The 52,826-nt window shown below is 40.9% G+C and overlaps 1 protein-coding gene across 3 annotated transcripts; it reads left to right on the top strand.

Moving 5' to 3' along the window:
• Nucleotides 1-8,223: 8,223 nt before the first annotated feature.
• On the top strand, nt 8,224-49,807 carry COPS4 (COP9 signalosome subunit 4). 3 transcript variants are annotated; one of them, XM_033214227.1, is made up of 11 exons: nt 8,942-9,077; nt 9,341-9,553; nt 20,533-20,612; nt 23,371-23,522; nt 24,077-24,180; nt 29,716-29,869; nt 30,040-30,190; nt 35,956-36,126; nt 39,619-39,734; nt 42,188-42,272; nt 49,286-49,807. In XM_033214227.1, the coding sequence occupies exons 2-11, from the start codon at nt 9,507-9,509 to the stop codon at nt 49,417-49,419; spliced, it is 1,194 nt and encodes a 397-aa protein (XP_033070118.1). In that variant the 5' UTR covers nt 8,942-9,077; nt 9,341-9,506; the 3' UTR covers nt 49,420-49,807. The 3 variants fall into 3 exon arrangements, with proteins under 3 accessions (XP_033070117.1, XP_033070119.1, XP_033070118.1); XM_033214226.1 differs by lacking the exon at nt 9,341-9,553 and having other exon boundaries at nt 8,224-9,077; XM_033214228.1 differs by lacking the exons at nt 9,341-9,553; nt 42,188-42,272 and having other exon boundaries at nt 8,224-9,077.
• The last annotated feature ends 3,019 nt before the right edge of the window (nt 49,808-52,826 follow it).

The following is a 52,826-nucleotide window of genomic DNA, read 5'->3' as shown; positions in this document are numbered from 1 at the left end:
GAGGGTCCTCTCACCTCAGCCTTCCAAGTAGCTGGGACTACATCCACATGCCACTACACTGACTAAATTTTTTGTGTGTATGTGTGTACTTTTTGTAGAGATGGGGTTTTGCCATGTTTCCCAGGTTGGTCTCAAACTCCTGAGCTCAAGTAATTCACCTGCCTTGGCCTCCCAAAGTGCTGGAATTACTGGTGTGAGCCACCGTGCCTGGCCTACATTTTTTGTTGAAACTTTAACACAGTATCATAATTATCTTCAATTCCCTGTTGGATAGTCCCAACATCTTTGTTTTTTATTTTTAGAGACAGGGTCTCACTCTGTTGCCCAAGCTGGACTGCAGTGGCATGATCACAGCTCACTGCAGCCTCAACCTCCTATGCTCAAGCCATCCTCCCACCTCAGCCTCCCGAGTAGCTGGGACTACAGGTGCATGCCACCATGCCTGGCTAATTTTTGTATTTTTTTGTAGAGATAGAGTCTTGCCACATTGCCCAGGCTGGTCTCAACCTCCTGAAATCAAGCAATCTGCCTGCCTCAAACTCCCAAAGTGCTGGGATTACAGGCATGAGAAAAAAATCTTGAGGCATCTAAGCAAAAAGAGTAAGTGACTTATAAGAGAAAGAAAATTGAGTGCAGTAGCTCATGACTGTAATCCCAGAACTTTGGGGGGCTGAGGTGGGAGAACTGCTTGAGGCCAAGCGTTCAAGGCCAGCCTGGGCAACAAAACAAGACCCTACCCTTACAAGAAATTTAAAGAATTAGCTGGATGTAGTGGCCAGCATGCCTGCAGTCCCAGCTACTTGGAAGGCTGAGGTGGGAGGACTGCTTGAGCCCAGAAGTTCAAGGCTGCAGTGACTATGATCATGCCACTGCACTCATATAATACTATTATTTGAATGTTTATCCCCTCCAAAACTCATATTGAAACTTAGGCCGGGCGCGGTGGCTCATGCCTGTAATCCCAGCACTTTGGGAGGCCGAGACGGGCGGATCACGAGGTCAGCAGATCAAGACCATCCCGGCTAACACAGTGAAACCCCGTATCTACTAAAAATATAAAAAAATTAGCCAAGGCGTGGTGGCGGGCGCCTGTAGTCCCAGCTACTCAGGAGGCTGAGGCAGGAGAATGGCATGAACCCGGGAGGCGGAGCTTGCAGTGAGCTGAGATCAAGCCACTGCACTCCAGCCTGGGTGACAGAGCGAGACTCCGTCTCAAAAAAAAAAAGAAAGAAAGAAACTTAATTCCCAATGTGGCATTATTGAGAGGTGGACCTTTAAGAGGTAACTGAGATCATGAGGTGTCTGTCCTCATTAATGGATTAATACATTAATGGGGTAATGCCTGGGTGACAGAGTTAAGACCCTGTCTCTTAAAAAATACAGAGATAGAAAATTAGACTCTCATCAGATATTTCTTAGTAATGCTTTATGCCAAAAAAAAAAAATGAAGTACCACACTTAAAGTTCTTAAGAAAAGTGAATCAAAGTTTATTATATCCAACAAGACTGATACAAACATAAAAGGCACAAGATGTTACCAATATTCAAGAATATGCAAGAATATGGATTCTGAGTCCTGTCTGAGCAACCTATTAAAGAACTGCCTTCTTTAACAGAAAACCAAAGACTAGCGATATATCAATAAAAGAGCTGATGGTGAACATTCAATATGTAGTGCTTACTGATCTAAGAATACATGAAGATTAGCTGGGCGCGGTGGCTCACAACTGTAATCCCAGCATTTTGGGAGGTCAAGGCGGGCAGATCATGAGGTCAAGATCGAGACCATTCTGGCCAACATGGTGAAACCTCATCTCTACTAAAAATACAAAAAATTAGCTGGGTGTGGTGGCGGGAGCCTGTAGTGTAGTCCCAGCTACTAGGGAGGCTGAGGCAGGAGAATTGCTCCAACCTGAGAGGTGGAGGTTGCAGTGAGCGGAGATCACACCACTGCACTCCAGCCTGGAGACACAGTGAGACTCTGTCTCAAAAAAAAAAAAAAAAAAAAAAAAAGAAAAGAATACATGATGATTAAAAGGAAGAAAATAAGGCCAGGTTCCATGGCTCACACCTGTAATCCCAGCATTTGGGGAAGAAGGGCAGGTGGATTGCTTGAACTCAGGAGTTTGAGACCAGCCTGGGCAACATGGTGAAACCCTGTTTCTACCAAAAGTTGAAACATTAGCCAGGCATGGTGATGGGTGAGGCGTGCCTGCAGTCACAGCTACTCGGGAGGCTGAGGTGGAAGGATCACTTGAGCCCAGGTGATCAAGGCTACAGTGACCTGAGATCATGGCACTGAACTCCAGTTGGGACAACAGAGTGAGACCCTATCTCAAAAAATAAAAAAAGGGAGACAATATAGCTTGTAATGGCTATATGTGCTTACAATATGGCTATTATAATAGGAAATGTGGGAAAATATTTAACTGTTATCAGTAATCATATTGGGGATGGTAGTATAAGTATTGTTATTCTGAGGCTGTTGTGTGTATAATGTGGATGAATAAAATGAGTAATTATGGAATATTCCTTATGTGCTGTGAACCAGGATTCTGGGTGTGGAAATAAGGTGATACAGATGTAATACAGAAGAGGTTAAGTAAAACAACCTAAGTTGGAATTATCAGTATGCCCTCATGAATCATTTCACCTTTAAAATATGTACATATTTCCTAGTTCTGTCCTACAAAAAGGTCTCCAAATGACTGATATAGTAGCAACGAGTCTCCTTAGCACTTGGACTGTTATTTATAACTATCATCCCCACTAAAAGGAAAAAGGCTTCTTGGAGAAATGATAGATCTAGGCAGGAAACACCAGATGACTCTAAAACCAACGGTCACACAGCACTAGCAACACATGGAGTAAGTATAGAGGAAGGATTCACATGCAGAAAACAGTACAGTACCGTATGGACAATCACTTGTGCTCTTTTCCCTTCGATAGTGAGGTGTATTTGGGCTGGGCACAGTGGACGTAAAGTAGAATATGTGTCAGGAAAGAGGCTTCTGGATAACTTTTTTATCTTTGTAGGGAAGTTGTGAGAAGGTAGAGACCATCTAGTAGACTGCAACAACAGGAGATTCCTGGCCAAGGAAATGGCCTTGCTCGTGAGGGTAATTCATACAATGCTATTGTTTGAATGTTCATCCCCTTCAAAACTCATGTTGAAAGTGATTCCCTAATGTGACATTATTGAGAGGTGGACCTTTAAGAGGTGACTGGATCATAAGGGGTCTGCCCTCATGAATGAATTAATGGGTTTATGGATTAAGGGATTCCCATGAGAGTTGAAATGGTGGCTTTATAAGAAGAGAGAGAAAGACCAGAGCAAGTATGCTTGGCCCCCTCACCATGCGATGTCCTGTGCATCAGCAAGGAGGCCCTGATCAGATGTGGCCCCTTTACCTTGGACTTCTCAGCCTCCATAACTGTAAGACATAAATTCATTTTCTTTATAAGTTACCAAGTTTCAGGTATTCTCTTATAAGCAAAGAAAACAAACTAAGACAAATACCAATGGTGTTGACATCTGCTAGATCTTCTCAAACTTTAACATGCAAGGATTACTAGGATTTTGTTAACATGACAGTTTCTATTCAGTTTGGGCTAGAATTGAGGATTTTGCATGGTAAAAAAGAAGAGCTAGGATTTGTGCAGTTCCCTTGAATTCATTAAGATGTGCCTTGCTAACCTCTTGCTAAATAATTGAAAAGGAGAGCATAAGCCTCCAGGGCCATCCGGGTTTGCTTTTCTTCACTGCTGTAAGTAAAGCCTAAAAATACATAATATTCTGTTAGAGTTAGGGCAAGGGGAATGAACAGTCTGGAAAGAGAAGTCCTTTTTAGGTCAAAATATTTAGTAAAATTGCTGCCTCCAACAATTAGGAAGGCAGGAAATCTCCTTCCCCAGCTTGTAGCTAGTCAAGTATCTGAAAAGAGCCAGCTTGTGTATGTGGCTGCTTTTTGTTGCCTTGGGTAAGGTGTTGCAAGTCAAGTGTGAAGTCAAGTTAAAAAGGGAATAAAGTGGAAACTCTGAACCCTCACTAAGTTGAAAAAGCCAACTGCTTATGTATCTTGAAATAGCAGAAGACAAGACTTGGCTTAGAGATTTTTCATAGCCCTTTAAGACTTCTTGGCACACACAACCAACCAACCAACCAAACAAACAAACAAAAACAACAGAAAATAAAAATAAGCTAAAGCCAAATCAAACTGATAGAGTTCTCTTCTCATTTAAGCCTACTGTTTCAGATTTTTTCACAGCTGCCACCATTACAAAGCGGGCATTAAGGCCGGGCGCGGTGGCTCAAGCCTGTAATCCCAGCACTTTGGGGGGCCGAGATGGGCGGATCACGAGGTCAGGAGATTGAGACCATCCTGGCTAATACGGTGAAACCCCGTCTCTACTAAAAAATACCAAAAAAACTAGCCGGGCGACGAGGCAGGCGCCTGTAGTCCCAGCTACTCGGGAGGCTGAGGCAGGAGAATGGCATAAACCCGGGAGGCAGAGCTTGCAGTGAGCTGAGATCCGGCCACTGCACTCCAGCCTGGGCGGCAGAGCAAGACTCCGTCTCAAAAAAAAAAAAACAAAAAAACAAAAAAACAAAGAGGGCATTAAAAATGGGTTGAGCAAAGAAGCTAGGATTTAAGGCAAGTTTGCTAACTACTTCGAGAAATAACTTTGGGTGTGGTTACTGGCATCTGAAACTGTCTGGAAGCATGTAGAACTTATTGAATATTCAATGGAATTATTTAAGTTAAAAAAAGCAAGCACCCCAAAAGCCTGGCCTACAAAAGCCTTCAAGTGTTCAAGCACTAAGGCATTCTCAAAAAGGAAATACACTCAACATCCAGTTAACTTGTATTCAGAAGGTAAAGCTTGCACCCACACAACACAACAAACAATAGAAATCCTCTCAGCAGAACCAAGGATTGACCAAGGAACTTATTCCAGTATCAGAGCAGTGAGTATCCATACTTCCTTCCCATGATTCTGCCATTGTTATGGACCAGTAACTGCTGTGTTTCCCATTCTTCCTTTGTCTGAGTTTTAACTGTGATTGGCCTGTTTCTGCTCCACTGTTGGTCTGTATTGGATGTATGGGCATAGGACACATTTATCTCTGGACTATAAAACACCACATCCCAATGTGATAGGTTTCTGCATCACCAGATATCCTGAATTTTTAGCTGATGTAGAAATTGAATGGGAAATTGAGCTTTCTTCCTTAGGGAGGGAGGAAGTAGGCTCTACTGTGAGAAGAAGCTATATTATTCAGGTTCTCCAGAGAGACAGAACCAATAGGAGAGAGAGAGAGAGATATATATATAGTATGATATGAGAGGGGAATTATTAGGGGAATTGGATCATGTGATATGTGATTGTGGGGGCTGAGAAGTCCCACATCAAGCAGTCTGCAAGTCAGAGACCCTGGGATGCTGGCAGCATGGCTTAATCCAAGTCCAAAGGTTTGAGAACCCAGGGTGCTGCTGGTATGAGTCCTGGAGTCCAAGGCCAGGAGAAGAAGTGTGTTTATCAGCTTTAGAACGGAGACCAATTTACCTTTTCTCTGTTTTTGTTTTCTCTGGCCCAGCTAACTGGATGGTGCCTGCCTACACTGAGGGCAGATCTTCCTCACTTAGTCCACTCAGACTCACATGCCAGACTCCTCTGGAAACACCCTCACAGAGACACACTAATATAATGCTGTAACAGTTAGTTTTCTTGGTATTCCTTAATCCAATCAAGTTGATACCTAAAATTACCGTCAGAGGACATGTGGATATTTAGGTGGTCAGAGGGACATACTGTAGTGGAGACTGCTGATTGTCCCTCTAAACTCATTCTTTCCTATTTCTGGGCACAAGGCTGCCCAACTGGAAACTAAATTTCTAGTCTTATTGGTGGTCATATGATTAAGTTCTTGTCAATGGAACATCATCCGAATTGATGTGGGCAATCTCCACCTTACTTTCTGATATGGTTTGGCTCTGTACCTCCCTCTCAAATCTCATGTTGAATTGTAATCCCCATTGTTGGGGAAGAGACCTGGTAGGAGGTGATTGATTGGATCATGGAGGCAGATTTCCCTCTTGTGTTCTGATGATAGTGAGTTCTCATGAGATGTGGTTGTTTGAAAGTCTGTAGCACCTCCCCCTTTGTGTTCTCTCTCTCTCCTGTCATCAAGTGGTGACATACTTGCTTCCCCTTTACCCTTCCACCATTATAAGTTTCCTCAGGCTTCCCCAGCCATGCCTCTTGTAAGGCTGTGGAACTATGAGTCATTTAAACCTCTTTTCTTTATAAATTACCCAGTCTCAGGGAGTTCTTTATAGAAGTGTGAGAACAGACTAATATACATTCTTTTGTTATTTATTTTTTTTGAGATGGAGTTTCACTCTGCAACCCAGCTGGAGTGCAGTGGCGTGATCTCGGCTCACTGCAGCCTCTGCCTCCTGTGTTCAAGTGATTCTCCTGCCTCAGCCTCCCAAGTAGCTGGGACTACAGGCACCCGCCACCACACCTGGTTATTTTTTTGTGTTTTTAATAGAGACAGAGTTTCACCATGTTGACCAGGCTGGTCTCGAACTCCTGACTTCAGGTGATCTGCCTTCCTTGGCGTCCTAAAGTGGTGGGATTACAGGCATGAGCCACCATGCCTGGCTGAGAACAGACTAACACACCTTCTTAAAAGAGATTCCTTCTTTAGGTATTCTTCTCTTTCTCTTTCCCGTTAGAGGGAATATGCCATTTATCACACATCAAGGTGGCAAAAATCCAAAAGTTTGACAGACTTTGTAGGCAAGGCTGTAGGAAACTGTACCCCTATATATTTCTGGTAGGAAGGCAAAATGATACCATTCCTATCAAGTACAATTTGGCAGGATCTACCAAAATTGTATGTCTATCCTTTGCCTCATTTCTGGTAATGTTTTCTACCTGTACGTATATAACGTATGTAAAGGTTATTCATCGCAGCATTGATTAAAAATAACTTGTGTCCTATAAGGATTAAATAAACTAAGACATACCCTTGCTATGTAATATCTTCTAGCTCTAAAAAGAGTGATTTTTAAAGACTGGACAGCTGGTAAGATGTCCAGCTGTCTTAGTCTGTTTTCTGTTGCTTATACCAGAATACCTGAAACTGGGTAATTTATAAAGAAAAGGAATTTATATCTTACAGTTATGAAGGCCAAGAAGTCTAAGGTCAAGGGACCACATCTAGTGAGACCCTTCTTGCTGGTCAGGACTTGCTAGAGTTCAGAAGCAGCACAGGGTATCACATGGCAAGGGAGTGACCTTCCTAACATGCTAGCTCAGGTCTCTTCATCTTCTAATAAAGCCACATGTTCTCTCCCATGATAACCCATTAATCCATGAATGGATCAATTCCTCAGGGTTTTGTCCTCATGATCCAATCACCTATTTAAGATCCACCTCTAAATGTTGCCACATTAAAGATTAAGTTTCAACATGAGTTGTTGTTTTATTTTTCATTTTATTTTAATTTTTATTTTTTGAGACAGAGTCTTGCCTTTTTTTTTTTTGAGACAGAGTTTCGCCCTTGTTGCCCAGGCTGGAGTGCAATGGTGCAATCTTGGCTCAACGCGACCTTCGCCTCCCAGGTTCAAGCGATTCTCCTGCCTCAGTCTCCTGAGTAACTGGAATTACAAGCATGTGCCACCACGCCTGGCTAATTTTTGTATTTTTAGTTGAGACGGGGTTTCTCCATGTTGTTCAGGCTGGTCTCGAACTCCCGACCTCAGATGATCCGTCCGCCTCGGCCTCCCAAAGTGCTGGGATTACAGATGTGAGCCACTGCACCCAGCCCTCAACTTGCGTTTTGGAGAAGACAATTATTTCAAACCATAGTACCAGGAAAAGTGCAAAAAAAAAAAAAAAAAATCAAGGCAGAACAATTATGTGGTGTTACTTTTTGTGAAAGGAGAGGTAAATTTTTATATTTATTAATATTTGCTTGTATTTGCAGAAATTCCATAAGAATACATGAGTATTGAATATTATATAAATGCAGGCGACCATATAATCTTCCATTGAAATGTAACCGTTTCTGGAATGAAAGGGGGGATGTTATTTTATTTATTTATTTATTTATTTATTTATTTAGAGATGGAGTCTTGCTCTATCGCCCAGGCAGGAGCGCAGTGGCGCAATCTCAGCTCACTGCAAGTTCCGCCTCCCGGGTTTTACACCATCCTACAGCCTCATCCTCTCGAGTAGCTGGGGCTACAGGCGTGCACCACCTACGCCCAGATAATTTTTTTGTATTTTTAGTAGAGACGGGGTTTCACCGTGTTTAGCCAGGATGGCCTCGATCTCCTGACCTCGTGATCCGCCCGCCTCGGCCTTCCAAAGTGCTGGGATTACAGGCGTGAGCCACCGCACCCGGCGGCAAGGGGGGATGTTACTAATCACCACTCCAGGACGACAGAGGGAAAATGGCCTTGTACTGGACAAACTGGAATATCTGATCAACCATTATAAAGTGCATGGAGTGGGAGGAGGAATGGGGACTTTTTAATTGTATTTCTAAAAAGTATCGTCTGTGGTGAATCAGAAACAAAACTCGTTCTTTACCACAGGCAGTTTAAGCGCTGCCTGAAAGACCTGAGGACGGTAAACCACAGACATGAGACACGGAACTTTGCGAAAACGTAGTCGTTTTATGTACCGGGTACTTATTGGAGTTACACTAGAGACTCACTCCTGGAGTTCATCAGCCAATCCAAAGTCCGAGCGTGAGAGCCAGCGCCTGTAGGAGAGGGCTGGGCAGGCCTCAGACCTGAAGAGTGGAGCCCCGCATCACTCAACCCTGAGGGCGGAGCTAGCCCAGGCTCCCACACCCGACGCTCTGGCCCACACAGACGCTACTCTGTAGCATCTCAGGTTCCCTCTGGCTGCACTCTGGAGGACCACACTCGTTTTCTTTTTGGCTGCCAGAGGCCCCGCATCCACCGCTGAGCTGGGAGAAAGATGGCGGCAGCCGTGCGACAGGATTTGGCCCAGCTCATGAATTCGAGCGGCTCTCATAAAGATTTGGCTGGCAAGTGAGTATTTCCCAGCAACGCGGGAGTACAGAGGTGGGGAAAAAAAGCCACAGCCTTAATCTCCTTAGGTTGGCCACGACTCTTGGGCGTGAAGCTAGGAACCGGCCTGACGACCAAGGGGGCGGGCCTGAGGTCGGCTAGGGAGGCAAATGTTGGGAGAAGCAGAAAGCTGGAGGGGACCTTGTGCAGGGGCCTTCGAGGCCATAGACTTGGGATGACTGTCAACTTGTTCAGTGATTGATAGAATCCCTCTGGTCCCTTAGGATTTTGGAAGAGCGGCCTGAGAGACGACTGCTACCCTGGCCTTAGTAGCCTTCCCTGGTACCTCTTCCTATCGCTGGCCGGCGTCACACCGAATCTGGCCTCTCGTTGGACCTTCCTCCTCCTTTTTTTGATTCAGAGAAATGTATATTCTGGGGCCTTGATGCTATGTTTTTCGGGGAGATGGCTTCTTGGGGCTGGCTGAGACTGAGGAGGTATGGCCGCTGTCATGTCGTCCAGACCACTCAGACTGTCTTCTGTCGGTCCTTGTGTTTCGGGTATTTTCTCCGCCACCAACTCTGAAGGCACATAGGCGGAATGTGCTCATATCGCGGATCAGGATGTCTAGAGTAGTGATGTTTGCAGGAATCTGAATTTTGTCGAAATTCATATAGAATGCTTAGGTTCACTCCAAGTTAAAATGTGTGACGTGCCTGTTGTGCAAGCAGTTGTTCAACAGTATTAAGCATAGGTAGGTAGATATATATTGTTCATTTTCTCTTTGTAGATGTCACAGCACTGATCTTTTGTAATGAACTTAAAGTATGCCTCTCTAGGCCGGGTGCAGAGAGGCTGAGGTGGGAGGATCACTTGAGGCCAGGAGTTCTAGACTAGCCTGGGCAACATAGTGAGACCCCCGTCTCCATAAATAAATAAATAAGTAAATAAAGTATGCCTCAAGTTGATCTTCATGTTTATATCCTGACAGCTGAAATCACTTTGATGTATATTAATGGGATACACCTGCTCTAACCTGGTCATCGAAATTCTGACTGTTTTAAGTAGGCTAGGCTGCCTTTTCTCTGGTGGTAAATGTAATCTACTTTTATCAGTGGGAAATTCAGCCGTATATTTTGGGCGTAACTACTTTGTGCTGCATTTTCCCATTCAGGAGAATGAAGATAATAATAGGACATATTCTTGTCTGAGATTATCTGAGGACAAGATGAGTATCTGTGTGCATATATACTTACCACACTTATTATCACCTAGAACAGTACCTGATGTATAGAAAGTGCCGCAAGATTGTTGTTACTATCACTAAGCTGTCAGTAATATATATTCACTTATTGCATGGGTTGGAAATAAATATGTCTTCATGGCTCAATCCTTTTTGCTTGTAATTTTGTAGATATGGATGAAAGTAAAAGCAGCTTATATTTTTTCCCCCATGCTTCCTTTACTTTTTATTTTGTAAAAGAAAAATAAGTGCATTAGTTATCAGAAGAAATAGAGCTTTTCATATATTTGCGGAGTTCTGAAACTTAAGTATTTACTTTTTCAGGTCTGAATTGGAGATAAACAATAGTATTTATAGGATACTTCAGTTATCTGTTGCTTTGTAACCAAAAACTTACCAGTGTAAGACAACTGTGATTTCTCAGGATTCTATGGGTTGACTGGACAGCTTTTCTGGTCTTGTCTGGGCTCACTCTTGCAGATATAGTCAGCTGGCAACTCACCTAGGGCTGGACTCACATGCATATATTGCTCTCAGCAGGATCTGTCTCTCTCTGCACATAGTCTCTCATTCATTAGTTTAGCTTGGGCTTTCTTAGGTTGCTATAAGAGAGGAAGTCACAAGACCTCTTAAGGATAGCCTAGGAAGTCTCACATCAATTCTCTAGTACTGGTAAAAGTAAATCAGAAGACCAGCCCAGATTCCAGGGGAGGGGAAATGGAGCCTACTACTCCCTCTTTAGTGGCAAAGTTACATTGCAAAGGAGCCTGGACAGAGGGAGACATGATTCATTGGAAGCCATTACTGTAGCAGTCTACCACATGGTGTTGTGAAGATTAAATGAAATAAATGTGCTTGATAACTGATAGCCAGTGCTGTGTTAGCCAGCAACTCCTTCAGAGCTGCTTTCTGAGAAAAGTCTTGGGCTTGCCTGCAGTTCCTATCTGAGCAAGAAAGTATCAGGATATTTATCCTTATAACAACATGAGTTCTACCAGCTATATGCTTTAAGAGAAATACCCTTGAAATATATCAGTGGTTTTTTTTTAATGTATTTTTTCTTGTATGTACTTTTAATGAAGGTTTCTGGGGATTTTTTAGGAGCTGAGAAACAAAGGATTCCATATTAAAGAATAATGGAGTACATTGTTTCTAAAACATCAATACTCTGTGTTCCTAGCAATTGGCATATCTGTAACAACAGTTGTTCAATACATGTGGTTGAATTAATGAATAGCTAGAAAGGGGCAGAGCTTGTATTTGAACCCAGGTTTATCTGCTCTAAAAAGCTCATTTTAAACCTACCAGACTATGCTCGTTTTCTTGTTAAAAACTCAATTAGAGCTGGGCGCGGTGGCTCAAGCCTGTAATCCCAGCACTTTGGGACGCCGAGACGGGCGGATCACGAGGTCAGGAGATCGAGACCATCTTGGCTAACATGGTGAAACCCCATCTCTACTAAAAAATACAAAAAACTAGCCAGGCGAGGTGGCGGGCGCCTGTAGTCCCAGCTACTCGGGAGGCTGAGGCAGGAGAATGTTGTAAACCCGGGAGGCGGAGCTTGCAGTGAGCTGAGATCATGCCACTGCACTCTAGCCTGGGCAACAGAGCGAGACTCCGTCTCAAAAAAACAAAACAAAAACAAAACAAAACAAAAAACTCCATTAGAAATGCTTTCCCATAATGTGGATTAACACAGCTGTCTAAAGTTTGTATAAGAAATTAGTCAGATGAGCCGGGCGCGGCGGCTCAAGCCTGTAATCCCAGCACTTTGGGAGGCTGAGACGGGTGGATCACGAGGTCGGGAGATCGAGACCATCCTGGCTAACACGGTGAAACCCCGTCTCTACTAAAAATACAAAAAACTAGCCGGGCGAGGTGGCGGGCGCCTGTAGTCCCAGCTACTCCGGAGGCTGAGGCAGGAGAATGGCGTAAACCTGGGAGGCGGAGCTTGCAGTGAGCTGAGATCCGGCCACTGCACTCCAGACCGGGCGACAGAGCAAGACTCCGTCTCAAAAAAAAAAAAAGAAATTAGTCAGATGAAAAGCATTTTCCTCCATTTTGTAGGCTGTTTTTGTGCGTATTATGCGTTATTATCTCACATAAAGATTTAGAATAGGAGAGCCACAATGGAGGATAGACTATATTGAGGATAGAACTCAAAGGCCCCTTCTAACTCAGATTCTGATTCTCTATTTGTTGTCCCAAACACAACCATTTTAGTGGTTTTCATCTGTAGAGTGAAAGTTGATAACATGTAGTTTACTGTGCGAAGCACAACATTACTTACATTTAAAAATCCTTAACAAGTAGGAGTAAGTGATATTATTTACATTATAATAAGAGAAAACCAAAGTACAGAGTTGAAATACCTTGCTGTGAGGTCACACAGCTAGTGGTGAAGCTAGAAGACAGTCCATGTCTACTTGCCTACGAGCCCTTAACTCTAAACAAACACATCTACCTTTTTGGCCTTATTTTCACCAAAAAAAATTGACGACACTTCAGATAGTGATTATTTTTGCCTAGAATGCCTGCCTTCCTACTGTTATTAAATTGAAATACTTAGGTTTTAAAGATCAACCCCATCCAATTATTTCTGTCTCCTAAAAATTATATTAGCACTTACCTATTTTTTCTGTTTGTTTTGTTTTGAGACGGAGTTTCATTCTTGTCACCTAGGCTGGAGTACAGTGGTGTGATCTTGGCTCACCGTAACCTCTGCCTCCCGGGTTCAACAATTCTCCTGCCTCAGCCTCCCAAGTAGCTGGGACTATAGGTGCACGCCACCACACTTGGCTAATTTTTTTGTGTTTTTAGTAGAAACAGGGTTCACCATGTTGGCCAGGATGGTCTCGATCTCTTGACCTTGTGATCCGCCTGCCTCGGCCTCCTAAAGTGCTGGGATTACAGGCATGAGCCACTACGCCCGGCCAGCACTTACCTGTTTTTAAGATTTTGTCTTTAATTTTGTTTAGCTTCATTATGATACGTCTGTGGATTTGTTTTTACTTTTCTATGTCAGTTACCCTTTGCCATGAAATAAACCCCAAAACTTAGGGCTTAAAACAACAGTCACTTATTAGCTCGTAATTCTGTAGGTTGGTAGTTTGGATGGGGCCCAGCTGTATGGTTCTTTTCTGCTCCACATAGTCTTGGTTCCACTGGGCTCCCATGTGGGTCTGTAGTTAGCTGCCTGCTGGGCCAGGTGGGCAACCACTTCTGTGGATTGGCTGGCTTGTTGGCTGGGGCAATATAGTTGACTGGGCTACATATCTCATTAGCCTGGGCCTGTTCATGTGACAGCAGCAGGGTTCCAAAAGACAAACACATACAAGGCCTCTCGAGGTCTAGGCTCAGAACTAGCACTTCATTTCTACCACGTTCTGTTGGTCAACTCCAGATTCAAGGGGTAGGGAAATAAACTCTACCTTTTGATATGAAGAGCTACAGAGCTATATTGTAAAGGGACATGGGTATGGGAGTGAAATTATTGTGGCCGTTTTTTATCCTGGTCAAGCTTCGCTGGGTTTCCTGAATCAATGGATTAAATGGTTTCATCAGTCTTCAGATGTCTTCAGTTATATCTCTTTATTTTATTTTAGAAACAGGGTTGTCCTGTCTCTGTTGCCCTGGCTTGAGTGCGGTAGAGAGATCACAGCTCACTGCAGCCTTAACATGCTTGGCTCAAGCAATCTTCTTGCTTTAGCGTCCTGAGTAGCTGGGGCTATAGGCACATGACACCAGGCCTAATTTACAAACTTTTTTTTTTTTTTTTTGGTGGAGATGGGGTCTCCCTGTGTTGCCCAGGCAGGTCTCGAACTCCTGAGCTCAAGGGATTCTCCTGCCTCGGCCTACAAAAGTGTTGGGATTACAGGTGTGGGCTACTCTGCTTGGCCTGTATCTCTTTAAATGTTGCCTCTGCCCCATTCTGTTTTTCCTCTAGGCTCCAGTGAAATCCCTGTCAGGCCCACTGACTATAACCTCTAGGCATCTTACTCTGTCTTACTCTGTCTTTTATTTTTTATTTATTTATTTTTTGAGAGAGAGTCTCGCTCTGTCACCCAGGCTGGAGTGCAGTGGCGTGATCTCAGTTCACTGCAAGCTCTGCCTCCTGGGTTCATGCCATTCTCCTGCTTCAGCCTCCTGAGTAGCTGGGACTACAGGCGCCTGCCACCACGCCCGGCTAATTTTTTTATATTTTTAGTAGAGACGGGGTTTCACCGTGTTAGCCAGGATGGTCTCAGTCTCCTGACCTCATGATCTGCCGTCTTGGCCTCCCAAAGTGCTGGGATTACAAGCGTGAGCCACCGCGCCCCGGCCTGTCTCCTCCATTTGAATGCTTTATTCTGGATTAGTTCTTCAGACCTACCTTCTGGTTTATCACTTCTTCAGCTGTGTCTAATCTGCTGTTAAGTACTCCATTGAGTTTCTAAATTGGGTTGTATTTTTTAGCTCTGTAATTTCTGGTGGTTCTTTTTTCCAGTGATATTTTTTATGACTCCTGGTCTGTTGCTGAAACTTTAAAGCTTGTCTTTATCCCCATGAACATTGTAAGCATAATTGTATCATGCTCCTTCTGGTAACTCCAGTCAGTATCTGATGTCCTTGGTTGTTGCGATTGTCTGTTGCTTTTGTTAATTCTAGAGAGAAATTTCATTACCTGAGAGTGCTAACAGTGTAGAATCAAGGCTTCAGAATTTTTTTGGTTTACTTGGGTGGTCTTGGGATAGAATTTGTAGCCTTACTTCTGAAGTGTGTGTCTCCTCCTTTGGCAGATATGGAACTTCCATTCCCATTTGTGTAGCTCAGTTAGTCTGCCAGAAATGGCAGCTTGCTTCTCAGTGCTTCCAGCAGATTTGCAGCGAGCCCGCCTTCTCCTCCCTACAAGAAATGCCACTCTGCCTCTCAGCCGTCTTTCCACCATCAGCAAATGCCTTTAGACAGACTATTTGGTTTATCTTATTTTCCTCGTTTTCCCTCTTGTTAGGATTTTATGCAATTAAATTTTTTTTTTTCATTTCTTTCAGCTTTTCATGTTGGCTTTTTTTTTTTTTGAGGGAGGGTTTGTCCAGTCATTTAGTTCACCATTACTGTAAGTGGAAGATCTGTTAATACCTACCTTTACTACCCATTGTGATCTTAAATGATGACTGTGGTACATTTTCATGCTTTATTTACCTCCAGATTCCTTTCAAGTGCCAAGAAATTAGGAATCAACATACTGAACTTTGGTTCATACACATAAAAGATGCTCAATTCACTGATGATAAATGGATAGATGTTCAATGCCTTAGTAATAACACTTATTTTCCTCCATACATTTTTTTTTTTTTTTTTTTTTGAGACGGAATCTCACTCTGTCGCCCAGGCTGGAGTGCAGTGGCACAATCTCGGCTCACTACAACCTCCATCTCCTGGGTTCAAGTGATTCTTCTGCCTCATCTTCCCGAGTAGCTGGGACTACAGGCGTGCACTACCATGCCTGGCTAATTTTTGTGTTTTTAGTAGAGACGCAGTTTCACCATGTTAGGCAGTCTGGTTTCGAACTCCTGACCTCAGGTGATCTTCCTACCTCGGCTTCCCAAAGTGCTGGGATTACACACGTGAGCCACCGCACCTGGCCAGATTTTTTTAAGGAAGAAAATATTTGGCACTTGCACATTCTCCATATCAGTCATGTTTCTCTTTGTATACTGAGTACTCATATAAAAAGCTGTTATTATCTATGAAGCCTTCTTTGACAAATCTTGTTCATTTTTGCTTTGCTCTCACTCTGTCACAGGCTGGAGTACAGTGGAGTAATCTTGGCTCACTGCAGCCTCCACCTCCTAGGTTCAAGTGATTTTCCTGCCTCAGCCTCCCATGTAGCTGGGACTTACAGGGGTGCACCATCACACTTGGCTAATTTTTGTATTTTTAGTAGAGATGGGGTTTCTCCGTGTTGGCCAGGCTGGTCTTGAACTCCTGGCCTCAAGCGATTGCCTTCCTTGGCCTCCCAAAGTGCTGGGATTACAGGTGTGAGCCACTTTGCCTGGCCTTACTCTCTTTTGAGTTAATATATTACCTCTTCATTTGTCATATTGCTTATATTGTTCAGTTTTATCGTAACTTTTGTTTTTGTATTATTGTAGTTTAATTTTTTTTTTTTTTTTGAGACAGAATTTCGCTCTGTCGCCCAGGCTGAAGTGCAGCAGCGGGATCTCAGCTCACTACAACCTCTGCCTCCCAGGTTCAAGTGATTCTCATGCCTCAGCTTCTCAAGTAGCTGGGATTACAGACACATGCCACCACACCTGGCTAATTTTTGTATTTTTAGTAGAGATGGGGTTTCACCATGTTGGCCAGACTGGTCTCGAACTCCTGACCTCAAGTGATCTGCTGCCCACCTTAGCCTCCCAAAGTGCTGGGATTACAGGTGTGAGCTACCACACCTGGCCATATTGTAATTTAACACTTAACGTATTAACTTTTTATTTTATTTTATTTTTTATTTATTTTTTATTTTTTTGTGATGGAGTCTTGCTTTGTCACCCAGGCTGGAGTGCGAGGCGAGATCTCCGCTCACTGCAAGCTCCACATCCCGGGTTCACACCATTCTCCTGCCTCAGCCTCCCGGGTAGCTGGGACTATAGGCGCCTGCCACCACGCCCGGCTAACTTTTTGTATTTTTAGTAGAGATGGGGTTTCACTAAACCCCATCTGGTAGCCAGAATGGTCTTGATCTCCTGACCTCATGATCCGCCCTCCTTGGCCTCCCAAAGTGCTGGGATTACAGGCGTGAGCCACCGCACCCGGCCTAACTTTTTATTTTTAATCTTCCCCTTTGTCTTCTCAGCCATAAGATCTTCAAAGACTAAGGTCATTTAAAAACTTTTTAGTATCGTATGCAGAATCTCATATAGCATCTTAAAATGCCTAAGGACTTAATTAACACTTTGGGATGATTTTATGTGGCAATATTAAATTTCTGTTTAAGTTCCTGGTTTAAAACAGGTTAGTCATTTTATGTTTTTATTGTGAAAAAGTAATCTCTGTTCTTAGATACTGGAATTCACATATTAGAGAAGCAAGGGAGCATGCAGCCGCAGTGCTGTACCTCACTTTTTTTTTTTTTGAGATAGGGTCTTGCTTTGTCCAGGCACATGCCACCACACCTGGCTAATTTTTGTATTATTATTTTTTATTTTTAAAATTTTTGTTTTTGAGATGAGATATCAATCTGTTGCCCAGGTTGGAGTTGCAGTGGGAAGATCTTAGCTCACTGCAACCTCCACCTTCTGGGCTCAGGCGATCCTCCCACCTCAGCCTCCCAAGTAGCTGGCACCATAGGTGTGTGCCACTATGCCTGGCTAATTTTTTGTATTTTTGGTAGAGATGAGGTTTTACTATGTTGCTCAGGCTAGTCTCAAACTCCTGAGTTCAAGCCATCTGCCTGCTTTGGCCTCCCAAAGTGCTGGGATTACAGGCATGAGCCACCACGCCTGGCCAATTTTTGTATTTCTTTTTTTTTTTTTTGTAGAGATGGGGTTTCACCACATTGCCCAGGCTGGTCTTGAACTCCTGGACTCAAGTGATTTACCTGCCTTGGCCTCCCAAAGTGCTAGGATTACAGGCATGAGCCACTGCGACTGGCCCTCAATTTATTAATCTATAAAACTGGGAATTTATGTAGGCAATTTCTAAGGCCTCTATAAGTTATATAATTTGATGAGTGTAAAACTTTGATCACTTTTTAGGTTGGTTTGTTTTCATTTTTTCTTCCTATTCCCAATACAGATTAGTTGATTGATTATGAAACTATATGTTAAAACTTAGGTTAGGCTGGGCACAGTGGCTCAAGCCTGTAATCCTAGCACTTGGGGAGGCCGAGTTGGGAGGATTGCTTGAGTCCAGAAGATGGAGACCAGTTTGGGCAATGTAGTGAGACCCCATCTCTACAAAAAGAAAAGAATAGTTAACCAGGAGTGGTGGCACATGCCTGTAGTCCTAGCTACTCGGGAGGCAGAGGCAGGAGGATTGTTTGAGCCCAGGAATTGGAGGTTTCAGTGAGCTATGATCATGTCACTGCACTCTAGCCTGGGAGACAGAGTGAGACCCTGTCTCAAAAAAAAACCAAAAAACAACCAAAAAAACCCCCACAAAACCATAACAACCACAAAACAACTTAGGTTAATTAGCAAATTTATGTAAGTGAGACACTGTTATCTTTGAATCTAATATTGTTAGTATAAAATAATCTGTGAGGATAAAATGTAAAAGATCTTAGCCATAACCCTTGATTTAATTAAATATGAAAAAAAAAAGAGAGCAAACCATTGAATGTATGACTTATCTGAAAGCATGCCCAGGGCCATAAAGTAATTTATCTTTTAAGGACCCTCAAACTTAGCAATATTGAAAATATAATTTTTTAAAAACTTAATATTTCCTTGCTTTCTTAGAATAATTTATTTCTTCTTTTGGAATTTGCTATCTTTTCTATCAGTATATCTGCTTTCTTAAAGTCACTTTGATTCATTGTGGTTTTGAGAAATCAGGTAACCAAGGTTGTGAGAATTTTGTATGAGTTGAGTCAGTAATGCTGAGTGATAGCTTGAGGGTGTGCCCTACAAAATGAAAGTCATAAATCTGAATGAGTTCAGGCTCTATTTTTGTATATTTATTTCGTAACTATTCTGGATGACTTTCTGAATAATTGCAATGCTATTAGGTTTGTAAAATGTATTTACTGCTTTTAAAAAATAGTACAATTGGCTGGGTGTGGTGGCTTACGCCTGTAATCCCAGCACTGTGGGAGCTCGAGGTGGGCAGATCACCTGAGGTCAGGAGTTCGAGACCAGCCTGGCCAACATGGGGAAACCCCCATGTCCACTAAAAATACAAAAATTAGCCACACGTGGTGGTGCATACCTGTAGTCCTCGCTACTCCGGAGGCTGAGGCAGGAGAATTGCTTGAACCTGGGAGGCGGAGGTTGCAGTGAGCCAAGATCGTGCCACTGCACTCCAGCCTGGGTGACACAGCAAGATTCCATCTCAAAAAAGAAAAAAAAAAAAAAGATTAAGACAAAAGAGATAAAGAATAGTAGAGGCCAGGCACGGTGGCTCACGCCTGTAATCCCAGCACTTTGGGAGGCCAAGGTGGGCGGATCATGAGGTCAGGAGTTCAAGACCAGCCTGACCAACATGGTGAAGCCCTGTTTTTACTAAGATTACAAATATTAGTTAGCTGGGCGTGGTGGCACGCGCCTGTAATCCCAGCTACTCAGGAGGCTGAGGCAGGAGAATCGCTTGAACCTGGGAGGTGGAGGTTGCAGTGAGCCAAGATTGCGCCATTGCACTCCAGCCTGGGTAACAGAGCGAGACTCCGTCTTCAAAAACAACAACAACGAAACAACAAAAGAATAGTATAACACTCATATACTAACCCCTCATTAAGAAATAAAACATTACTAATACTGTTGAATATTTGAGTGCTTATGATGTGCCAAGAATTGTTTGAGATAATTGTCTACATAGCAGAGAACAAAACACAAAAATTCCTGTCCTCGTGGAGCTTGTGTGGTCACAGATATTAGGTAGAATAGTTATTAGATCTGAATGCAAATAAAGAATAAATAGGTCCTGTCTGACAGCGTAAATGGTATTCTATCAGTGCGTTTGACTTGGTGAAGTTTATTTTGTGCAGACTAAGACGTTCAGTCTCTAATGTTTGGTTTCATTGCCTGGTCAACATTATCCTATTGTTGGTGAGCCTACATACATTAGGTCTGTAAGAGGAAAAGATTCCGGGTCACTTCAAATAATGTTTTTGTGTGTCTGTTTATTACACAGTTGGAGGAAATATAGCTTATCTTTTAAGGCATTTGAAAAGAAATTGACTTTGTAGTTTAAATTCAAAAATAAAACCTTCAAGAAAAAATGACACCTTAGATTCAGTAACAGAATTATAGATTCACTCTTTCTTGTGATGAACTTGAAAACTTAAAAAACTCTGGTATACTATACTGAAAACTAGATGAAGTGGCACCTTATATAATTACAGATTTAATATTTCTTGTGATAGACTAGAAACTTAAAAAAAAAAAAATCTGTGATATACTATAAAGAAAACCACAAACTATAGTACTATGAAAGAAACCAGGGTAAGTAGAAATGAATAAATACAAATCAAAGTTTGCATTAAAAAATATAGTACCCTCAGAACATTACATTCATTTGGTATTGTTGTAGGTATCGTCAGATCCTGGAAAAAGCCATTCAGTTATCTGGAGCAGAACAACTAGAAGCTTTGAAAGCTTTTGTGGAAGCAAGTAAGTGAAATGGAAATTTCCTGCTTGCCTTGTGTTACTGAGCTAGGACTTTAAAGTTTTCTCAAGCCTTGTTTTATATCAAATTATCAATTTGATATGATTTTAGAATATGCATTGAGAGTGATTTTAGAATTTAAACTGTTTACAACTTGATTAATTTTCAGTGAATTATCTTCAAAATTACAATCCCAATTAAAATTTTGTATGGTTATTGTTATTATAATAGCTGATGAGGGACAATACAGCGTAATAGTGAAGAGAATAGTTTGGGTTCAAATTCTGGTATGCTATTTTATAAGCTGTATAATCTTGGGTCAATTATTTAACCTCTCTGTGCCTCCTTTTCCTCTTTAAAATGTACTCTGTAGTACATTACTGTAGTACAGTAAAATTCTCTGTAGAATTATTGGGACATTAAATGAGTTAATATACATAGTAAAGTGCTTAGAATAGGACCTGGCATATAATAAATGCTATGTAAGAATTAGCTGTTATTAATGTTTATGTTTGCTGAATTGAGAACTAGAAATTTTCATTCTTCCAGAAACTTTTCCACACTACCTGACTTCAAACATATACAGTGATCTTGAAAATTACTCAAAATTCAGGCTGGAATTTTATAGTGAGTTCACATCATTAATGATATCTCATAGTGCTTTACAGTGTGTTTTCACACTCATTACCTGTCACATAGGCTCCTTCTAATAACCCTTTGACTAGACCATATAGGTACAGGTATCCCTGTGTAATATATTGTAAGACAAGTCTCAGGATTAAGTAACTTTTTTTCAAGGAAATTTAGCTGGCAGAGCCCAGATCAGAAACGAGGTTTTCTGATACACTACTCTTACTTGCTTATATTTCCCTGAGTAATACCAGCTTGTATGGTAACTTAAATGCCTAATGACGCTTGTAATGAAACTGTTTTCTCAGTCACATCCAGTATTACCCAATAATGAATTCCAATTAATATGTGATAAGCTAATTAATTACAACTGCCTTAAAAAAATACTGCCTTAAAAAGTTACTGCCTTAAAACTTAAAAGGTTACAGACCTAAAAAATCATGGCCTCCAGTGTGAGATAAACTAGCAATGGTTTTGAAAAAACTGTTAGGAGTGGTTTATTGAGAACATTGCACTGTAGTAGCAGACGAATAGTGCTTTTTATAAACTTCGATCTTGGCTGGGCATGGTGGCTCATGCCTGTAATCCCAGCACTTTTTTTTGAGATTACGGGTATGAGTCATGGCGCCCAGCCAAGGGATCATTTGAGCTCAGGAGTTCAAAACCAGCCTGGACAATGTGGAGAAATCTCGTCTCTACAAAAAAATACAAAAGTTAGCCTGGCATGATAGTACATGCCTGTAGTCCCAGCTACTTGGAAGGCTGAGGTGGGAAGACTGCCTGAGCCCCAGTGGTCGAGACTGAAGTGAGCGGAGGTTGCATCACTGTACTCCAGCCTGGGCAGCAATAAGACGGTCTCAAAAAAACAATGAAAAAACATATACATACATACATACTTTGATCTTTGTATAAGCTTTGAACCAGTAAACCACCAAGAAAAGCAGTCTACTGTTAAAATCATTTACATCAACTGAACAGTTTTTGAATCACTTATTTTCCTAGTAACTGCTGCTTTAAGACTTGAATAAGCAATGGTTCAGAAGGATGATGCATTTAAAATGATAGTAATAGTTACAGTAGTAACATTTGTTGAGTGCTATCTACCAGGTATTGTTTAAAGTACTTTGTGTATATTATTGCATTTAAGCTTCATAATAACCTTATGAAATAGGTGTTACAGATAAGGAAACAGAAGCACAGACAAGTTAAGTTTCTTGTCTGAAGCCGTATAATCAGTAGTGGTAGAAGCAGTGTGGCTCCAGAGCTTAATCACATAAAATAATACCTCGTAAATGTTTATAAATAATGTCAGTACATCTAGTGCTCACTGAAGTTCTTATTTATTGTTTTTATTGGGAAAGTGTAAGTGGCAATAACTGTACTGGCAGCACTTTAAATTTCATGAAAATTATTTTACTGTTTTCTTTTTTAACTCCTTTTTGGAACAAAGTGTGATATAAGCACATAAATGAAAGTATAGGTGTTTTTGTGCCTTCACTTTGTAGAAAAATAAGATAAAATTATCAACTTTTAAAACTTTTTTCAATTATTTATGTTTCTTAGAAAAGTTATGTTATTTTTGCTGTTTTAAAAAATTTTTTAATTAATTAAATTATTTATTTATTTTGAGACAGAGTCTAGCTCTTCGCCCAGGCTGGACTACGGTGCCGTGATCTCGGCTCACTGCAACCGCTGCCTCCCAGGTTCAAGCGATTCTCCTGCTTTAGCCTCCTGAGTAGCTGGGACTACAGGTGCCCGCCACCACGCCTGACTAATTTTTTTTTTTTGTATCTTTAGTAGAGACAGGGTTTCACCATGGTGGTCGGGCTGGTCTCGAACTCCTGACGTCGTGATCCACCCGCCTCGGCCTCCCAAAGTGCTGGGATTATAGGCGTGAGCCACTGCACGCGGCCTATATTTACTATTTTTGTGTAGTCATTGTGTAATCAAGTATTTCAGCATAAGGAAAACTCATGATGTAATATAAAATGATAGGGGTATGGAAATCCTTGAATAATGCATTGAAGGCTGCACTAATATAGATTGTTGTTAGTATTAATTTTAAGTAAAGGTTGATTGTTTAATGACACTTTATCAGTATCTCATGTTTTCTTATCTTTTTTTTTTAACAAGTGGTTAATGAGAATGTCAGTCTTGTGATCTCGCGGCAGTTGCTGACTGATTTTTGCACACATCTCCCTAACTTGCCTGATAGCACAGCCAAAGAAATCTATCACTTCACCTTGGAAAAGATCCAGCCTAGAGTCATTTCATTTGAGGAGCAGGTAAAAATCTAGAGCAGTGGTTTTTTAACTTGAGCAGTTATTTTGAGAATCTGGTATTATTAAATTCTTAAAAGAGATAATCATCCAATTTCATTTTTGACAAAACTTTGTGCCAAACAGCATTTTATGATGCAAAATCAAGTAAATATTAGGATGTTACAACTCCAACTGACATTTGCTTATAAAGTAAAACTTGATTTTCTGAACCAAATATTGCTCTCTAGACAATTTTTTAAAATCAGTAAAATTGGTATTTCAGCTGAAAACAGGAAAACTCCAGCATCGTGTATGCAGGAACATACAAGCTAAATTTAACATTTAAACTACAGTATTTTGCCATAATCCACATTGTAGAAATGTGTTGCTTCAGTTCACTACTTTGATATTCTGTAAATGCAAAATTCATAGGAAAACTTGGGTGGTCTCGATAAACTTTTACTATTTATTTGGCAGCTTAGTATGTTGAATTGCCACTTTAGAATAATTTTCCTACTTATTTTGATTAGTTACTAATATCAGTTGAAATGATTTGACATGTATACCTGTTATTCCAGGTTGCTTCCATAAGACAGCATCTTGCATCTATATATGAGAAAGAAGAAGACTGGAGAAATGCAGCCCAAGTGTTGGTGGGAATTCCTTTGGAAACAGGACAAAAGTATAGTAAATAGTGGCTATTGGATGACTATATATAGGATGTATATAATTGCTCACTTATATTTTTTCTTACATTCTAGTACAGGAAACAAATACAAAAATTTGTAGTGTGTTAGAAGGTGATAAGTGCTGTGAAGAAAAGTAAGGGGGCAAAGCAGGGACAGGTTGTATGTATATTTAAATAGGGTGATTGGGGTGGTAGGGTGGCCCTGATGTCACTTTATCAAAGACTTGAAGGAGGTAAGGGAGTAGCTATGAGTGATCTGAGGAAAGAATATCACCAGATACTTGTTTTTTTTTGAGACGGAGTCTTGCTATGTTGCTCAGGCTGGAGTGCAATGGCATGATCTTGGCTCACCGCAACCTCTGCCTCCTTGGTTCAAGCGATTCTCCTGCCTCAGCCTTCCAAGTAGCTGGGATTACAGACACGCACCACCACACGTGGCTAATTTTTGTATTTTTACTAGAGATGGGGTTTCACCATGTTAACCAGGCTGGTCTCAAACTCCTGACCTCAAGTGATCCGCCTACCTCAGCCTCTCTAAGTGCTGGGATTACAGGTGTTTGAGCCACTGCACCTGGCCGAATATCATCACTAGATACTCTTAAAGGAGAGGGCTAGTGCAAAGGCCCTAAGATGGGAGCAAGCTTGAAGTGTTTTCTTAATAAGAGCAAGGAGGCCAGTGTGGATAGAATAGAGTGAGCAAAGGGGCAAGAGATGAGGGATGAGAGCAGAGAGTACTGGGGACCAGGTTATGTGGAGTTTTATAAGCCATTATAAGGAATTTGACTTTTCACTAAGTGAAATAAGGGGGAACCAGTGGAGAATTGTCAATAGAAAAGTGAAATGATCTGACTTCTGTTTTAAATAGTTAGTCTCACTACTGGGTTGAGAATAAACTGTAGGCAAGCAGTGATAGAAGTAGGGATATTGGTTTAGAGGCTTGTGAGACCAGGTACAGTGGCTCATGCCTATAGTCCAAGCACTTTGGGAGGCTGAGGTGGGAGAAGATTGCTTGAGCCCAGGAGTTCAAGACCGGCTTGGGCAGCGTAGCTAGACCCCATCTCCACCAAAAAAACAAAACAAAACAAAAAAAGCTGGGCATGGTGGCACATGCCTATAGTCCTAGCTACTTGGGAGGCTGAGGCGGGAGGATCGCTTGAGCCCAGGAGTTTGAGACCAACTTGGACAACATAGTGAGACTGCCCCCTATCCCTACAAAAAAAATTTTTTTTTGTTTTAAATTAGCTGGGCCTGGTGATAAGCATCTATACTCCCAGGTACTTGGGAAGCTGAGGCGAGAGGATTGTGTGAAGCCAGTAATTTGAGGCTGCAGTGGGCCATGATTGCACTGCTGTACTCCCACCTGGGACACAAAGCAAGACCCTGTCTTTTTTAAAAAAGGCTTATACAGTACCACAGATAAGATGGATGTGAGAAGTATTCTAGATAAGTTTTTTAAGGTAGAGTAAGGATTTCCTAATGGCTTGTATGTAGAGTGTGCAAAAAGTCAAGATAAGTCCTGATTTTTGGCCTGAGCAGTTGGAAAGTTGGAGTAGGGAAGAATAGGCTTGTAGGGAATATTGAGAGTTTCATTTTGGACATACAATATCCAAGTAGAAATATGTAGTAAGGAGTTGAATATATTAGTCTGGAGATGAGGAGAGATATCTGAGCTAGATATACATATTTGGGAGTCATTGACATATAGATGGAATTTAAAGCCATTAGATTGGATGAGATGGCCAAAGGAGGGAATGTAGATAGACCAAAGGACTGAGTATACTGAGGCCTGGTAAGAAGGAAATCAGAATACTGTGGAGGGTGGTGTCCTAGAAGCCAAAAGAGGAAAATGTATCAAGGGGCAGGTGATGAGCTATGGCATTGATAGGTCAAGTAAGATAAGGAGTATCTTACTTGTGAGAAGTAATCTCCTTAGGAGAGTGGGACAATGAATGGACTCAGCATGTAAACTTGGCAACATTAAGGACTTGTTAAAGGTCATAATGATTAAAATTAGATCAGTCATGCTGGGCACAGTGGCTTCATGCTTATAGTCCCAGCTACAAGCCTCAGTCCCGGCAGAGGTGGGAGGATCCCTTGAGCTCAGAAATTTGAGCCCAGACTGGGCAACACACTGAGACCCCATCTAAAAAAAAAATTTGATTTGCTGCTTTTTCCCATCACATTTCAGCTATATGAGTGCAGGAAAGGAGTGAGCGAACAATTAGGTTTAACCACAGTTAGGATTTTTGCCCAACAAGTATGACAGCAAGAGAGGGACAAGGGAGATGAATGCCTATGCAATTCAATGATTACAAGTGATTACAGGCCGGGCGCGGCGGCTCAAGCCTGTAATCCCAGCACTTTGGGAGGCCGAGACGGGCGGATCACGAGGTCAGGAGATCGAGACCATCCTGGCGAACACGGTGAAACCCCGTCTCTACTAAAAAAAATACAAAAAACTAGCCGGGCGAGGTGGCAGGCGCCTGTAGTCCCAGCTGCTCAGGAGGCTGAGGCAGGAGAATGGCGTGAACCCGGGAGGCGGAGCTTGCCGTGAGCTGAGATCCGGCCACTGCACTCCAGCCTGGGCGACAGAGCGAGACTCCGTCTCAAAAAAAAAAAAAAAAAAACAAGTGATTACAATGAGTGACCATAGGAATTAGGCTAGGTAAAGAGGAAAGTGAAGCCTTTATGGGGAAAGGCAGTGACATGTAAGGGATAAGTGGTTTGGAGGGCACAGTGGGTTCAAGGATTGTTGGGTTTGAGATACTAGAGAAAATGAGGTAGAAAAACAGTTTTAAAAAGTTAAGATGGCAAGGCATGGTAGCTCATGCCTGTAATCCCAGCACTTTGGGAAGCCAAGGTCGGCAGATCACCTGAGGTCGGGAGCTTGAGACCAGCCTGGCCAACATGATGAAACCTTGTTTCTACTAAAAATACAAAAATTAGCCAAGTGTGGTGGTGTGTTCCTGTAATTCCAGCTACTAGGGAGGCTGAAGCACAAGAATCACTTGAACCCAGGAGGTGGAGGTTGCAGTGAGCTGACATCTCGTCACTGCACTCCAGCCTGGGTGACAAGAGTGAGACTCTGTCTCAAAAAAAAAAAAAAAAAAAAAAAGATGGTTTATAACTCTTATTCAGCCAATCTTACCTCTTGATGTATGTATTTTTTAAAATTTATACTTCTGTGTGAAACATTTCTCCTAAGTATATTGTATGAGGATGAAAGGTGTGAGACTACTGGTTATTGTATTGAAAACACTTCCTCTTCAAGTTGGCAAGTATAAAACGGTACCAACTGTGAAGGACTTAAAAATATCTTCATCTGCCTTTCTACTCCTTTACCAGGTGAAGGAGGGATTCTTTTTTGTTCTTCATTAATATTTGCAATAGTGAGGCAGACACTGCTTCAGACATCTTGCCTTTTGTGCATTATTTATGAAGTTACTAGGCAATGATGCTCCTTGAAAAAGCAGCCAGTTTGTAAAAAAGCCTTCGTATGTAGATGTTGAATTTTGCATTTCAAGGTCCCTTGATAATTTGGTAATTTGAAAAACCTGGGCTTTCTTGATTGCATTCATCTTATTCTTTACCTAGCATTTTCTCCCTAGCACAGGGCAATTGATTTCTTTTAAGTGGTAGCTGAAATAAATATAAAATTAGATAATTGTTTTTTGCAGTGGTTATAATTGTCATTTTAGTAGTACTGTAGCATTATCCTTATCTGTGAGTAAACCAAAGAGATCAAAGTGTCATTGGTTTTCTAAACAAGTTAAAGTTACTAAATGTAGACTTTGGATAAATGGGAACTTTTTCTTTCAAAAAAATGATTCATTCTGATTATTAAAGTAATTGATGTAATAGTTACACTTGGCAAAAAATTGGAAAATTCAAGAATATAGTGCTGTACGTGGCAAGCAATGTATATTTGAATTGTGAATGGAAAAAAGTACAGAATATTAATATATGCAAAAAATTAAATTTGCATAAATTTCTCCTCCCATTCTCCATCCCCCCAAATCAATAAAGTATAGAATTATTTTCAAATCTAGGGCCAAGTGAATTATAAACTCTGTGTTCTTGCCATATGGTAGCACCACTCTTGCAGGTAAATAGGATTAATTTTTCTGTTAGGATTAATCTTGTTTCATGTGAGTTTTGAATTATGTGAGGTCTTTAGTTATACATTCCTGGCATAAAATGTGACCACTGAGATGAAGAAGAAAATGAAAACCACTTATAATCTTACTACCCACAGATAATTGCTATTACTATTTTGATATATGTGTATAGAAATACATTTTAATAATGTTTTACATACTGTTTTATCCAGTTTTTTCACTTAGGAAAAATTAATAGTGACTAGATTATAATTATACAGTATTCTACCTTTCTTTTTTTTGAGATGGAGTCTTGCTCTGTTGCCCAGGCTGGAGTGCAGTGGCATGATCTCGGCTCACTGCAACCTCCGCCTCCTGGGTTCAAGCTATTCTCCTGCCTCAGCCTCCCGTGTAGCTGGGACTGCAGATGTGCGCCACCATGCCCAGCTAATTTTTGTGTTTTAGTAGAGACGGGGTTTCACCATGTTGGTCAGGCTTGTCTTGAACTCCTGACCTCATGATCTGCCTGCCTCAGGCTCCCAAAGTGCTGGGATTATACGTGTGCCACCATGCCCAGCCTTGTATTCTACCTTTTTTATGCACTACAACTTGATCATCAATAATATCATAATGGGTGATTTCCATTTTTTTTCCTGACATAGATATTTATAAATAATTGTAGAAATTAATATCCTTTTATATGCATATGTGTGCACATCCCTGACTATCTTTTTAGGATTTCTTTTCTTTTTTTTTTTTTTTTTGAGACTAAGTCTCACTCTGTCACCCAGGCTGGAGTGCAATGTCACGATCTTGGCTCACTGCAACCTCTGCCTCCTGAGTTAAAGCAATTCTCCTGTCTTAGCCTCCCGAATAGCTGGGATTACAAGTGTGTGCCAACCATGCCCGGCTAATTTTTTGTATTTTTAGTAGAGACAGGGTTTTACCATGTTGGTCAGGGTGGTCTCGAACTCCTGACATCAGGTGATCCACCACCTAGGCCTCCCAATGTGTTGGAAATACAGGCATGAACCGCCACGCCTGGCCTTAGGATTTATTTTCTAAAGGTAAATGTATGGTGGGTTAAGGGTATAGGCATTTTAAAGGATTCAAAGGATGGTTGGAGAGCATATTTCCCAATTATTTTCTAGGAAGGTTGTCCCACTAATCATATATGATATACCCCTAAACTGGGCAGTTGTTCTTTAGCTTTTAGCTTATGAGATTGAGGATTAAAAGCAGCTAAGATATAATGTGATTAATGATAATAAAAATTCAATAAAACTTTTTAGTTTTTGTATAATGCAGTAAAAAGTTTGATTACCTTATGGTACCAGAATATATATGAGGAAAAAACAACATATCTTCTATTATTCCTAAAATTTTCTTGACAAAATATTGAGTCATTATGTGTTTTTCTGTTACATCCTAGACAGTACAATGTAGATTATAAACTGGAGACTTACTTGAAGATTGCTAGGCTATATCTGGAGGATGATGATCCAGTCCAGGCGGAGGCTTACATAAATAGAGCATCGTTGCTTCAGAATGAATCAACCAATGAACAATTACAGATACATTATAAGGTAACAGATAAGTTGATTTGGAATTAATTTTGTATTGGAGAATTGTGACATATTAAGATATTCCAGAACATCTGATAGATGCTCTTAAATATTAGAAATTGTTTCTCTGTTTTTTTTTTTAACTCTCGCTTTTTAATTTGTCCCCTAATTGAAACATTTTCCCTCTGTAGGTATGCTATGCACGTGTTCTTGATTATAGAAGAAAATTCATTGAAGCTGCACAAAGGTACAATGAACTGTCTTACAAGACAATAGTCCACGAAAGTGAAAGACTAGAGGCCTTAAAACATGCTTTGCACTGTACGATCTTAGCATCAGCAGGTAAACATATAATAATTTATACTTAAATGAACAGTTATCTTTGCTTAATAACTTTAGGTTGGTTACTGTTGGAAAATTTAGCAAGGAACTATTCTTCAAAGGGATGTCTTTGTAATACAGTTATGGTAAATGTAGTTTAAGTGTTTAAACAAAAACAGAAATAAAATGATTTGTTAAAATAATTTAATATGCTCATATCAGTCTATTATACATATGTGTTAAGAATAGTTAAAAGAGGGCTGAGTGTGGTGGCTCACGCCTGTAACGGATCACGAGGTCAGGAGATTGAGAACAGCCTGGCTAACACAGTGAAACCCCATCTCTACTAAAAATACAAAAAATTAGCCGGGCATGGTGGTGGGCACCTGTAGTCCCAGCTACTCAGGAGACTGAGGCAGGAGAATGGCGTGAATTCAGAAGGTAGAGCTTGCAGTGAGCTGAGATTGCGCCCCTGCACTTCACCATGGGTGACAGAACAAGACTCCGTCTCAAAAAAAAAAAAAAAAAAGAATAGTTAAAAGAGATAATGTGAAGTTCTAAAATTTCACTAAAGAAGTGGATATCAACTTAAGTGAGAATTATGCAGAGTGAAACAAAAATAAAAATCTGTAGATTGATGAAATGATAATTAATACACTGCTTTTGATTTTTTTTTTTAACCTTCAAGCCTCAGTTTTAGACCTGACATCCTTTTCTTCAATACATGTAACAAATATTGTTTGTTCTTTTTACTGAATTATAGCATGTAAATCACTTATGAAGTAGAATGGGCGTTAAGAGGAAATGCTAATTCTAAACCATAGCTTTTCTTAAATCACTCTATCACCCAGGCTGGAGTGCAGTGGCACAATCAGTACTCACTACAGCCTCAACCTCCTGGGCTCAAGTGATCCTCCCACCTCAGCCTCCCAAGTAGCTGGGACTACAGGTGCACACCACCATGCCTGGCTAAATTTTTTGTATTTTTCTAGAGATGGGGTTTCTCCATGTTGCCAGTCTGGTCTTGAGCTCCTGGGCTCATGTGATCCACCTGCTTTGGCTTCCCAAAGTGCTGAGATTACAGGTGTGAGCCACCACACCCATCCCATTTTATTCTTTATAGACTAGTAATCTTATTTATTTTATTTTTTGTTACTGAAAAGGCAGTACATGATCATGGTACTGCTTCTTTTTCTAAAGAAGTTTTATTGGTTTTTTACATTTCTTTCAATACAAATGGTAGCATATACACTTTTGCAACTTACCTTTTTATTGTAACTGTGTACATCATTGTGATCTTTACATGTCAGTACATATAACTCATTCTTTTTGATTTTCTGTTGTCTGGCTTTATCATAATTCATTTAGTCAATCACAAAACTATAGTGATTATGCACATGTATGAGTATATGTATAGGTTAACTTTCTGGATCCAAAGGTACATACTTTTGAATTTTTGATAGATGTTACACATTGCCCTGTACTATTACACTCCAAACAAAAATATTCATGAGCACCTGATTTCTTACACAGATATTACCACATTCTTTTATCTTTTCTGATCCGGTAGATGAAAAACCATATCTCACTTTAGTTTTAATTTGTATTTACAAAAGCTCTTGAGCATTTTTCGTATGTTTAAAAACATTGTTGAAAAATCTGTATTTCTTTATTGAGTGAATTATACATTTATGTTGATTGGCCATTTTTTGAGTTGTTTGTCCTTTCTTGGTGACTTGTAAAAGCTCTTTAGATATAAAGGAAAATTAAAATTTTTCCTAACTTGTCATCTTTTTGGCTTTGTTTATGACATTTTTCCCATGCAGAACCTTTTAATGTTTACTTAATTACATTTATTAATCTTTCTTTAATGGCTTCTAAGTTTTGTTGACTTGCTTAGAAAAGTCTTCCCTACTCTGAAATTATATGTCATTTTAAATCCCTCCATGTTTTCTTTCAATACTTTAGGTTCTCAAATTTCTTGGTGTCAGGACCCCTTTACACTCTGAAAAAGTATTGAGAACCCAAAAGCTCTTGTTTATGTAGATTCTATATACTGATTATTAGAAATTAAATGAGTAATTTAAGATAATTTATTTATTTTAAAGTAGCAATAATAGACCCTTTACATGTAAACATAAATGACATACTTTTATGAAAAACAATTATATTTTTCTAAGCAAAAAATGTTACCGGGAATGGAATTGTTTTGCATTAAAAAAATTTTTTTTTTTCCAGACAGATTCTGGCTCTGTTGCCCAGGCTGGAGTGCAGTGGCGCAATCTTGGCTCACTGCAAGCTCCGCCTCCCGGGTTTATGCCATTCTCCTGCCTCAGCCTCCCGAGTAGCTGGGACTAGAGCTGCCCGCCACCACGCCTGGCTAATTTTTTGTATTTTTTAGTAGAGACCGGGTTTCACCATATTAGCCAGGATGGTCTTGATCTCCTGTCCTTGTGATCCGCCCGCCTCGGCCTCCCAAAGTGCTGGGAATACGGGTGTGAGCCACGGCGCCTGACCGAAACAGCTCAATTCTTATAGGCACTTCCGCATTCACTCTGTTTGAATAGGTTGTTTTAGTTAAAGTATATGAAGAAAATTCAGCCTCACACAGATGTGTAGCTGGAAAAGACAAGCACATTTTAATCTCATTTTCAGGTAATTGTGGATATTCTTTGATACTATACTTGACAAATGGTATAGTTTCTTACAGGTTAGTTGCAATGTGGAATCTGAAACCATATCAATAAGCTTTTTGCATTCTATGACATTAAAAATTCTGTTCTCTACTTCCTTTTGCATAATAAATTAGCATCCATTAAGAATCTCTGCTTGGGGCCGGGGGCGGTGGCTCACGCCTATAATCCCAGCACTTTGGGAGGCCGAGGTGGGCGGATCACCTGAGGTTGGGAGTTTGAGACCAGACTGACCAACATGGAGAAAACTCGTTTCAACTAAAAAGACAAAATTAGCTGGGCGTGGTGGTACATACCTGTAATCCCAGCTACTCGGGAGGCTGAGGCAGGAAGATCACTTCAACCTGGGAGGCGGAGGTTGCAGTGAGCCGAGATCGCGGCATTGCACTCCAGCCAGGGCAACAAGAGCAAAACTCCGTCTCAAAAAAAAAATAATAATAACAATAGTAATAATCCTTGCTTGGGTCATTCATTACATTGTATGTTACAAAATGGTGATTTGCTCATTCTATTCTTCTGCATGAACTTTTTTCTTCCTTTTTTTACTTTTATTTTGAACTTTTTACTTTGTACTTTTTTCCTGCTTATTTTCTGTTGGTATGATATGCACACAGGAAAAGTACACGTATGAAAAGTATACAGCTTGATGAATTTTCACAAACCGAACACCTCCATGTAACAAGCATCCAGAACAAGAAACAAGATGTTACCAACACTCCGCCTTCTTTATGCTTTCTTCAAGTCACTAGCCCCAACTCCTAACCCTACGAGAGTAATCACTAGTATATATTAGTCTTCTTATTTTTTTTATGTAAATGAAATCATATAGTGTATTCATTCTTCTTTTGCTCAGTTTTATGAAGTATATCCATGGCTATGTGTATTTGTACTTTCTTCATTTTCCTTGTTATATAGTATTCCATTGTATGACTATACCACAATTCATTTATCCTAATTTCTTACTGGCTGCTAGAAATAGTACTGCTATGAACATTCTTGTATATTTGACACAGCTTTTTATTTATTCAGCGTATGACAATCAGTTAACAATTGTTACTCTTTTTGATGTTCAAATTGTTCCTCAAACATGACTAGGTTATGCCTTTTTTTGTTTTTTTAATGGAGATGAGGTCTTGCTATATTGGCCCGAGTAGTCTGGCCTCAAGCAATCCCTCCATCTTGGTCTCTCAAAGTGCTGGGATTATAGGCATGAGCCACTGTGCCTGGCCAGTTACGTCTTTTTGACATGGCCCCATTAACCTTTGAATACTTCCCTGCAAATTAGCAGAAAAAGGTGACTTGGATTTATCTTGTATTTTGCCTGCCTCAGACTTGAAATCAGCTATTTTTCAAGGATCCCTAGTTTTTTTTAATGGGCTACCAAGATCTGGACATTAGATATGCTCATTGCTTCTGGGTGTCATTGTGGTTAGGCTCTTTTGGTATAAAGAGCTAGAAACATATTTAAAAAGAAAAAGGGCCGGGCGCGGTGGCTCAAGCCTGTAATCCCAGCACTCTGGGAGGCCGAGACGGGTGGATCACGAGGTCAGGAGATCGAGACCATCCTGGCTAACACGGTGAAACCCTGTCTCTACTAAAAAATACAAAAAAATTAGCCGGGCGAGGTGGCGGCGCCTGTAGTCCCAGCTACTCGGGAGGCTGAGGCAGGAGAATGGCGAACCCGGGAGGCGGAGCTTGCAGTGAGCTGAGATCTGGCCACAGCACTCCAGCCTGGGCGGCAGAGCGAGACTCCGTCTCAAAAAAAAAAAAAAAAAAAAAAAAAAAGAAAAAGGTGGCCGGGCACGGTGGCTCAAGCCTGTAATCCAGCACTCTGGGAGGCCGAGACGGGCGGATCACGAGGTCAGGAGATCGAGACCATCCTGGCTAACACGGTGAAACCCCGTCTCTACCAAAAAATACAAAAAACGAGCCGGGCGAGGTGGCGGGCGCCTGTGGTCCCAGCTACTCGGGAGGCTGAGGCAGGAGAATGGTGCAAACCCGGGGGGCGGAGCTTGCAGTGAGCCGAGATCCGGCCACTACACTCCAGCCCGGGCGACAGACCGAAACTCCGTCTCAAAAAAAAAAAGAGAAAAAGAAAAAGGTTGTTGATAGGATCATTTTCGCGAGTTTGATTTTTTTTAATGTTATCAGTTGTCACTAAAGTTCCTTGAAAATATAAATTGAAATTATGAATATTAAGTCTCCCTATCAGATATGTTTTCATCTTTCATAAATTTTTTATTAATGAAATAATGAATGTTTATTGTAGAAGTACAAATAAGAAAAGGAAAATAGAAATCACCTGTTCTTCCAACCGCTTGTAACATTTTGGCCCGAAATTCTTCATGTATGACTATATAGTTGCTCTTCTTTATCTGTGGATTCCATGTTTCTGAATTATCCTCCTTGCTAAAATTTATTTGTAACCCCAAAGTCAATACTTGCAGCACTTCCACTGCCATTTGCATATATGTGCAGGGTGGCAAAACATTTGAATGTCCTGACATGTTTCCACCTGAGGTTGAACATGTAGATTCCCTGCTTATTTTTTTACTTTTATACTTTACACAAATAGCCTTTTCATGGTCTGTTTAAGATCATGTTTTTCACACTTTTGTTCTGTTTTCAGTGATTTTGCTGTTTATAATGGCACCCAGCCATAGTGCTGAAGTGCTGTCTAGGGGGTGGTCTTAAGTGCCCTATGGAGAAAATACGTGTGTTAGATAGCTTCATTTAGGTGTGATTTATAGTGTTGGCCGTGAGTTCAATGTTAATGAATCAACAATATATATATTAAATAGGATGTCTCTAAACAGAAACACACATAAAACAAGGTTACAGATTAATTCGTTGATGAAAATGTTGTGACCAGATGCTCACAGGAACCTAACCTTTATTCCCATAGGAGCAGCAGTTTAGTGCTTGATAATTCAGTGTCGTCAGTGACTGCAGACCATGATTACCATGAATAATGAGTACTGGCTGTATATTTAGTAGATAAAAATGAGGTCATAAGATAGATTTTTTTTTTTTTCCTAAAGAAACATTGTGAAAATAACATCGTGAAATTTGATGCTCATTTATTTCTCTTAGGACAGCAGCGTTCTCGGATGCTAGCTACTCTTTTTAAGGATGAAAGGTGCCAGCAACTTGCTGCCTATGGGATCCTAGAGAAAATGTACCTAGATAGGATCATCAGAGGAAATCAGCTTCAAGAATTTGCCGCCATGCTGATGCCTCACCAAAAAGCAACTACAGCTGATGGTAATGATCATGGCTTATGTGTATATGGTAGTCAATGTTTAGGTACAGACTAGTGAACATCATGTTAAATTAGAAGCATCTTGCTGTCTTTTAATAATAATTCTATATAACACTTCCTCATAAAAAAGGAATTATTTTTATTTTTATTTTTTAGATAAAAAAATTTTTTTTTAAATTTTCTTTTGAGATAGAGTCTTGCTCTGTCGCCCAGGCTAGAGTAGTGCAGTGGCCAGGTGGCGTAATCTTGGCTCACTGCAAGCTCCGCCTCCTGGATTCATACCATTCTCCTGCCTCAGCCTCCTGAGTAGCTGGGACTACAGGCACCTGCCACCATGCCCGGCTAATTTTTTATATTTTTAGTAGAGACGGGGTTTCACCACGTTAGCCAGGATGGTCTCAATCTCCTGACCTCATGATCCACCCACCTTGGCCTCACAAAGTGCTGGGATTACAGGCGTGAGCCACCACGCCTGGCCTATTTTTTATTTTATTTTTTTTGAGAGAGAGTTTTACTCTTGTTGCCCTGGCTGGAGTGCAATGGCGCAATCTTGGTTTACCACAACCTCTGCCTGCCGAGTTCTAGTGATTCTCCTACCTCGGCCTCCCGAGTAGCTGGGATTACAGGCATGCGCCACCACACCTGGCTAATTTTGTAATTTTAGTAGAGACGGAGTTTCTCCATGTTGCTCAGGCTGATCTCGAACTCCCGACCTCAGGTGATTCGCCCACCTCAGCCTCCCAAAGTGATGAGATTACAGGCGTGAGCCACAGTGCCCAGCGATACAGTCCTTTTAACTGGGTATACTGCTGTACTGCTTAAAAATATATATATTATGGCTGGGCATGGTGGCTCATGCCTGTAATCCCAGCACTTTGGGAGGCTAAGGCGGGAGGATCACTTGAGCCTGGGAGTTTCAGACCAACCTGTGCAACATAGTGAGGCCTTATCTCTACAAAATATAAAGAAAAACAGCTAGGGATGGTGGTACATGCCTGTGGTTCTAGCTACTTGGGAGGCTGAGGTGGGAGGATTGGTTGAGCCCAGGAGGTCAAGGTTACAGTGAGCCGTGATTGCCCCATGGCACTCCAGTTTCAGTGACAGTGTACGACCTTGTTAAAAAAAAATGTGATAAAATATATATAACATAAAAATCACCATTTTAACATGTACAGTTCTGTGGCATTAAGTACTTTCACATTGTTGTGCAACCATCACCGACATCCATCTCCAGAACTTTTACATTTTCCCAAACTAAAACTCTGTACCAATAAACAATAACTCCTTATTCTTGCCTCCCCTCTGCCTGCTGTACTAGTTTTTGACATGGGATAGACTGGGAGAGGAACAGACTGAGGAGAGAAGTTTTTCTTTTTTCTTTTGTTATAGTCGTGCTCTGTTGTCCAGGTTAGAGTGCACTGGGGCAATCATGGCTCACTGCAGCCTGGAACAAAGTAACTGGGACTGCAGGTGCACACCACCATACCCGGTTAATGTTTTAATTTTTTGTAGAGTTAGGGTCTCACTATATTGCCTAGGCTAGTCTTGAACCCCTGGCCTCAAGCAGTTCTCCCACCTCAGCCTTCCAGAGCACTGGGTTTACAGACATGAGCCACTGTGCCTGGCTAAGCAGTCCTTTTTTTTCACTTTTTGAGACAGGGTCTCACTCTTTTGCCCAGACTGGGGCTGGCATGATGCCATAGCTCACTGCAGCCTCAACCTCTTGGGCTCAAATGATCCTTCCACCTACCTCCACCTCCCCAGAAGCTTAGGCATGTGCCTCCACACCCTGCTAATTTTTAAATTTTTTTGTAGAGACAGGGTGTCTCCATGTTGCCCAGGCTGGTCTTGAACTCCTGGGCTCGAGCAGTCCTCCCGTCTTGGCTTCCCAAAGTGCTGGGATTATAGGGGTAAGCCACTGCACCTGCCTGCTTTTTTGGACGTATTAAATTTGAGATATTTATAAAATTAATGGATTGGGTATTTAGGTAGTTGGCTGTGTAAGTCTGAATTCAAAAGGGAGATTTAGATTACAGATATGTGTCTGATCATTATCAGCATTTTGATGGTAGGATAAAAAGAGAAGAAGGTGCAAAATTCAGCCCTCTAATATTTGAGAGAAGGAAAAGAAGAAGGAACCAGCACGGTAGACTGGGAGATAGGAGTTAAGTGAAAAACTAGCAGATCGTGGGTGGAATTCTGGAAAAGGAGAAGGTGAGGCACTGTAAGAAACAGGGGTTCTCAGAATACTTCCCTTGAAGTCTCCAAGTATATTTTGTCTCTTGCATTCATTACAGTAGTTAAATGTTCAGCAGAAATATGTAAGCATGGGGTGAGCCCAGTGGTCTAATAACATTCAAAGTAGGTCCAGAACATTATCAGATACTGTATGACCTCACTGAAAAGAGGATTCTATGCCTGATCTCTCAGGAAGGTTAGCCTGGTCCTAGGTCTGGATCTGGATATTTCCCACTTTTGCCTTGGTTTGATGCTCGTGGAGTGCCCACAAGAATAGAGATCACTTAATGAAGCTTGCAGAACAGGTTGCATGATTGTTGTGCTGCTGCTTGCTAGTAAAAGTTTATGCTTGTAGAAAGAAAAGTTAATGGGCCAGGCGCCATAGCTCATGCCTGTAATCACAGCACATTGGGAGGCCCAGGTGGGAGCATCACTTGAGGCCAGGTGAGACTTGCCTCGCCAACATGACGAAACCTTGTCCCTACTAAAAATGCAAAAAATTAGCCAGATGTGGTGGTACACACCTGTAGTCCTAGCTACTCGGGACTTAGGCATGAGAATTGCTTGAACCTGGGAGACAGAGGTTGCAGTGAGCAGAGATTGTGCCACTGCACTCCAGTCTGGGCAACAGAATGAAATTCTGTCTCAAAAAAAAAAGTTAATGAATTTGATAGCCTAATGAAGCAAGATTCCAAATCCAAAGCGTTAGATCTATTTACTTAATAATTACTTGCCAAGCATTCATTTGCTAAGTGTTATGTTTATTTAATTGTACATTAATGAAACTACATCATATATTGGCTACTTTTAAAATTTTGATCGGGCCGGGCGTGGTGGCTCAAGCCTGTAATCCCAGCACTTTGGGAGGCCGAGACGGGCGGATCACGGGGTCAGGAGATCGAGACCATCCTGGCTAATACGGTGAAACCCCGTCTCTACTAAAAAAAATACAAAAAACTAGCCGGGCGACGAGGCGGGCGCCTGTAGTCCCAGCTACTCGGGAGGCTGAGACAGGAGAATGGCGTGAACCCGGGAGGTGGAGCTTGCAGTGAGCTGAGAGCCGGCCACTGCACTCCAGCCTGGGCGGCAGAGCAAGACTCCGTCTCAAAAAAAAAAAAAAAAAAAAAAAAAAAAAAAATTTGATCAGAGAAATTAAATTTGATCAGAGTTATTACATGCCTGGAAATTTTCAGAAAAAATGATGCATCTTTTTAGAGTATAAAACTAGTTTCAAACTTGTAACTGTCTTATTTAAGGTTCCAGCATCTTGGACAGAGCTGTTATTGAACACAATTTGTTGTCTGCAAGCAAATTATATAATAATATTACCTTCGAAGAACTTGGAGCTCTTTTAGAGATCCCTGCAGCTAAGGTATCTTCTTGATTCCAAGACATTTTAAAAACAGTTAAGAGGTGAAACTCTTAAAATAATGAGAAAATAAATGTTGGAAACAACAAGAAAATACATGTTGGAAACAACATTTGTTATCTTCCAACAAGATAAATGTTGGAAACAACAACAGAATTACACCTAAAAGTCACAAGTAAATGTAAATAAATTCTTTAGAAGTTAAAATAGGCCTAGTGTGTTTAGTGGAATTCTCTTAGTGTTTTTGGTGTTTTAAATTGTGTTTTGTGATCAAGTGACCTAGAATAGAAATCTTTCAGGAGTTTCAGGTTATGACACCCATTTTCTGAGAATGTCTTTGGTGTCTGTTTAAATCTGCTTTATAGTGGTTTTTGACTTCTGACTAAGATTTTGATACATGCCTTACTTTTTTGTGCCCTAGATTGACTCAGAGTTTAAATATTTCATCTTTTTGAGAGAATGATATGGTAATGCTCCAGGCTATTCTGTTGTAGCTTCTATGCTTGGATTTAACTTAAGAAGTTGACTGACTTACTAGGGAATGTAATTTTATTGTTTGTTTTAGGTTTTGGTTGACTATATATAAATTCCAACAAAGTACCAATGACATTTAGAGAGTATTGCAGGTATCATTTACAAAATATTCTCTTGATTTTAAATAAAATTAAGCAGGCCGGGCGCGGTGGCTCAAGCCTGTAATCCCAGCACTTTGGGAGGCCGAGACGGGTGGATCGCGAGGTCAGGAGATCGAGACCATCCTGGCTAACACGGCGAAACCCCGTCTCTACTAAAAAATAGAAAAAACTAGCCGGGCGAGTTGGCGGGCGCCTGTAGTCCCAGCTACTCGGAGGCTGAGGCAGGAGAATGGCGTAAACCCGGGAGGCGGAGCTTGCAGTGAGCTGAGATCCGGCCACTGCACTCCAGCCTGGGCGACTGCGAGACTCCGTCTCAAAAAAAAAAAAAAAAAAAAAAATAAAATTAAGCAATCAACCTTACTTTTAGCTAATTTGTAAACCTTAAAGTCATGCAGTTATCACATCCTCTTTTCTCTGGCAGTGACATTTTTTGTCTATTTGGTTTTTTTGTTTGTTTGTTTTTAGAGACAGGCTCTTGCTCTGTCACCCAGGCTGGAGTGCAGTGGCACGATCATAGCTTACTGCTGCTTCAGACTCTTGGGTTCAAGCAATCTTCCTGCCTCAGACTTCCAAGTAGCTGGTACTACAATTACCCATCACCACGCCTGGCTAATTAGTTTTTGTTTGTTTGTTTTCCCCCAAGACAGACTCTAGCTCTGTTGCCCAGGCTGGAGTGTAGTGGTGTAATCTTGGTTCACTGCAACCTCTGCCTCCCAGGTTCAGGCAATTCTCTTACCTAAGCCTCCTGAGTAGCTGAGATTACACCACCATGCCTAGCTAATTTTTGTATTTTTAGTAGAGATGGGGTTTCACTGTGTTGGCCAGGCTGATCTAGGATTCCTGACGTTGTGATCCACCAGCCTCAGCCTCCCAAAGTGCTGAGATTACAAGTGTGAGTCACCACGCCCTGCCTTTTTTTTTTTTTTTAAATTAACAGGGTCTTGCTGTGTTGCCCAGGCTAGTCTTGAACTCCTGGTCCCAAGTGATCCTCCTACCTCGGCCTCCCAAAGTGCTGGGATTACAGGCATGAGTCATTGTGTCTGGCCTGGCAATGAACTTTTAATTAGAATTTTCTTACAATTCTTTTACTTGTATACATTCAATACACAGTAAAGGAAGAACAATTTGGGAGTCAAGGTTTAAGTTACCATTAAAAGAGACTTTCTTCTTGAGGCTTTAAGGTATGATCTCTTGCTGAGACTGTTGGAGGTGAATATATTTTTAACAATAAATGGTAGTCATAGTCTATTCAGGACTGATAGGATTGATTGTGAAGATGGTCAAAATTAATAAGTGACCAGGTCACAATCCAGTTTGCTTGTGCATAGTAAACATTAAGTATGTCTTCAGGAGTTAGGTAGCAGACTTTTTGTTTTCTTTTAATTGTCTTTTAAACCCTTTCAATTTATATTGGAATTTCACCATCTACCTTTCCATTTTTAAAGAGTTTCTGGGGTAGCAAATACTGTGGAAATTGAAATAAAATAAGAAAAACTAGTTTGTTTGGGTTTTTTTGAGATGTGGATCCCAGTAAGAAGAAAAATTGATAGTTCGCTTTTGAGCAGAATAGAAAATGGTGAAGTTATATTCTTGTCCAAAATCTCACAAGAAAAACAGATCCCAGTTAACTTAAAATAATGGCTTATGCAGAGCAAGAATTGGGAAATAGCCAGATTTACAGGGTTTACTCTTCTAGTGGCAGATTAACATATATCTAAAGTTTAGTGATGGTAGTTAAACCAGAAGCTTTCAGTTCTCTTATCATATGTGAATAACTAAAAGATATGATAAAGTTTCAGAGTTTTATTTTTCCCCCAATAGGCGGAAAAGATTGCATCTCAAATGATAACAGAAGGACGTATGAATGGATTTATTGACCAGATTGATGGAATAGTTCATTTTGAAAGTAAGAGGTTTTGTGTATTTCTGTCATAATGAAATAGCAGTGAACTGTTGTTATATTTATGATGAAAACATGTTGGACAGTTTCCTTTGACTCAGAATCTTATTACTAGAATGAGCTTATTTCCCAAAGAAATAATTTAAAATAATTTTTAAGAAGTTATATTCATGAGGCTGCGCATGGTAGCTCATGCCTGTAATCCCAGCACTTTGGGAGGCCGAGACAGGCGGATTACTTGAGGTCAGGAGTTTGAGATCAGCCTGGCCAACACGGTGAAACCCTGTCTCTACTAAAAATATAAAAATTAGCCAGGTGTGGTGGCAGGCACCTGTAGTCCCAGCTACTCAGGAGGCTGAGGCAGGAGAATTGCTTGAACCCAGGAGGCAGAGGTTACAATGAGCCAAAATTACAGCACTGCACTCCAACCTGGGTGACAAAGCGAGACTCTGTCTCAAAAAAAATAATTATATTCATGAATCTACTTACTGCAGGATTTTCTATGTTAAGGAAAAATCTGAAACTCAAATTGTTTTATCAGTTCATTCATTTATGCATCAAATATTTATTGACCACATAGCAGGCATGTATCAGGCATATGGAAATGACAGTTGCATTTCCTATTCAGCAACTCATTAAACTAATGGAGGCAGACAGGTAAGTGGATCCCTTGACTTTTTCATTGTCTAATACCTTCTCAGCTCCTTATTCCCACCTCATTTACACCCTGGACCTTACTGTACCCATAACTGTTCCACTTGTAAAATTGTTATTTGAAATATCTTACTCTGGCCATAACCTTTTTCTTGTTTCTCTAGTGGTCTGTGGTCTGTGTCCGTTACTCCCAGTTCAATTCTTCCTTGACCTTATTGGAGTTTCTGGTCCATTGACTTTTCTGTTTTCTTCCAGTTAGCATAATCTTTTTTTGTGCTGGAGGAGAGTCAGGCATCAGACAGGCTGATACTTCTCTAAAGTCAAGGTCACAGGTCCTCAGCACTACATAGGATTCATGGTGCATTTCTCTAGTCCACTCCTTTTCCTACTTCGCAATGGCTATTTCAGTTTTGGTTTTTCTTAAATTTCTGACTTTTCTCCCCATTTACTCTCAGTAGAAAATCTTGTTTCCTATTTCAAAGGGGAAAAAAGCCATCAGTATGAAGTATTTTTATTTCTTTTTTTAGTTTTCTTTTACTTTTTCTCTCATTCAATTTGATATTTTAACTTCTTTATCAGATGTAGAAACACTTTAATTTTAGATGTAGATGTGAATCTTTTCCTTCCTTCGTGTTTTACTGCGAATGGTTCCCGTCACCCTGTCTGGTTCTTCCACTCGGGCTTTGCACCTTTTCTCTGATCCTTTCCCTCTCCCTTCCCACCAAAAAACACTGGTTTAGGAACCTGAGGTTAGCAGTTACTTTTGTCTGGTTTTATCCTTTTTTCTACTGGCTTCTTTCCATCAATATTTACACATCCTCAGGACTCCCCCATTTTAATGAAAATCCTTATATCTTCCAAATCTCATCTTGACTTTTCAACATATAAATAGTGTTGATCTCTCAGTACTTTTTGAACCTTCTCCCCACCACCACAGCCTTGACTTTTGTCATCTCTTCCATCCGATTCTACTTTTCCTCTTATATCTCCAGCTATCCTTCATAGTCATCTTTGTAGAATCTGTAGTACCTTTAAATTTAAATACTAGTTACTTAGGACTTAATCCTAGACCGTTCCCCTGTTATGCTACTGAATTTCCATGGATAATCTTATCTATTTCCTTTGATTCGGTTACTGTCTCTGTGTAGACAATGCCTACATTTACCTTTCTAGGGTGAATCTTCTAAGTCCTAGCCCCATGTTTCTAGTTTACTACTAAGGTGTTTCTACCTGATTGCTTCAGCATCTTAGCATGAACATATCAAAAACTGAATTTATTATCTTCCCTTCTTGAGTGTCCCCCACGACTAACCCACCAGCCATCCCAAAACTGCATTGTTAGCTTTCTCCAATATTCCTTATCCTTGGGCTCAAACCATCCTCTTGCCTCAACCTCCTAAATCCCTGAAGTGCTGGGGACTACAAGTGTGAGCCATTGAACCGGGTCCTTTTCTTCATTTCTTACTATCACCAACCTGTTCAGAACCCTGCTATTATAACCTCTTCAGGTGTTGAGAAATAACCTCTTTCTTTCTCATGTCTACAGTTGCTCCTTTCTAATCCAGTTCCCTAGTACATCTGGAGTGATTATTTTCTTTCAAAAAATACAAACATAAAAAAGAAATAAACAAATGGGTAAATCATGTTATTCTTTTGTTTATGCTCCAATGAATGTCTTCCCCATTGCTTGTAGAACAAAGTTATACAAAGTCTCCCCAAAGCTGGTCCTGGTCCTTTCTAGCTTTCTCTTGCGTAAGTCTTCTTTTTATTTTTTTCAGCATTGCAAATTCTTCCCCCTATCAAACATTCTGAAATATTCACTCCTTTCCAGCCATCTTCTCTTTGTCCCCTGTCTCAATTTGAATATCCTTAATCAGTAATGATTTTCCTGACTCTCCAGATTAGATATGGCTTTAAATTATATGTTCTTATGTCAGCCTGAATTTCTTCCTAGCATTAATCTTTAGTTATTTTCAGTTGTATAACTATTTGTCTAAATGTCTGTTTCTGTTTCTAAGCTAAGCTTCCTGGTGATAAGTATTAAGTCTGTCTTATTTTCCATGGTACATCCAACATCTATTCCAGTGTCTGGCACATTGTAAATGAGAAATAAGTGTTGAATAAACAAACACAGCATATGATGAGTAATATAGCATTTCCCTTTCTGTGCGTTAATGTTACTTGTCTGTTTCCTCCCTTCCCTCACAACTCTCCTTCTGGCCTTCCAGTATCAATTTGCTGTAGCTTTTGTTATAATGTTTTTTTGTTTTGTTTTGTTTTTTAAGAGACAAGGTCTCGCTCTGTTGCCCAAGCTGAGGTGCAGTGGTATGATCATTGCTCATTGTTGCCTCAAACTCCTGGGCTCAAGCTGTCCTCCTGCTTCAGCCTCTCTAGTAGCTAGGACTACAGGTGTACACCACTGCACCTGGCTAGTTGTTTTTCTTCTTGAGATGGGGTCTTGTGGTGTTGCCCAGGCTGGTCTTGAGCTCCTGGCCTCAAGTGATCCTCCTGCCTCAGCCTCCCAAAGTGCTAGGATTATAGGTATGAGCTACTATGCCTGGCTTTTTTTTTTTTTCTTTCTTTCTTTTTGAGATGGAGTCTTGCTCCGTTGCCAGATCGGAGTGCAGTGGCGCAGTCTGGCTCACTCCAACCTCCGCCTCTCGGGTTCAAGGGATTCCCCTGCCTCAGCCTCCTGAATAGCTGGGACTACGGGCACATGCCACCATACCCAGCTAATTTTTTGTATTTTAGTAGAGACGGGGTTTCACCATGTTGGCCAGGATATCCTGGTCTTGATCTCCTGACCTCGTGATCCGCCCGCCTCGGCCTCCCAAAATGCTGGGATTACAGGCGTGAGCTACTGCGCCTGGCTTGATAATTTTAACTTTATCTGTAATATGTGTCACAAATATTTTTTTCCATTCTGTCAGGTTTTCTTTTTCTTTTTCTTTCTTTTTTTTTTTTTTGAGACGGAGTCTCGCTCTGTAGCCCGGGCTGGAGTGCAGTGGCCGGATCTCAGCTCACTGCAAGCTCCGCCTCCCGGGTTTACGCCATTCTCCTGCCTCAGCCTCCCGAGTAGCTGGGACTACAGGCGCCCGCCACCTCGCCCGGCTAGATTTTTGTATTTATTTAAGTAGAGACGGGGTTTCACCGTGTTAGCCAGGATGGTTCTTTTTCTTTTTGAGACAGAGTTTCACTCTTGTTGCCCAGGCTAGAGTACAGTGGCTCAATTTCGATTCACTGTAACCTCCACCTCCCGGGTCCAAGCGATTCTCCTGCCTCAGCCTCCCAAGTAGTTGGAACTACAGGCACGCACCACCACGCCCATGCACCACCATGCCCAGCTAATTTTGTATTTTTAGTAGAGATGGGGTTTCTCTATATTGGTCAGCCTGGTCTTGAACTCCCGACCTCAGGTGATCCACCTACCTCAGCCTCCCAAAGTGCTGGGATTACAGGCATGAGCCACTGCACTGCACCCGGCCGAATTCTGTCAGGTTTTCTTCTGGAAGACAAGGCATAACATAAACACATTTTTAAATTTTTTTGCACTGAAATAGGTCGTTTTATGGCTTTTTATTTACTGTATTGATTAAGAAAGTCTCTTCTATCTTGGAATAAAACTAGCATTTTCCTAAATTTTTCTAATATTATTGTTTTACATTTAGAAATTTAATCCATCTACAGTTCATTTTTGTGGATAATTTTAGATTATGGTCTAGTTGTTTTTTTCTAGGTGAATAGCCAATTATCCAAGTATCATTTATTAAATAAAACATCCTTTCTGATTAAATTGTGATCTTTGACATATCTGATTAGGTTCCACATATATGTTTGGATCTGTTTCTGTACTCTCTTTGGTTCCACTGATCTGCAACAATATGGTAATAAACAAATTTATAATAAATTTTAGTATTGGTAAAGCAACTCCTGCTTCCCACTACTTTTTTTTGTTAAATTGAAATTCACATGGGCTGGACACAGTGGCCTACGATTGTGACCCCAGTGCTTTGGGAGGTTGAGGTGGAATAATTGCTTGAGCTCAGGAGTTCAAGAGTAGCCTAGGCAACATAGCAAGACCCCATTTCTACAGGAAAAAAGAAAAAAAGAAGGAAATCCACGTAATAGAACAGTAGCCATTTTAAAGTAAACAATTCAATGGCCTTTAGTACATTTACAATGTTGCACAACCTCTATCTCTGTCTAGTTTCACATTTTCATCTTCCCAAAGGAAGCCCTTGCCCTTTAAGCAGTTACTCTCCGTTCCTTCCTTCCCCCAGCTTCTGGCAACCAACAACCCGTCTTCTGTCTCTGGATTTACCTAGCCTGGATAGTTCATATAAATGGAATCATGTAATATGTGACATGTGACCTTTTGGCTGATTTCACTCAGCATGGTATCTTTAGGGTTCATCCATGTCATGGCAGGTAATCAGTGCTTCATTCATTTTTTTAGCCAAAGAGCATTCCGTTGGATGGATACCACCACTGGTTTTCATTTTCAGAATTATCTTGGCCATTCTCAAACACCAATTTTTTATGCTAACTTTAATAATTTTGGCCTGGTTAGAAAACAAAATAGAAAAAAGGGGGGTTTGTTTTTGGGATTTCTTTAAATTTATTTATTAAAGGAGAAGGATTGATATTTTTATGTTACTGTGTATTTCCACCAGGGAATGTGATTTGTGTCTATTCAAGTTATCTTTTGCCCTTTATTAAGATTTTATAGGTTGCAGCCAGGTGCGGTGGCTCACGCCTGTAATCCCAGCACTTTGGGAGGCTGAGGTGGGCAGATCACAAGGTCAAGAGATCGAGACCATCCTGGCCAGCCAACATGGTGAAACCCCATCTCTACTAAAAATACAAAAATTAGCTGGACGTAGTGGCATATGCCTGTAGTCCCAGCTACTCGGGAGGCTGAGGCAGGAGAATCTCTTGAACCCGGGAGGCGGAGGTTGCAGTGAGGTGAGATCGCGCCACTGCACTCCAGCCCAGGTGACAGTGAGACTCCGTCTCAAAAAAAAAAAAAAAAAGATTTTATAGGTTGCTTTTTCACTAAATCTGTGCCCTTTTTTGTAAATTTTGGTGCTGTTTTGAATGGGACATTCCTCTCAATTTTTTATTTCTAACTATATAGTGCTGGTATAGAGAAAACCCTGGTGGATTCAAGATGACTTTTTTTGAGGAGTTTAAATGTTAAGATACTTATCTAACTCCAGTCAAGTACGGATTTGAATGTGTAGATAGACTTGCTTTCCCCAGTAGGTGGCAGTGTCTTATGAATCTGCAAGCCGTGGTGATGAAAAGACAGCCTCAGTCTTTTGTTGTGGTTGAGGTTATGGCTTAGTCGGTTTTATTTCGTTTTCACTAGTAGTAGTGATAACATGCATATGTATGTATTTATTTTGTTTTGTTTTATACTTTATGCCAGTAATTTGGGTACTTTCGAAATGCTAGAAATTAAAGAAAAAACACTTTTCTTAACTATGTTTAAATAGCTTAGTTTTATTAGCCAAGATTTTTTAGAGTTTTTTTTTTTTTTTTTTTTTTGAGATGGAGTTTCACTCTTGTCGCCCAAGCTGGAGTGCAGTGGTACGATCTTGGCTCACTGCAACCTCTACCTCCCGGGTTCAAGCGATTCTCCTGTCTCAGCCTCATGAGTAGCTGGGATTACAGGTGCCTGCCACCATGCCCGGCTAATTTTTGTATTTTTACTTTTTTAAAAAAATTCTTTAATTTTTCTATTTTTAGTAGAGACAGGGTTTTGCCATGTTGGTCAGGCTGGTCTCGAACTCCTGGCCTCAGGTGATCTGCCTGCCTCGGCCTCCCAAAGTGCTGGGATTACAGGCGTGAGCCACCATGCCTGGCCTGATTTTTAGACTTTTAAAAGCTAATAAAACTATTGGCTGGACGTGTTGGCTCATGCCTGTAATCCCAGCACTTTGGCAGGCCAAGGCGGGTGGATCACGAGGTCAGGAGTTGGAGACCAGCCTGGCCAAGATGGTGAAACCCTGTCTCTACTAAAAATACAAAAATTAGTCAGGCGTTGTGGCAGGTGCCTATAATCTCAGCTGCTTTGGAGGCTGAGGCAGGAGAATCGCTTGAACCCAGGAGGCAGAGGTTGCAGTGAGCCGAGATCATGCCACTGCAGTCTAGCCTGAGTGACAGAGCAAGACTCCATCTCCAAAAAAAAAAAAAGTATTTATTGTTTTTATTTTTTTAATAACTTTTTTCTCTTTTTTAGATATTTAAAAGGAACATGCCTGTTCCAAGAATAGGCATGTAAAAAGTGTATATCTTTTAACTCACAGTTGCTGTGAATACAAAGGAATAATTTTGATTTTGTACATTTTTTTTCCCCTAAGCACGAGAAGCCCTGCCAACGTGGGACAAGCAGATCCAATCACTTTGTTTCCAAGTGAATAACCTTTTGGAGAAAATTAGTCAAACAGCACCAGAATGGACAGCACAAGCCATGGAAGCCCAGATGGCTCAATGAATCCTTGCAGAACTTCTGTGCACATGACATCTTTTTCCATGTTGTGCAGATCAGTTTCACTATCTCCAAAGCATTTGCATCATGACCTTATACATTTCAATCCCTTTTATGCTGGATTCCGTTTAAAGAAGACATTATTAGAGCAGGAAGTACAAGCATTTAAAAATATGTAGTTCCCGTATATTTCAGGTTCTCTGTGTATTAAGCTAACTCAGATGTTTTGAAAGCTTTTTCTTTAAACAGAGGTGAAATATCTGTGGCTAAAAAGTTTGAGATTTGTGATAACTTTGTAGTCATGTAAAACTTAAGTGCTTCATGCCTCTCCAAATGTGGTTATTCAATAAATGGAGAAATGAGCCAAATAAAAGTAGTACTTTGTTTTTAGTTAGCAAAGAGTATTTTGTTCCCTTTTCCTTCAACAGACATTGATTTATGCCATATGCTAGAAATACAAAGTTGAGTCATAATGCCTGTTCTCCAGGCGTCCAAAGAGTCAAAGAGCCAAGAGACAGTAAGTTTAATCCTTGTATTTGCTCCAACTACTAGAGCACACAGAAGAGTAGCTCTTCATTTAGGAGAGAGAAGTCAGGGAAGGCGCCACAGAGGGTTATTTTAGCTGAGCTTTATAGAAAAACATGGGGAAAGGACTTGAAAAAGTATGTAGGTGACTTTTAGTGTCAGCTTCAACATGTAAAGAGCTTGGAAGTTATCACATCCCTCCTCACAGCAAAATAAAAAAACTGAACAGATTGGAATATCAATGGTTTTCTTTGATCCATGGAAGAATTAAAGTCACAGGGCAAACCACCACTCAAAACCCTGGAGAGACAGGCAAATACAGAGAATCACAGTTGAGATCAGCTTACTGGGAGAAGAGGCTGCTGGTCAGTGACTGGTAGGAACACTAAAATGGTAACTATTTGGATATTTTCTTAAATGGTAAAAATAAATACATATAAAATAGTAAAATGGTAACAATGACAGCTACAGTAAACCTCAAATACAGCCCAGCTCCTATCCAAATTAATATAAAGCCTCATATTAAAAGCCTAGTTACCGCCTGGGCATAGTGGCTCATGCCTGTAATCCCAGCACTTTGAGAGGCTGAGGCGGGTGGATCACTGACACCAGGAGTTCAGAACCAGCCTGGGCAACATGGCGAAACCCCATCTCTACTAAAAACAGAAAAATTAGCCAAGTGTGGTGGTGCACACCTATAATCCCAGCTATTTGGGAGGCTGAGGTAGGAGAATTGCTTGAACCTGGGAGGCAGAGGTTGCAGTGAGCCGAAATTGTGCCACAGCACTCCAGCTGTGGACACAGAGCAAGACTGTCTCAAAAAAAAGAAAAAAGCCTAATTACCTATTACCTGATGGATCATGTCTGTCTTTCAACCAAAAAATTATAAAGCATGCTAAAAGGTTAGAAAAAAACACGATCTGAAGAGCTATACCAAGCAACTGAACCAGACTAAGATTTGGCAGGAGTGCTGGAATGATCAGACCAGAAAATGAAAACAACTACGATTAACATGTTGAGGGCTCTAATGGAAAAAAATAGACAACATTCAAAAACAGATAGGTAATATAAGCAGAGAGATGGGAACTCTTAAGATTTGAAATGCTAGAAATAAAAACACTCTCACAGAAATGAATGCCTTTGATGGGCTTATCATTAGTCTACTTGGCCAAGAAAAGAAACAGCCTGATAATATGTCAATAGAAACTTCCCAAACTGAAATGCAAAGAGAAAAAGGAATGAAAAAAAATTGGGACAGAGTATCTAAGAACTGGAGAACAATATAAAAAGTGTCACGTGGCCAGGTGTGGTGGCTCACGCCTGTAATACCAGCACTTTGGGAGGCCGAGGCAGGCGGATCACAAGGTCAGGAGATTGAGACCAGCCTGGCTAACACAGTGAAACTCCATCTCTACTAAAAAATACAAAAAATTAGCCGGGTGTGGTGGCGGGCACCTGTAGTCCCAGCTACTTGGTAGGCTGAGGGAGGAGAATGCTGTGAACCTGGGAGGCAGAGCTTGCAGTGAGCTGAGATCATGCCACTGCACTCCAGCCTGGGTGACAGAGCGAGACTCCTCAAAAAAAAAAAAAAAAGTTCAGTATACTAGAAATAGAGGGGAACTTCATCAATCAGATACAGAATATCTACAAAAAACCTACATCATACTTAATGATGAGAGACTATATGCTTTCACCCTAGGTCAGGAACAAGGCAAAGATGTTTACTCTCATGTTCCTATTTAATATCATTCCAGAATCCTAGCTATTCAGACCAGATAAGGAAATGCAGCTTTATACAGATTGGGAAGGAGGAATAAAACTTTGTTCACAGTCAACATGATTGTCTATATAGAAACACATACAAAAAGTCTCCTGAAACTAATAAACAATCCCGGCAAGATTACAGGATACAAGGTTAATGTACAAAAGTCAATTGGTTTCCTATATACCAGCAATGAACAATTGGAATTTGAAATTTTTAAAAAGTATCTTGAAGGCAGGGAAGATTAGGAATTTTATGAATGAAGAATTGGCAGGAGAGTGGGCTCAAGAGGTAAAATGAGGCTACACTGAAGAACCAAGGAAAATACTGGGGTCTGTTTTTTTTAGAAAATTCACAATTTGGCTGTGCGCAGTGGCTCACGCCTGTAAGGCACTTTGGGAGGCCGAGGTGGGTGGATCACCTGAGATCGGGAGTTCAAGACCAGCCTGACCAACATGGAGAAACCCTGTCTCTACTGAAAATACAAAATTAGCCAGGGTGGTGGTGCATGCCTGTAATCCCAGCTACTCGGGAGGCTGAGGCAGGAGAATCGCTTGAACCCGGGAGGTGGAGGTTGCTGTGAGCCAAGATTGTGCCATTGCTCTCCAGCCTGGGCAACAAGACCAAAACTACGTCTCAAAAAAAAAAAAAAAAAATTCACAATTTAACTCATGGTACACAGTGTATAGGATGGACTGGAGAGAAGGCAAGAGAAACTGGAATTTCTAGAGGCAGGAAGGTTAGTTTAGAGGATATGAACATGATTTGCCAAAGAGATAATAAGGTTTGGACTACATTTATGCCAGCAAAGAGGAGAGAAGAGATTAATTCATTCAATAAACGATTGAGTAGGCACCTACTAAGTGTCAGGCATTGTTGTAGGCACTGGGAATACAGCAGCAAACAAAATAGATCACCCCTTGGGGCTTTCAAGTGGAGTATTGGTGACAGAGTGTGTGAAATTGGATATTGGGGAAAAGGAGAAAGGTGTGATGAGGCAATTCAGGGGTCATTGGTACCTGGATTTCTCACCTTGAAAAACTAAGTGATATCATTGGACCTGTTGGGTAGACAAAGTCTAGGGGACATGCAGATAGACTCGTTTTCACAGCTAGCAAGAGAGACA

The sequence above is a fragment of the Trachypithecus francoisi genome, unplaced genomic scaffold (assembly GCF_009764315.1).
Source record: "Trachypithecus francoisi isolate TF-2019V2 unplaced genomic scaffold, Tfra_2.0 Lachesis_group1, whole genome shotgun sequence".
NCBI lineage: Eukaryota > Metazoa > Chordata > Mammalia > Primates > Cercopithecidae > Trachypithecus > Trachypithecus francoisi.
Note: the sequence above shows the minus strand (reverse complement) of the source record. Positions and strands in the feature narration are given on the sequence as shown.

Bases quoted from the DNA above. Each gene is read 5' to 3' on its own strand.
- COPS4 (XM_033214226.1), top strand. From the start codon at position 9,004: ATGGCGGCAGCCGTGCGACAGGATTTGGCCCAGCTCATGAATTCGAGC. The intron at 24,181-29,715 runs GTATAGTAAATA...GTTACATCCTAG, and splicing joins CCTTTGGAAACAGGACAAAA to ACAGTACAATGTAGATTATA. The intron at 42,273-49,285 runs GTAAGAGGTTTT...TTTTCCCCTAAG, and splicing joins TGGAATAGTTCATTTTGAAA to CACGAGAAGCCCTGCCAACG.